The sequence below is a fragment of the Aegilops tauschii genome, chromosome 3, assembly GCF_002575655.3.
Source record: "Aegilops tauschii subsp. strangulata cultivar AL8/78 chromosome 3, Aet v6.0, whole genome shotgun sequence".
Classification (NCBI taxonomy): domain Eukaryota; kingdom Viridiplantae; phylum Streptophyta; class Magnoliopsida; order Poales; family Poaceae; genus Aegilops; species Aegilops tauschii.
Genome location: NC_053037.3, coordinates 319,770,522 through 319,842,610, shown reverse-complemented (window position 1 = coordinate 319,842,610; position 72,089 = coordinate 319,770,522). Strand labels below are relative to the sequence as shown.

Below are 72,089 nucleotides of genomic sequence, written 5' to 3'. Positions count from 1 at the left end.
AAGGTAACCCCAACATCAAAACTACCATCATTGATCATCCTTCTTCGACGGATAGCATTGATGAACATGATGGGACAAATGTGGAGGAGAGTGAGTTTGAGACCTTTATGGGTAAACTCAAGGGTAAATCCAAGAAGCACTTCGTTGCTCTCTTGGAACAACTTGGTGAAGCCAATGACATGATCGAGGCTCACGAAGATACCATCTCTAAGATGGAGGGGCATAGTCGTGACTATGCCGATGAGATTTCGGATCTTTCCAATGCTCTTGACGAAGAGCGTGATCTTCGTTTGGCTCTTGAGGAGTCACACAACGATGATCATGCTAAGTTAAAGAAAGATCTTGATCATGCTCTTGTTGTTTCTCGTGTGCTAAACTCCGAGAAGGCAAAGCTTGGGGTTGATCTTGCTAGACTCAAAGAGGAGTTTGACATTCTCGAAAAGGCTCACAAAGTCTTGAAGGGTGTTCATGCTAGCCTCAAGGAGTCTCATGACCAACTCCAAGTGAAGCTAACTAAGGAGAAAGCCACCTTTCCTCATATGGAGTTAATTGATAATGCAAATGCTACTAACCCTTGTTGTGAGCATGTGCATCTTGTTGAGGAGAATGCTAAGTTGAAGGAGCAACTTGAGAAAGGCCTTGTGTCATGCATACAAGGTGAGAAGAACCTCAACGACCTTTTGAGCAATCAAAAGGAAGTTGTGGCCAAGGAGGGGATTGGGTTCGCACCCAAGCCCAAGAACAAGAAGAAGAATGACAAGACCAAACGACCTCCTCCTCTCAAGCAAACTTTTGTGAAGGAGGGAGAGGGTGCTTCCAAGGAGAAGAAGAACAATGCGAAGGGTGGCGGTGTCAAGAAGGGCAATGCCACCCCTTCCAACAAAGCCGGCGACTTTAATCCTTCTTATGTGCTATGCCGTGCTAGTGATGGGCATGTTTATGCCAAATTTGTTGGTTCTCCTCATGAGTATATTGAATGGTCTATTTGGGTTCCTAAGACCCTTGTTACTAACATCAAAGGACCCATTACAAAATGGGTACCTAAAACCAAGCATTGATCTCTTGTAGGTGTTTTCTTCCGGTGGGGGATCATGGTTGCTCGATAGTGGAGCTACAAATCATATGACCGGAAGTAAGGACTTGGTGATGGACGTGCACAAGATTCCATCTATGCCCACCAATGTCGAGTGGGGTGATGCCTCGTCTTCTAAGGTATTGGGACTCGGCAAAGTTGTCATTTCTCATGATCTCACGATCGAGAAGGTCATGCTTGTTGAGTCGCTTGCATACAATTTACTTTCTGTTCGTCAACTTGCAATCATGGGCTTTGCCAACTTCTTTGATATTGATACCGTGGCCCTCTTGTGGAGCAAGACTCTTAAAGTAGCCTTTGTTGGGCATGTCGAGAACGGTCTCTATGTGATTAACTTTTCGGAGCGACCCACTAAGACCGCGACATGCCTAATGGCTAAAGTTGACGTGGGATGGCTTTGGCATCGCCGTTTAGCCCATGTCAATATGAGATCTTTGCAAAGTCTTCTCAAGGGGGACCATGTCCGTGGACTAACGAACGTTAGTTTTGCTAAAGATCGTGCTTGCAGTGCTTGTATCGAAGGAAAGCTTCATGAGAAGGCTCACCCTCCCACGACTCTCATTTACTCGAAGAGGCCTTTGGAGCTCCTTCATTTGGATCTCTTTGGGCCTCCATCCTTTGATAGTCTTGGGGGTAGGAAGTATTGCTTGGTGATTGTGGATGACTATTCAAGATACACTTGGGTGTATTTCTTCAAGAGGAAGAGTGAGACCCAACAAACCGTCATTGACTTTGCAAATGAAGCCCAACGTCAACACAATTCAAAGATCTTGACAATAAGAAGTGACAACGGCACCGAGTTCAAGAACTACACCTTGGATGAGTTTCTTAGTGATGAGGGGATCAAGCATCAATATTCTGCACCTTACACCCGTCAACAAAACGGTGTTGCGGAGAGGAAGAACCGGACATTGATGGATGCGGCAAGGACCATGATGGCGGAGTTCAAGTCTCCATACAACTTTTGGGCCGAAGCCATCAACACCGCGTGTCATGCATCCAATCGGCTCTACCTCCGCAAGGGCTTGAACAAGACTCCATATGAGATACTCACCGGTAACAAGCCCAACCTCAAGTACTTTCGGTTGTTCAGGTGTAAGTGTTTCATTCTCAAGAAAGGTGTTCGGTTGTCTAAATTTGAGGCTAGAGCTTATGAGGGCATATTTGTTGGTTATGCTACAAACTCTCATGCTTACCATGTCCTCAATAAATCCACGGGACTTATTGAGGAGACGTGTAACATGGAGTTTGATGAGAATAACGGCTCCAAAGTGGAGCAAAGTGGCACTTGTGATGTAGGTGATGAAATTCCTCCTCAAGCCATAAGAAGAATGGGTGTTGGTTTTATCCTACCCATTGAGGAACCCCTTGTGGCCGAAGGAGAAGGACAATGCTCCACTCAAGTGGAGCCATCACCAACCCAAGGCCCACACGCTTCCGAAGAACAAAGTGAAGGCCCTAAACCTCATGAACAAGACCAAGGGCAAGATCATGCTCAAGACGGTGCTGACACACCAAGTGATGCCCAAGGTCAAGTTCTCTCCTCCGAGCAAGTTCAAGATCAAGAACAAGCTCAAGACGACGCTCAAGATGATCAAGTGACCGCTCCTCAACTCACCACCGAGGAGGAATTGGAGCGTCGTGCCGCCAAGATTGCATCCAAGCTCTCCACCAAGGGTCATCTCATGAAGAATGTGCTTGGAAGCATTCAAAAGGGGGTAAGCACTCGTAGACAATTGGCAAACTATTGTGAACATCACGTGTTTGTCTCTTGTGTGGAACCCCAAAAGGTATATGAAGCACTCGAAGATCCGGATTGGCTTAATGCCATGCATGAAGTGTTGGGGAACGTAGTAATTTCAAAAAAATTCCTACGCACACGCAAGATCATGGTGATGCATAGCAACGAGAGGGGAGAGTGTTGTCCACGTACTCTCGTAGACCGACAGCGGAAGCGTTATCACAACGCGGTTGATGTAGTCGTACGTCTTCACGATCCGACCGATCAAGTACCGAACGTACGACACCTCCGAGTTCTACACACGTTCAGCTCGATGACGTCCCTCGAACTCCGATCCAGCCGAGTGTTGAGGGAGAGTTTCGTCAGCACGACGGCGTGGTGACGATGATGATGTTCCACCGACGCAGGGCTTCGCCTAAGCTCCGCAACGGTATTATCGAGGTGTAATATGGTGGAGGGGGGCACCGCACACGGCTAAGAGATCTCAAGGATCAATTGTTGTGTCTATGGGGTGCCCCCTGCCCCCGTATATAAAGGAGCAAGGGGGAGGCGGCCGACCAAGGGGAGAGGCGCGCCAAGGGGGGAGTCCTACTCCCACCGGGAGTAGGACTCCTCCTTTCCTTGTGGGAGTAGGAGAAGGGAAGGGGGAAGGAGAAAGAAGGAAGGGTGCGCCCCCCTTCCCTAGTCCAATTCGGACCAGACCATGGGGAGGGGTGCGGCCACCTTTTGAGGCCTTTCTCTCCTTTCCCGTATGGCCCATTAAGGCCCAATACGAATTCCCGTAACTCTCCGGTACTCCGAAAAATACCCGAATCACTCGGAACCTATCCGAAGTCCGAATATAGTCGTCCAATATATCGATTTTTACGTCTCGACCATTTCGAGACTCCTCGTCATATCCCCGATCTCATCCGGGACTCCGAACTCCTTCGGTACATCAAAACTCAATAAAACTGTCATCGTAACGTTAAGCGTGCGGACCCTACGGGTTCGAGAACTATGTAGACATGGCCGAGACACGTCTCCGGTCAATAACCAATAGCGGGACCTGGATGCCCATATTGGCTCCCACATATTCTACGAAGATCTTTATCGGTCAGACCGCATAACAACATACGTTGTTCCCTTTGTCACCGGTATGTTACTTGCCCGAGATTTGATCGTCGGTATCTCGATACCTAGTTCAATCTCGTTACCGGCAAGTCTCTTTACTCATTCCGTAACACATCATCCCACAACTAACTCATTAGTGACAATGCTTGCAAGGCTTATAGTGATGTGCATTACCGAGTGGGCCCAGAGATACCTCTCCGACAATTGGAGTGACAAATCCTAATCTCGAAATACGCCAACCCAACAAGTACCTTTGGAGACACCTGTAGAGTACCTTTATAATCACCCATTTACGTTGTGACGTTTGGTAGCACACAAAGTGTTCCTCCGGTAAACGGGAGTTGCATAATCTCATAGTCATAGGAACATGTATAAGTCATGAAGAAAGCAATAGCAACATACTAAACGATCGAGTGCTAAGCTAACGGAATGGGTCAAGTCAATCACGTCATTCTCCTAATGAGGTGATCCCGTTAATCAAATGACAACTCATGTCAATGGCTAGGAAACATAACCATCTTTGATTAACGAGCTAGTCAAGTACAGGCATACTAGTGACACTCTTGTTTGTCTATATATTCACACATGTATTATGTTTCCGGTTAATACAATTCTAGAATGAATAATAAACATTTATCATGATATAAGGAAATATATAATACTTTATTATTGCCTCTAGGGCATATTTCCTTCAGTCTCCCACTTGAACTAGAGTCAATAATCTAGTTCACATCGCCATGTGATTTAACACCAATAGTTCACATCACCATGTGATTAACACCCATAGTTCACATCGTCATGTGACCAATACCCAAAGGGTTTTACTAGAGTCAATAATCTAGTTCACATCGCTATGTGATTAACACCCAAAGAGTACTAAGGTGTGATCATGTTTTGCTTGTGAGAGAAGTTTAGTCTATGGGTCTGTCACATTCAGATCCGTATGTATTTTGCAAATTTCTATGTCTACAATGCTCTGCACGGAGCTACTCTTAGCTAATTGCTCCCACTTTCAATATGTATCTAGACCGAGACTTAGAGTCATCTAGATTAGTGTCAAAACTTGCATCGACGTAACCCTTTATGACGAACCTTTTGTCACTTCCATAATCGAGAAACATATCCTTATTCCAGTAAGGATAATTTTGACCGCTGTCCAGTGATCTACTCCTAGATCACTATTGTACTCCCTTGCCAAAATCAGTGTAGGGTATACAATAGATCTGGTACACAGCATGGCATACTTTTTAGAACCTATGGCCAAGGCATAGGGAATGACTTTCATTCTCTTTCTATCTTCTGCCGTGGTCGGGCTTTGAGTGTTACTCAATTTCACACCTTGTAACACAGGCAAGAACTCTTTCTTTGACTGTTCTATTTTGAACTACTTCAAAATCTTATTAAGGTATGTACTCATTGAAAAAACTTATCAAGCGTCTTGATCTATCTCTATAGATCTTGATGCTCAATATGTAAGCAGCTTCACCGAGGTCTATCTTTGAAAAACTCCTTTTAAACACTCCTTTATGCTTTGCAGAATAATTCTACATTATTTCTGATTAACAATATGTCATTCACATATACTTATCAGAAATGCTGTAGTGCTCCCACTCACTTTCTTGTAAATACAGGCTTCACTGCAAGTCTGTATAAAACTATATCCTTTGATCAACTTATCAAAGCGTATATTCCAACTCCGAGATGCTTGCACCAGTCCATAGATGGATCGCTGGAGCTTGCATATTTTGTTAGCACCTTTAGGATCGACAAAACCTTCTGGTTGCATCATATACAACTCTTCTTTAATAAATCCATTAAGGAATGCAGTTTTGTTTATCCATTTGCCATATTTCATAAAATGCGGCAATTGCTAACATGATTCGGACAGACTTAAGCATAGATACGAGTGAGAAACTCTTACCGCAGTCAACACTTTGAACTTGTCGAAAACCTTTTTGCGACAATTCTAGCTTTGTAGATAGTAACACTACTATTAGCGTCTGTCTTCCTCTTGAAGATCCATTTAATCTCAATGGCTCGCCGATCATTGGGCAAGTCAATCAAAGTCCATACTTTGTTCTCATATATGGATCTCATCTCAGATTTCACGGCCTCAAGCCATTTTGCGGAATCTGGGCTCACCATCGCTTCTTCATAGTTCGTAGGTTCGTCATGGTCTAGTAACATAACTTCCAGAACAGGATTACCGTACCACTCTGGTGCGGATCTTACTCTGGTTGATCTACGAGGTTCAGTAATAACTTGATCTGAAGTTTCATGATCATCATCATTAACTTCCTCACTAATTGGTGTAGGTGTCTCAGAAACTGGTTTCTGTGATGAACTACTTTTCAATAAGGGAGCAGGTATAGTTACCTCATCAAGTTCTACTTTCCTCCCACTCACTTCTTTCGAGAGAAACTCCTTCTCTAGAAAGGATCCATACTAAGCAACGAATGTTTTGCCTTCGGATCTGTGATAGAAGGTGTACCCAACTATCTCCTTTGGGTATCCTATGAAGACACATTTCTCCGATTTGGGTTTGAGCTTATCAGGATGAAACTTTTTCACATAAGCATCGCAACCCCAAACTTTAAGAAACGACAACTTTGGTTTCTTGCCAAACCACAGTTCATAAGGCGTCGTCTCAACGGATTTTGATGGTGCCCTATTTAACATGAATGCAGCTGTCTCTAATGCATAACCCCAAAACGATAGTGGTAAATTGGTAAGAGACATCATAGATTGCACTATATCCAATAAAGTACGGTTATGACGTTCGGACACATCATTATGCTGTGGTGTTCCAGGTGGCGTGAGTAGTGAAACTATTTCACATTGTTTTAACTGAAGGCCAAACTCGTAACTTAAATACTCTTCTCCACGATCAGATCGTAGAAACTTTATTTTCTTGTTACGATGATTTTCTGCTTCACTCTGAAATTATATGAATTTTTCAAATGTTTCAGACTTTTGTTTCATTAAGTAGATATACCCATATCTGCTCAAATCATGTGTGAAGGTCAGAAAATAATGATACCTGCTACGAGCCTCAATATTCATCGGACCACATACATCTGTATCTATGATTTCCAACAAATCTGTTGCTCTCTCCATAGTTTCGGAGAACGGCGTTTTAGTCATCTTGCCCATGAGGCACGGTTCGCAAGCATCAAGTGATTCATAATCAAGTGATTCCAAAATCCCATCAGTATGGAGTTTCTTCATGCGCTTTACACCAATATGACCTAAACGGCAGTGCCACAAATAAGTTGCACTATCATTATTAACTTTGCATCTTTTGGCTTCAATATTATGAATATGTGTATCACTACGATCGAGATCCAACAAACCATTTTCGTTGGTGTGTATGACCGTAGAAGGTTTTATTCATGTAAACAGAACAACAATTGTTCTCTAATTAAATGAATAACCGTATTGCAATAAACATGATCAAATCATATTCATGCTCAACGCAAACACCAAATAACACTTATTTAGTTTCAACACTAATCCCGAAAGTACAGGGAGTGTGCGATGATGATCATATCAATCTTGGAACTACTTCCAACACACATCGTCACCTCGCCTTTTACTAGTCTCTGTTTATTCTGCAACTCCCGTTTTCGAGTTACTACTCTTTAGCAACTGAACCAGTATCAATTACCGAGGGGTTGTTATAAACACTAGTAAAGTACACATCAATAATCTGTATATCAAATATACCTTTGTTCACTTTTACTAGTCTCTGTTTATTCTGCAACTCCCGTTTCGAGTTACTACTCTTAGCAACTGAACCAGTATCAATTACCGAGGGGTTGCTATAAACACTAGTAAAGTACACATCAATAATCTGTATATCAAATATACCTTTGTTCACTTTGCTATCCTTCTTATCCACCAAATAGTTGGGGTAGTTCCGCTTCCAGTGACCAGTCCCTTTGCAGTAGAAGCACTTAGTCTCAGGCTTAGGACCAGACTTAGGCTTCTTCACTTGAGCAGCAACTTGCTTGCCATTCTTCTTGAAGTTCCCCTTCTTCCCTTTGCCCTTTTCTTGAAACTAGTGGTCTCGTCAACCATAAACACTTGATGTTTTTCTTGATTTCTACCTTCGTCGATTTCAGCATCACGAAGAGCTCGGGAATTACTTTCGTCATCCCTTGCATACTATAGTTCATCACGAAGTTCTACTAACTTGGTGATGGTGACTAGAGAATTCTGTCAATCACTATTTTATCTGGAAGATTAACTCCCACTTGATTCAAGCGATTGTAGTACCCAGACAATCTGAGCACATGCTCACTAGTTGAGCGATTCTCCTCCATCTTTTAGCTATAGAACTTGTTGGAGACTTCATATCTCTCAACTCGGGTATTTGCTTGAAATATTAACTTCAACTCCTGGAACATCTCATATGGTCCATGACGTTCAAAACGTCTTTGAAGTCCCGATTCTAAGCCGTTAAGCATGGTGCACTAAACTATCAAGTAGTCATCGTATTGAGCTAGCCAAACGTTCATAACGTCTGCATCTGCTCCTGCAATAGGTCTGTCACCTAGCGGTGCATCAAGGACATAATTCTTCTGTGCAGCAATGAGGATAATCCTCAGATCATGGATCCAATCCACATCATTGCTACTAATATCTTTCAACATAATTTTTCTCTAGGAACATATCAAAATAAACATAGGGAAGTAATAACGCGAGCTATTGATCTACAACATAATTTGCAAAATACTATCAAGACTAAGTTCATGATAAATTTAAGTTCAATTCATCAAATTACTTAAGAACTCCCACTTAGATAGACATCCCTCTAATCCTCTAAGTGATCACGTGATCCATATCAACTAAACCATGTCCGATCATCACGTGAGATGGAGTAGTTTCAACGGTGAACATCAATATGTTGATCATATCTACTATATGATTCACGCTCGACCTTTCGGTCTCCGTGTTCCGAGGCCATATCTATTATATGCTAGGCTCGTCAAGTTTAACCTGAGTATTCCGCGTGTGCAACTGTTTTGCACCCGTTGTATTTGAACGTAGAGCCTATCACACCCGATCATCACGTGGTGTCTCAGCACGAAGAACTTTCGCAATGGTGCATACTCAGGGAGAACACTTATACTTTGATAATTTAGTGAAGGATCATCTTATAATGCTACCGTCAAACAAAGCAAGATAAGATGCATAAAGGATTAACATCACATGCAATCAATATAAGTGATATGATATGGCCATCATCATCTTGTGCTTGTGATCTCCATCTCCGAAGCACCGTGCTTGATCACCATCGTCACCGGCTCGACACCTTGATCTCCATCGTAGTATCGTTGTCGTCTCGCCAAATAATTGCTTTTACGACTATCGCTACCGCTTAGTGATAAAGTAAAACTATTACATGATGATTGCATCTCATACAATAAAGCGACAACCATATGGCTCCTGCCAGTTGCCGATAACTCGGTTACAAAACATGATCATCTCATACAACAAAATATATCACATCATGTCTTGACCATATCACATCACAACATGCCCTGCAAAAACAAGTTAGACGTCCTCTACTTTGTTGTTGCAAGTTTTACGTGGCTGCTACGGGCTTAGCAAGAACCGTTCTTACCTACGCATCAAAACCACAACGATAGTTTGTCAAGTTGGTGCTGTTTTAACCTTCGCAAGGACCGGGCGTAGCCACACTCGGTTCAACTAAAGTGAGAGAGACAGACACCCGCCAGTCACCTTTAAGCAACGAGTGCTCGCAACGGTGAAACCAGTCTCGCGTAAGCGTACGCGTAATGTCGGTCCGGGCCGCTTCATCTCACAATACCGCTGAACATGCTGGTAAGCAGTATGACTTATATCGCCCACAACTCACTTGTGTTCTACTCGTGCATAGCATCAACGCATAAAACCTGGCTCGGATGCCACTGTTGGGGAACGTAGTAATTTCAAAAAATTTCCTACGCACACGCAAGATCATGGTGATGCATAGCAACGAGAGGGGAGAGTGTTGTCCACGTACCCTCGTAGACCGACAGCGGAAGCGTTATCACAACGCGGTTGATGTAGTCGTACGTCTTTACGATCCGACCGATCAAGTACCGAACGTACGGCACCTCCGAGTTCTACACACGTTCAGCTCGATGACGTCCCTCGAACTCCGATCCAGCCGAGTGTTGAGGGAGAGTTTTGTCAGCACGACGGCGTGGTGACGATGATGATGTTCCACCGACGCAGGGCTTCGCCTAAGCTCCGCAACGGTATTATCGAGGTGTAATATGGTGGAGGGGGGCACCGCACACGGCTAAGAGATCTCAAGGATCAATTGTTGTGTCTATGGGGTGCCCCCTGCCCCTGTATATAAAGGAGCAAGGGGGAGGCGCGCCAAGGGGGGAGTCCTACTCCCACCAGGAGTAGGACTCCTCCTTTCCTTGTGGGAGTAGGAGAAGGGAAGGGGGAAGGAGAAAGAAGGAAGGGTGCGCCCCCCTTCCCTAGTCCAATTCGGACCAGACCATGGGGAGGGGTGCGGCCACCTTTTGAGGCCTTTCTCTCCTTTCCCGTATGGCCCATTAAGGCCCAATACGAATTCCCGTAACTCTCCGGTACTCCGAAAAATACCCGAATCACTCGGAACCTTTCCGAAGTCCGAATAGAGTCGTCCAATATATCATTTTTACGTCTCGACCATTTCGAGACTCCTCGTCATATCCCCGATCTTATCCGGGACTCCGAACTCCTTCGGTACATCAAAACTCAATAAAACTGTCATCGTAACGTTAAGCGTGCGGACCCTACGGGTTCGAGAACTATGTAGACATGACCGAGACACGTCTCCGGTCAATAACCAATAGCGGGACCTGGATGCCCATATTGGCTCCCACATATTCTACGAAGATCTTTATCGGTCAGACCGCATAACAACATACGTTGTTCCCTTTGTCACCGGTATGTTACTTGCCCGAGATTTGATCGTCGGTATCTCGATACCTAGTTCAATCTCGTTACCGGCAAGTCTCTTTACTCGTTCCATAACACATCATCCCGCAACTAACTCATTAGTGACAATGCTTGCAAGGCTTATAGTGATGTGCATTACCGAGTGGGCCCAGAGATACCTCTCCGACAATTGGAGTGACAAATCCTAATCTCGAAATACGCCAACCCAACAAGTACCTTTGGAGACACCTGTAGAGTACCTTTATAATCACCCATTTACGTTGTGACGTTTGGTAGCACACAAAGTGTTCCTCCGGTAAACGGGAGTTGCATAATCTCATAGTCATAGGAACATGTATAAGTCATGAAGAAAGCAATAGCAACATACTAAACAATCGAGTGCTAAGCTAACGGAATGGGTCAAGTCAATCACGTCATTCTCCTAATGAGGTGATCCCGTTAATCAAATGACAACTCATGTCTATGGCTAGGAAACATAACCATCTTTGATTAACGAGCTAGTCAAGTAGAGGCATACTAGTGACACTCTTGTTTGTCTATGTATTCACACATGTATTATGTTTCCAGTTAATACAATTCTAGCATGAATAATAAACATTTATCATGATATAAGGAAATATATAATACTTTATTATTGCCTCTAGGGCATATTTCCTTCATGAAGAACTCAACAACTTCGAGTACAACAAGGCGTGAAGATTAGTGCCAAGGCCAACGGGGAACCACAATGTCATTGGAACCAAGTGGATGTTCAAGAACAAGCAAGATGCTCATGGGACCATCATCCGCAACAAGGCACGATTGGTGGCACAAGGCTACTCCCAAGTCGTGGGTATCGACTACGGTGAAACCTTTGCTCCCGTTGCTCGCCTTGAATCTATTCGTTTGTTGATTGCTTATGCTTCTCATCACAACTTTAAGTTGCAACAAATGGATGTGAAGAGTGCTTTTCTTAATGGTCCTATTAATGAGTTGGTTTATGTCAAGCAACCCCCCGGGTTCGAGGATCCCTACTTTCCCGATCATGTGTATCAACTCGATAAGGCACTCTATGGCCTTAAACAAGCCCCACGTGCGTGGTATGACCACCTTGCCGAGTTGTTACAAGATCGTGGGTTTGAAGTTGGGCTAATCGACCCCACTCTTTTTTACTAAGAAGGTCAAAGGGGAGTTGTTTGTGTGCCAACTATATGTTGATGACATTATCTTTGGTTCCCCTAACAAAGCTTTCAATGAGTAATTTGCCGCACTCATGACCTCAAAGTTCAAGATGTCTTCCATGGGAGAGTTGAAGTTCTTTCTCGGTTTCGAAGTAAAGCAAAGAAGAGAAGGAACCTTCATCAACCAAGCCAAATACACTCAAGACATGCTCAAGAGATTCAAGCTAAGTGATGTCAAGCCGGCGTCCACTCCAATGCCCACCAAGTGCCAACTTGACATCGATCCCAATGGTAAAGCGGTGGATCAAAAGGTATATCGCTCCATGATTGGTTCCTTGCTTTACCTTTGTGAATCTAGACCGGATATCATGTTGAGTGTGGGAATTTGTGCACGGTTTCAAGCCGCACCTAAGGAAAGCCACTTTGTGGCGGTCAAGTGAATCTTTCGATATTTGGCTCATACCCCAAACTTTGGCTTATGGTACCCAAGAGGAGCAAACTTCAAGCTTGTAGGGTATTCGGACTCCGATTGGGCGGGAGACAAAGTGGATAGGAAGTCCACTTCCGGAGGGTGCCAATTCCTTGGTTGCTCTTTGGTAAGTTGGTCTTCTAAAAAGCAAAGTTGTGTGTCTCTCTCGTCCACCAAAGCGGAGTATGTGGCGGCCGGCAGTTGTTGTGCACAACTCTTATGGATGAGGCAAACTTTAAAGGATTACGATGTCATTTGTGACAAAGTGCCTCTTTGGTGTGATAATGAAAGTGCCATCAAGATTTCTCTCAACCCCGTGCAACACTTCAAGACGAAGCATATTGAGATTCGGTATCACTTCATCCGAGATCACATTAGGCGAGGGGAGATCGAGCTCAACTACGTCAACACCCATGATAACCTTGCAGATATTTTCACGAAGCCTTTGGATGAAGCAAGATTTCGCGAGTTAAGGCATGAGCTAAATATCATTGATTCGAGCAATGTTGCTTGAACCCTTGCTCACTCCACCACACTCAACTTGTTGTCTAATCTAGGTGTAGGCATGGACATAGGGGGAGTGTTGTTCTCTCAATGAACTCTTCCTCCCCCCATTATGCATAAAGTGATCAACTCTTTCACATTAGCCATTTTTTTATGGTACTTGTGCTTCAAAGACGAGTTTTGGTCATGGGCCCAAGGATAATTCTTCGCGGTGCCATACCAATTGACTCAAACATAGGTGGCTCCGGCCACCGCCCTCTCCTTGGAGAGTTTGTGTCTCATTTTTGTCTGTGTTGTCACTTGCCTCTCTTCCTTCGTGCCGAGCTTGTGCTTGTGGTGTCCAGTGTGTTAGCTCTTTGGTGTGGTCTCTCGTTTGAAGGTTCCGTGCTTCGGTGTTCTCTCTTTTGGTTGAAACTGTCTTTTCTTGAGCTCACGGTACTACCGTGGCCTGCCACGGTACTACCGCAAGGGGGGGCGCGGTACTTCCGCACCCAGCGCGGCAGTAACTTTTTACTGCCGCCTGGGGGAGCGGTACTACGGCCTCGGTGCGGTACTTCCGCCCGGGTGGTACTATCGCAATGACGCGCAATACTACCACGTGAGGAGCGCACGGTACTTCCGCACCCAGCGCGGCAGTAATTTTTTACTGCCGCCTGGGGGAGCGGTACTAAAGTCACAGTGCGGTACTTCCGCCCGGGGCGGCAGTACCGCGATGACGTGCGGTACTACCGTGCGGTCAAGGGCGCGTGGGGGTTAAACACGGGCAGGGGGAGTTCTAACTCCCCCATACCCATTCGTCTCTCTCCCCACTTCGTCTCTCTCTCTCGCTCAAGAACGGCGCCGGAGGTCCTCGCCGGATCTCCGTCTCTGGCCGCTCTCCTCGGATTCCGACCGGTGGGATCGTTCCCCACCACTCCCTCTTGCCATGGAACAAGGTATCTCCCCAATCCCTCCCTTTTTCTTGTTTGTCTTGCTGCTTTTAGGTTTTGGGGGAGATGCAAGTTGTTCTTGAGATTTTAGGCCAAATCTATGCAAGAGTAGGATGTAGGAGAGTACTTTTGTGTAGTGCTGGTACTTGCTATAGTTGTCCCGTGATGGATTGGATCGACCGTAGTACCGCGTGTTGACACGGTTGTGCTCAGATCTCCATGGCTGTTTCAGATCTGCAACCGTGCGGTACTACCGCTCTTGAGGTGCGGTACTACCGCACGTCCGGTACTACCACCCTGCTGGTGCGGTACTACCACGTCTACGGTACTACCGCTCCTTGGAGCTGTACTACCGCACGTGGCGCAACACACGATACTACCATTGTCTCAAATCCCTCTTGTGGCACTTCTCACGTGCCATGTCTACTTGTTTCTCCTGCTTTGTTGTGGTCTTTGCATTGATCCTTCTCGCGTTTCGTGCGTGTTTGTTTTGTGGTGTGTGTTTTTAGGTGGTGGCTTAGGTGCTCCGGCTTGCCGCTCCAATCCAAGCCGTGGCACGGGATCCAAGCGTATGCGCAACACAGAGGCAGCAGAGGGCTCCAATGCCCCCCAACGCAGAACCAAGACCACCGCCAACAAAGAGAAGGAACCCACCCAGGGTATGGATGAGATACCGCTTGCTGAGTTCATCGCTCGGAGGAAGATCAATCTGTATGGAAACCCTCGTGCCAACTTTTGAGGGAATGAGCTATTCTGGACCAAGCAGCAGAATCTCATTTATCTGGATGTCATCAAGGCCAAGCAAAATACCTATGTGGAGGTGAAGTGGATCAACATGCATCGCATGCGAAAAGAGGCACACCGGGAATACTTTGGTGAGGCTTTGGACCTAGTGGAGCAATTTGGCATTGAGCATATCATCTCATTCCACAAAGACTATGATCTAAGATCCTTGCTCAGTTCTTTGCCTCAGTGCATTTTCATCCCAATGAGGAAAGGACCATGGCTTGGATGACCAATGATCGGCAGCTGACTGCTACTTGGAAGGAATTCATGACCTTGCTTGGGGTTCCGGATGAGGGGCTCGCCACACCCCAAGGTGTTCGCCCTCATGCCAATCCTGAGTCTGCCAACAAGAACAAGCTTATGCCCTACCATGTGGAGAAGAGGCTCTCCAATGGCAAGTCATCTTGGGTACTCAACTCCTTTCTTGACATCATGCACCGGATCTTCCGCAACACTCTCTTCCCACGCATTGGGGACAAGGACAAGGTGCATGCCTATCTTGTGGATATGATGCTCCTGTGTGAAGATGCTCGCAACTCTCAGACACTACCACTTGATGTCTCACATATCATGTGGCATGAGCTTCGCTTTGCGGTCTACAACCGCAAGGTCCCCATCTATGAACCTTATTTGTTTCAGTTGATCTCGGCTACTTGGGAGTGGGTCTACCCTTAGGATGAGTTTGAGGCCCCTGGTTGGATCCGGCATGAGCCCATCAACCTCCGTATCAAGCCTCAGTGGGCCAACACTACCTCTCGTGCTGATACTGCGGCTGCCATGGACGTGGATGCAGACGAGGATGAGGAGGAGGCAGCAGACGAGGACAGCTCTGAGGGTTACATCCCTCCCACCTCTGAGCCTTCTTGGGCTAAGCGACTGAAGAACAAGATGAAGGATTTGTTCTGTATGCAGGCAAAGGGGTAGTACCAGACTCATGTGGCTTCCAAGGAGACTCGCCGCCGCGACAAGCGGATCTTCAGGACCTTTGGCGAGAACATATCTAGCGGGTCAGAGGTAAACATCACCCCAGAGGCAGAATGGATGCACAAGCAGGGTTATCGGTGGACCGAGTCTGAGGAGGAGTCCGTCCCAGCTGCAGAGTCTGATCGGGAGCGTGCAAGTGACTACTCCGCTTGAGCCACCACTATTGCTGTAGGTGTCCTCTCTGCCTTTTTGGCGTCTCGATGCCAAAGGGGGAGAGAGTGTAGGATTTGCGAGTTGTTCGTGTTTGGGTCAGTTGAACTTCGTTTATTTCGTTTGCTTTGGTTTGCTTTGGTTTGTGCTCGTGAGACCTTCTATCATATGGTGTAAGACATATGCACTCTATCGTACCGTAGTGAGCTTATTCTATCTTGTGCTTATTACATTATGCTCCTGTCTATCTTGCTTAGCTTTAGCCTTATTGCAAGATTTGCCATGTCTATAAAATATAGGGGGAGTGTTGATCCTACTATGTGTGCCATGCAGTCCAAAGCACTCATCGAGATAGCACACATCTAGGGGGAGCCCGTCTATATTTTAGAGACTTGGGGTTTGCCCTTGCTCCTTGCGTTATACCCTCGTGCAAATCACGTGTTGTCATCAATCCACCAAAAAGGGGGAGATTGTAAGGGCATTTTTATCCCTTAGTTGGTTTTGGTGATTGATGACAATGCTTTTGCGGACTAATCATGTGCATCGAATATTTCAGATATATTGACTAAGCACAAGATGATTTGGTTCCCCTCGAAGGCTATGGAAGACGGCGTTTCTCTTCGTTTCTTTTCGGTGGTATTGAGTCGTAGGGGAGCCATACTATTAAGAGGGGGTCCGCGTTGGAAAGGTTGGGTGAATTCATCACGTACACATCTTCCTTTACACCTCCTTTCCTCTAGCCTTTAGAGTATCCTATGTTTTCCATGTCTATGCAAATATTGCTCTTGCTTGCTGAACTAGGGCATCTGGTAGTACTGCTCCTTAAAGCGGTAGTACCACAGGACCTTGCGGTAGTACCGCCCGCTGGTGCGGTAGTACCGCAAGCGCCCACGGTAGTACCGTTTCTAGTAAGCGGTTGTACCGTGGTCCCTGACTTAGTTCCGCAAGTACGCGGCAGTAAGGGGCGGATGTAATTTTTTACATCCGCGCCTCGCGCGGTAGTACCGCTGCTGGCTTACGGTACTACCGCGTCGGGTTTTTGCATCGACTCCAACTCTGCGGAAGTAGCCACGGATGTAATTTTTATATCCGTGCCTTCCCATCTCTGGACAGCCCCTGCCTTGCGGTAGTACCGCAAGGGGGAGCGGTAGTACCGCGCCAGCAGTACTACCGCCCTCTGCTTTAGTGCATTTTAGGCTGTTATGGTCTCTGCTGCTTGGGCGGTAGTACCGCGGGGCCCTGTGGTAGTACCGCGCCTCAGGTGCGGTAGTACCGCGCTGCGCAGGCTGAGTTGGTGGATAACGGTTGGATTTGTTCTTCCACTATATAAGGGGTGTCTTCCTCCTCTAGTTGACCATCTCTTCCACCTCCAAGCTCCATTGTTGCTCCAAGCTCCATTTTCGCCCGATCTCCTTCCCTAGCCAATCAAACTTGTTGATTCTCTAGGGATTGGTTGAGAAGGCCCCGATCTACACTTCCACCAAGAGAAATTTGAATCGCCCCACTAATCCCTTGTGGATCTTGTTACTCTTGGGTGTTTGAGCACCCTAGATGGTTGAGGTCACCGCGGAGCCATAGTCCATTGTGGTGAAGCTTCGTGGTATCGTTGGGAGCCTCCAATTAAGTTGTGGAGATTGCCCCAACCTTGTTTGTAAAGGTTCGGTCGCCGCCTCCAAGGGCACCAATAGTGGAATCACGGCATCTCGCATTGTGTGAGGGCGTGAGGAGAATACGGTGGCCCTAGTGGCTTCTTGGGGAGCATTGTGCCTCCACACCGCTCCAACGGATACATACTTCCTCTCAAAGGGAAGGAACTTCAGTAACACATCCTCGTCTTCACCGGCTCCACTCTTGGTTATCTCGTGCCTTTACTTGTGCAAGCTTATTTGTGCTTTATTTCTTGCTTGCGTGTGTGCTTATTGTTTTTGCATCATATAGGTTGGTCACCTAGTTGCATATCTAGACAACCTACTTTGATGCAAAGTTTAAATTGGTAAAGAAAAGCTAAAAATTGTTAGTTGCCTATTCACCCCCCCTCTAGTCAACTATATCGATCCTTTCACCTATTTAACGTGAATGCAGCCGTCTCTAAAGCATAACCCCAAAATGATAGCGGTAAATCAGTAAGAGACATCATAGATCGCACCATATCTAGTAAAGTACGATTACGACGTTCGGACACACCATTACGTTGTGGTGTTCCGGGTGGCGTGAGTTGCGAAACTATTCCCCATTGTTTCAAATGTAGACCAAACTCGTAACTCAAATATTCTCCTCCACGATCAGATCGTAGAAACTTTATTCTCTTGTTACGATGATTTTCAACTTCACTTTGAAATTCTTTGAACGTTTCAAATGTTTCAGACTTATGTTTCATTAAGTAGATATACCCATATCTGCTTAAATCATCTGTGAAGGTGAGAAAATAACGATATCCGCCGCGAGCCTCAACATTCATTGGGCCACATACATCTGTATGTATGATTTCCAACAAATCTATTGCTCGCTCCATAGTTCCGGAGAACGGCGTTTTAGTCATCTTGCCCATGAGGCATGGTTCGCAAGTACCAAGTGATTCATAATCAAGTGATTCCAAAAGTCCATCAGTATGGAGTTTCTTCATGCGCTTTACACCAATATGACCCAAACGGCAGTGCCACAAATAAGTTGCACTATCATTATCAACTCTGCATCTTTTGGTTTCAACATTATGAATATGTGTATCACTACTATCGAGATTCATAAAAAATAGACCACTCTTCAAGGGTGCATGACCATAAAAGATATTACTCATATAAATAGAACAACCATTATCCTCTGATTTAAATGAATAACCGTCTCGCATCAAACAAGATCCAGATATAATGTTCATGCTCAACGCTGGCACCAAATAACAATTATTTAGGTCTAATACTAATCCCGAAGGTAGACGTAGAGGTAGCGTGCCGACGGCGATCACATTGACTTTGGAACCGTTTCCCACGTGCATTGTCACCTCATCCTTGGCCAGTGTTCGCTTAATCCGTAGTCCCTGTTTTGAGTTGCAAATATTAGCAACAGAACCAGAATCAAATACCCAGGTGCTACTGCGAGCTCTGGTAAGGTACACATCAATAACATGTATATCACATATACCTTTGTTCACCTAGCCATCCTTCTTATCCGCCAAATACTTGGGGCAGTTCCCCTTCCAGTGACCAGTCTGCTTGCAGTAGAAGCACTCAGTCTCAGGCTTAGGTCCAGACTTGGGTTTCTTCTCTTGAGAAGCAACTTGCTTGCTGTTCTTCTTGAGGTTCCCCTTCTTCTTCCCTTTGCCCTTTTTCTTGAAACTGGTGGTCTTATTAACCATCAACACTTGATGCTCCTTCTTGATTTCTACCTCCGCAGCTTTTAGCATTGCGAAGAGCTCGGGAATCGTCTTATCCATCCCTTGCATGTTATAGTTCATCGCGAAGCTCTTGTAGCTTGGTGGCAGTGATTGAATAATTCTGTCAATGACGCTGTCATCCGGAAGATTAACTCCCAGTTGAATCAAGTGGTTATTATACCCAGACATTTTGAGTATATGCTCACTGACAGAACTATTCTCCTCCATCTTACAGCTGTAGAACTTATTGGAGACTTCATATCTCTCAATCCGGACATTTGCTTGAAATATTAACTTCAACTCCTGGAACATCTCATATGCTCCATGACGTTCAAAACATTGTTGAAGTCCCGGTTCTAAGCCGTAAAGCATGGCACACTGAACTATCGAGTAGTCATCAGCTTTGCTCTGCCAGACGTTCATAACATCTGGTGTTGCTCCTCCAGCAGGTTTGGCACCTAGAGGTGCTTCCAGGATGTAATTCTTCTTTGCAGCAATGAGGATAATCCTCAAGTTATGGACCCACTCCGTGTAATTGCTACCATCATCTTTCAACTTTTCTTTCTCAAGGAACGCATTAAAATTCAACGGAACAACAGCACGGGCCATCTATCTACAATCAACATAGACAAGCAAGATACTATCAGGTACTAAGTTCATGATAAATTTAAGTTCAATTAATCATATTACTTAAGAACTCCCACTTAGATAGACATCCCTCTAATCCTCTAAGTGATCACGTGATCCAAATCAACTAAACCATAACCGATCATCACGTGAAATGGAGTAGCTTTCAATGGTGAACATCACTATGTTGATCATATCTACTATATGATTCATGCTCGACCTTTCAGTCTCAGTGTTCCGAGGCCATATCTGCATATGCTAGGCTCGTCAAGTTTAACCTGAGTATTCTGCGTGTGCAAAACTGGCTTGCACCCGTTGTAGATGGACGTCGAGCTTATCACACCCGATCATCACGTGGTGTCTGGGCACGACGAACTTTGGCAACGGTGCATACTCAGGGGGAACACTTTTATCTTGAAATTTAGTGAGAGATCATCTTATAATGCTACCGTCAATCAAATCAAGATAAGATGCATAAAAGACAAACATCAAATGCAATCAATATAAGTGATATGATATGGCCATCATCATCTTGTGCTTGTGATCTCCATCTCCGAAGCACCGTCCTGATCACCATCGTCACCGGCGCGACACCTTGATCTCCATCGTAGCATCATTGTCGTCTCGCCAATCTTATGCTTCTACGACTATCGCTACCGCTTAGTGATAAAGTAAAGCATTACAGGGCGATTGCATTGCATACAATAAAGCGACAACCATATGGCTCCTGCCAGTTGCCGATAACTCGGTTACAAAACATGATCATCTCATACAATAAAATTTAGCATCATGCTTTGACCATATCACATCACAACATGCCCTGCAAAAACAAGTTAGAGGTCCTCTACTTTGTTGTTGCAAGTTTTTACGTGGCTGCTACGGGCTGAGCAAGAACCGTTCTTACCTACGCATCAAAACCACAACGATAGTTCGTCAAGTTGGTGCTGTTTTAACCTTCGCAAGGACCGGGCGTAGCCACACTCGGTTCAACTAAAGTTGGAGAAACTGACACCCGCCAGCCACCTGTGTGCAAAGCACGTCGGTAGAACCAGTCTCGCGTAAGCGTACGCGTAATGTCGGTCCAGGCCGCTTCATCCAACAATACCGCTGAACCAAAGTATGACATGCTGGTAAGCACTATGACTTATATCGCCCACAACTCACTTGTGTTCTACTCGTGCATATGACATCTACGCATAAAACCAGGCTCGGATGCCACTATTGGGGAACGTAGTAATTTCAAAAATTACCTACGCACACGCAAGATCATGGTGATGCATAGCAACGAGACGGGAGAGTGTTGTCTACGTACCCTCGTAGACCGTAAGCGGAAGCGTTATATCAACGCGGTTGATGTAGTCGTACGTCTTCACGATCCGACCGATCCAAGTACCGAAAGCACGTCACCTCCGAGTTCTGCACACATTCGGCTCGGTGACCTCCTCGCCTTCTCGATCCAGCAAGAGGGGCGAAGTAGTAGATGAGTTCCGGCAGCACGACGGCGTGGTGACGGTGTTGGTGAAGAACAATCTTCGCAGGGCTTCGCCTAAGCACTACGAAACTATGACGGAGGATAAACTAGAGGAGATGGGGTTGCCGGCACACGGCTTGGTGTTTCTTGATATGTCTTGGGTGCTAGCCCTACCCCTCTATTTATATGTTGAGCCTTGGGGTCAAAACTTGGAGTAAAAGCCTCCACAAAGTCGGCTTCACCCGAAAGGCAAGAGTCCTTCTCGGACTCCAGGGCCAGACGCCAGGGTTTCCGGCGTCTGGACCCAGACGCCAGGGACCCTGGCGTCTGGTCCCTAGACTCCGCAAAACTTCCTTTTGCGCTTTCCAAAAACCTCGTGGGCTTTCCCCTTTGGCCCAGATAAAGTGTTCTTGTGCCCAAACATTTCGGGAAACATCCGGAACCCCTTCCGATGGATTCCGGAACCTTTTCGGAGATCAAACACTACTATCCACATATCAATCTTTACTTCCGGACTATTTCGGAGTTCCTCGTCATATCCGTGATCTCATCCAAAATTCCGAACAACATTCGGTCACCAACATACATAACTCATAGTACTATATCGTCAACGAAAGTTAAGCGTGCGGACCCTACGGGTTCGAGAACTAAGTAGACATGACCGAGACACCTCTCTTGTCAATAACCAATAGCAGGACCTGGATGCCCATATTGTCTCCTACATATTCTATGAAGATCTTTATCGGTCAGACCGCATAACAACATACGTTGTTCCCTTTGTCATCGGTATATTACTTGCCCGAGATTCGATCATAGGTATCTCAATACCTAGTTCAATCTCTTTACCGGCAAGTCTCTTTACTCGTTCCGTAATACATCATCCCGCAACTAACTCATTAGTTGCAATGCTTGCAAGGCTTATAGTGATGTGCATTACCGAGTGGGCCCAGAGATACCTCTCCGACAATCGGAGTGACAAATCCTAATCTCGAAATACGCTAACCCAACAAGTACCTTTGGAGACACCTGTAGAGCACCTTTATAATCACCCAGTTACGTTGTGACGTTTGGTAGCACACAAAGTGTTCCTCCGGTAAACGGGAGTTGCATAATCTCATAGTCATAGGAACATGTATAAGTCATGAAGAAAGCAATAGCAGAATACTAAACGATCGAGTGCTATGCTAACGGAATGGGTCAAGTCAATCACATCATTCTCCTAATGATGTGATCCCGTTAATCAAATGACAACTCATGTCAATGGCTAGGAAACATAACCATCTTTGATCAATGAGCTAGTCAAGTAGAGGCATGCTAGTGACACTCTGTTTGTCTATGTATTCACACAAGTATTATGTTTCCAGTTAATACAATTCTAGCATGAATAATAAACATTTACCATGATATAAGGAAATAAATAATAACTTTATTATTGCCTCTAGGGCATATTTCCTTCAAGGGCTTCTTCTAGGCAGGGCAGGCCAGCAATAGCTTCACAGTCTAGACACATATGGGGAAAGATGCGCCCTTGATCATAAAGAACACAAGAGTAATAACTGCGTTGCTAATAGCTCCAGAACCGATCAGATGAAATTCTTGGCTTCGAGTATGGGTTCTTGTCGCTGTCAAAGAAGGTGTTGTGTGCAATGAAGCCATGCACATTGAAAGATCCTGGTGAAGTTGCAGTACCTGGAAACCTTGGCAGCCTTGGTTTTGGCTTCTGGACCTGAGTCCTGTGCTCCACATGATAGTCGAACTATGGTCCGGGAGCAGGAGGAGGAACCAGAATGGGCCAACGAACCATGACAGGTTGGCCGCGGTCAAAAGCCAGCCCAATTGTATGAGGCCTTGGAGGCGGTACAGGAGCATCGGCATTGACGTGAGGTGCAAGTGGTATAATGGCTTCAGGTGCAATATTGACTTCAGGTGCATTAGTGTTGGAAATATGCCCTAGAGGCAATAATAAAATGGTTATTATTATATTTCCTTGTTCATGATAATTGTCTATTATTCATGCTATAATTGTATTAACCGGAGACCGTAATACATGTGTGAGTACGTAGACCACAATATGTCCCTAGTAAGCCTCTAGTTGACTAGCTCGTTGATCAATAGATGGTTACGGTTTCCTGACCATGGACATTGGATGTCGTTGATAACGGGATCACATCATTAGGAGAATGATGTGATGGACAAGACCCAATCCTAAGCATAGCACAAGATCGTGTAGTTCGTCTGCTAAAGCTTTTCTAATGTCAAGTATCATTTCCTTAGACCATGAGATTGTGCAACTCCCGGATACCATAGGAATGCTTTGGGTGTGCCAAACGTCACAACGTAACTGGGTGGCTATAAAGGCACACTACGGGTATCACCGGAAGTGTCTGTTGGGTTGGCACGAATCGAGACTGGGATTTGTCACTCCGTGTGACGGAGAGGTATCTCTGGGCCCACTCGGTAGGACATCATCATAATGAGCTCAATGTGACCAAAGAGTTGATCATGGGATGATGTGTTACGGAACGAGTAAAAGTGACTTGCCGGTAACGAGATTGAACGAGGTATTGGGATACCGACGATCGAATCTCGGGCAAGTAACGTACCGATTGACAAAGGGAATTGTATACAGGATTGATTGAATCCCCGACATCGTGGTTCATCCGACGAGATCATCGTGGAACATGTGGGAGCCAACATGGGTATCTAGATCCCGCTGTTGGTTATTGGCCAGAGAGCTGTCTCGGTCATGTCTGCATGATTCCCGAACCCGTAGGGTCTACACACTTAAGGTTCGGTGACGCTAGAGTTGTTATGGGAATTAGTGTGCAGTTACCGAATGTTGTTTGGAGTCTCGTATGAGATCCCGGATGTCACGAGGAGTTCCGGAATGGTCCGGAGGTAAAGATTTATATACGGGAAGTCCTATTTTGGCCACCGGAAAATGTTCGGGATTTTTCGGTATTGTACCGGGAAGGTTCTAGAAGGTTCCGGAGTGGGGCCCACCTGCATGGGGGGACCCACATGAACGTGGGTAGTGGGGCAAGGCCCCACACCCCTGGTCAAGGCGCACCAAGATCCCCCCTTAGAAGGAATAAGATCATATCCCGAAGGGATAAGATCAAGATCCCTAAAAAAGGGGGATAACAATCGGTGGGGAAGGGAAATGATGGGATTTCTTTCTCCCACCTTTGCCAATGCCCCAATGGACTTGGAGGGCAAGAAACCAGCCCCCTCCACCCCTATATATAGTGGGGAGGCGCATGGGAGCCGCACCCCTTCCCCTGGCGCAGCCCTCTCCCTCCCCAACACCTCCTCCTCCCTAGTAGTGCTTGGCGAAGCCCTGCCGGAGAACTGCAAGCTCCACCACCACGCCGTCGTGCTGCCGGAGCTCTCCCTCAACTTCTCCTCTCCCCTTGCTGGATCAAGAAGTAGGAGACGTCCCCGGGCTGTACGTGTGTTGAACGCGGAGGCGGCGTTGTTCGGCTCTTAGATCAGAATCAACCGCGATCTGAATCGCTACGAGTATGACTCCTTCATCCGCGTTCTTGTAATGCTTCCGCATCGCGATCTTCAAGGGTATGAAGATGCACTCCCCTCTCTCTCGTTGCTAGTCTCTCCATAGATTGATCTTGGTGATGCGTAGAATTTTTTTAATTTCTCCAACGATCCCCAACAGTGGCATCATGAGCTAGGTCTATGCGTAGTTTCTATGCACGAGTAGAACACAAGTTGTTGTGGGCGTTGATTTTGTCAATTTACTTGTCGTTACTAGTCTTATCTTGATTCGGTGGCATCGTGGGATGAAGCGGCCCGGACCGACCTTACACGTACGCTTACGTGAGACAGGTTCCACCGACTGGCATGCACTAGTTGCATAAGGTGGCTAGCGGGTGTCTGTCTCTCCCACTTTAGTCAGATCGGATTCGATGAAAAGGGTCCTTATGAAGGGTAAATAGAAATTGGCATATCATGTTGTGGTTTTGGCGTAGGTAAGAAACGTTCTTGCTAGAAACCTATAGCAGCCACGTAAAAACTTGCAACAACAATTAGAGGACGTCTAACTTGTTCTTGCAGCATATGCCGTGTGATGTGATATGGCCAAAAGGATGTGATGAATGATATATGTGATGTATGAGATTGATCATGTTCTTGTAATAGGAATCACGACTTGCATGTCGATGAGTATGACAACCGGCAGGAGCCATAGGAGTTGTCTTAATTTTTTATATGACCAGCGTGAAAACGCCATGTAATTACTTTACTTTATTGCTAACCGTTAGCCATAGTAGTAGAAGTAATAGTTGGCGAGACAACTTCATGAAGACACGATGATGGAGATCATGGTGTCATGCCGGTGACGATGATGATCATGGCGCCCCGAAGATGGAGATCAAAAGGAGCAAAATGATATTGGCCATATCATGTCACTATTTGATTGCATGTGATGTTTATCATGTTTTTACATCTTATTTGCTTAGAACGACGGTAGCATAAATAAGATGATCCCTCATAAAATTTCAAGAAAGTGTCCCCCCTAACTGTGCACCATTGCGAAAGTTCGCTGTTTCGAAGCACCACGTGATGATCGGGTGTGATAGATTCTAGCGTTCGCATACAACGGGTGTAAGCCAGATTTACACATGCAAAACACTTAGGTTGACTTGACGAGCCTAGCATGTATAGACATGGCGTCGGAACACAAGAGACCGAAAGGTCGAACATGAGTCGTATAGTCGATATGATCAACATGAAGATGTTCACCGATGACGACTAGTCCGTCTCACGTGATGATCGGACACGGCCTAGTTGACTCGGATCATGTATCACTTAGATGACTAGAGGGATGTCTATCTGAGTGGGAGTTTATTAAATAATTTGATTAGATGAACTTAATTATCATGAACATAGTCAAAGGTCTTTGCAAATTATGTCGTAGCTCACGCTTTGGTTATACTGTTTTAGATTTGTTCCTAGAGAAATTTAGTTGAGTGTTGACAGTAGCAATTATGCGGACTGGGTCCGTAAACTGAGGATTATCCTCATTTCTGCGCAGAAGGATTATGTCCTTAATGCACCGCTCAGTGTGCTGAACCTCGAGCGTCGGTTGTGGATGTTGCAAACATCTGACATACACGTTTTGATGACTACATGATAGTTCAGTGCATAATGCTAAATGGTTTAGAATTGAGGCACCAAAGACGTTTTTGAAACATCGCAGAACATATGAGATGTTCCAAGGACTGAAATTGGGATTTCAGGCTAGTGCCCACGTCAAGAGGTATGAGACCTCTGACAAGTTTCTTAAGCCTGCAAACTAAGGAGAAAAGCTCAATCGTTGAGCATGTGCTCAGATTGTATGAGTACTACAATCGCTTGAATCGAGTGGGAGTTAATCTTCCAGATGAGATAGTGATGGTTCTCCAAAGTCACTGCCACCAAGCTACTAGAGCTTCGTGATGAACTATAACATATCAGGGATAGATATGATGATCCTTGAGCTATTCGCGACACCGCAAAAGTAGAAACCAAATAGGAGCATCAATTTTTGATGGTTAGTAAAACCACTAGTTTTAAGAAGGGCAAGGGCAAGAAAGGGATACTTCATGAAACAGCAAATTAGTTGCTGCTCTAGTGAAGAAACCCAAGGTTGAACCCAAACCCGAGACTAAGTGCTTCTGAAATGAGGGGAACGGTCACTGAAGCAGAACTACCCTAGATACTTGGTATATGAGAAGGCTGGCAAGGCCGATAGAAGTATATTGGATATACATTATAATGTGTACTTTACTAGTACTCCTAGTAGCACCAGGGTATTAAATACCGGTTCGGTTCCTAAGTGGTAGTAACTCGAAATAAAAAGCTACGGAATGAACGGATACTAGCTGAAGGTGAGATGACGATATGTGTTGGAAGTGTTTCCAAGGTTGATGTGATCAAGCATCGCATGCTCCCTCTACCATCGAGATTGGTGTTAAACCTAAATAATTGTTATTTGGTGTTTGCGTTGAGCATAGACATGATTGGATTATGTTTATCGCAATACAGTTATTCATTTAAGGAGAATAATGGTTACTCTATTTATTTGAATAATACCTTCAATGGTCTTGCACCTAAAATGAATGGTTCATTGAATCTCGATCGTAGTGATACACATGTTCAGGCCAAAAGATATAAGATAGTAATGATAGTACCACATACTTGTGGCACTGCCATTTGAGTCATATTGGTATAAAACGCATGAAGAAGCTCCATGTTGATGGATCTTTGGACTCACTCGTTTTTTGAAAAGTTTGAGACATGCGAACCATGTCTATTGGTTTATACGCATGAAGAAACTCCATGCAGATGGATCGTTTGGACTCACTTGATTTTGAATCACTTGAGACATGCAAATCATACCTCATGGGCAAGATGACTGAAAGGCCTCATTTTCAGTGAGATGAAACAAGAGAGCAACTTGTTGGAAGTAATACATTTGATGTGTGCAATCCAATGAGTGATGAGGCACGCAGTGAATATCGTTATGCTCTTACTTCACAGATGATTTGAGTAGATTCTAAGTATATTTACTTGATGAAACACAAGTCTGAATTATTGAAAGGTTCAAGTAATTTCAGAGTGAAGTTGAAGATCGTCGTGACAAGAGGATAAAATGTCTATGATATGATCATAGAGATGAATATCTGAGTTACGTGTTTGGTACGCAACTAAGACATTGTGGAAATTGTTTCACAACTAATGCCGCCTGGAACACCATAGTGTGATGGTGTGTCCGAACATCATAGCTGCACCCTATTGGATGTGGTGCAAACCATGATGTCTCTTATCGAATTACCACTATCGTTTATGGGTTAGGCATTAGAGACAACCGCATTCACTTTAAATAGGGAACCACGTAATTCCATTGAGATGACACCGTATGAACTATGGTTTAGAGAAACCTAAGCTGTCATCTCTTAAAAGTTTGGGGCTGCAACGCTTATGTGAAAAGGGTTTAGCCTGATAAGCTCGAACCCAAAGCGGATAAATGCATCTTCATAGGACACCCAAAACAGTTGGGTATACCTCCTATTTCGGATCCGGAAGCAAAAGTGATTGTTTCTAGAAACGAGTCCTTTCTCGAGGAAAAGTTTCTCTCAAAAGAATTGGGTGGGCGGATGGTGGAGACTTGATGAGGTTATTGAACCGTCACTTCAACCAGTGTGTAGCAGGGCACAAGAAGTTGTTCCTGTAGCGTCTACACCAATTGAAGTGGAAGCTGATGATAGTGATCATGAAATTTGGATCAAGTCACTACCAAACCTCGTAGGTCGACAAGGATGCGTACTATTTCAGAGTGGTACGTAATCCTGTCTTGGAGGTCATGTTGCTAGACAACAATGAACCTACGAGCTATGGAGAAACGATGGTGGGCCCGGATTCCGACAAATGGCTCGAGGCCATAAAATCCGAGAGGATCCATGTGTGAAAACAAAGTATAGACTTTGGAAGAACTACTTGATGGTCGTAAGGCTATTGGGTACAGATGGATTTTAAAAGGAAGACGGACAATGATGGTAAGTATCACCATTAAGAAAGCTTGACTTGTCGTTAAGATGTTTTCCGACAAGTTCAAGGAGTTGACTGCGGTGAGACTTTCTCACTCGTAGCGATGCTAAGAGTCTGTTGGAATTGTATTAGCAGTTACTGCATTATTTATGAAATCTTGCAGATAGGATGTCAAAACATTGTTTCCTCGACAATTTTCTTGAGGAAAGGTTGTATGTGATACAACCAGAAGGTTTCTGTCAATCCTAAAAGATGCTAACAAGTATGCAAAGCTCCAGGAATCCTTCTAAGGACTGGAGTAAGCATCTTGGAGTTGGAATATACGCTTTGATGAGATGATCAAAGATTTTGGGTTTATACAAAGTTTATGAGAAACTTGTATTTCCAAAGAAGTGAGTGGGAGCACTATAGAATTTCTGATGAGTATATGTTATTGGCATATTGTTGATCAGAAATGATGTAGAATTTCTGGAAAGCATATAGGGTTATTTGAAAAGTGTTTTTCAATGGAAAACTTGGATTAAGCTACATGAACATTGAGCATCGAGATCTATAAGGATAGATCAAAAAACGCTTAATAGTACTTTCAAATGAATACATACCGTGACAAGATTTTGAAGGAGTTCAAATAAGATCAGCAAAGGAGTTCTTGGCTGTGTTATAAGGTGTGAGCATTGAGTGAGACTCAAGATCTGACCACGGCAGAAGAGAGAGAAAGGATGAAGGTCGTCCCCTATGCTTTAGACGTAGGCTCTACAGTATGCTATGTTGTGTACCGCACCTGGAGTGTGCCTTGCCATGAGTCAATCAAGGGGTACAAGAGTGATCTAGGAATGGATCACATGACAGCAGTCAAACTTATCCTTAGTAACTAGTGGACTAATGAATTTTCTCGATTATGGAGGTGGTAAAAGAGTTCGTCGTAAAGGGTTACGTCGATGCAAACTTTGACGCTAATCCGGATGACTCTGAGTAGTAAACCGGATTCGTATAGTAGAGCAGTTATTTGGAATAGCTCCAAGTAGCATGGTAGCTGCATCCACAAGATGACATAGAGATTTGTAAAGCACACACGGATCTGAAAGGTTCAGACCCGTTGACTAATAACCTCTCTCACAAGCGAGATATGATCAAACCCCATGGGTGTTGGATTCATTACAATCACATAGTGATGTGAACTAGATTATTGACTCTAGTGCAAGTGGTAGACTGTTGGAAATATGCCCTAGAGGCAATAATAAAATGGTTATTATTATATTTCCTTGTTCATGATAATTGTCTATTATTCATGCTATAATTGTATTAACCGGAGACCGTAATACATGTGTGACTACGTAGACCACAATATGTCCCTAGTAAGCCTCTAGTTGACTAGCTCGTTGATCAATAGATGGTTACGGTTTCCTGACCATGGACATTGGATGTCGTTGATAACGGGATCACATCATTAGGAGAATGATGTGATGGACAAGACCCAATCCTAAGCATAGCACAAGATCGTGTAGTTCGTCTGCTAAAGCTTTTCTAATGTCAAGTATCATTTCCTTAGACCATGAGATTGTGCAACTCCCGGATACCATAGGAATGCTTTGGGTGTGCCAAACGTCACAACGTAACTGGGTGGCTATAAAGGCACACTACGGGTATCACCGGAAGTGTCTGTTGGGTTGGCACGAATCGAGACTGGGATTTGTCACTCCGTGTGACGGAGAGGTATCTCTGGGCCCACTCGGTAGGACATCATCATAATGAGCTCAATGTGACCAAAGAGTTGATCATGGGATGATGTGTTACGGAACGAGTAAAAGTGACTTGCCGGTAACGAGATTGAACGAGGTATTGGGATACCGACGATCGAATCTCGGGCAAGTAACGTACCGATTGACAAAGGGAATTGTATACAGGATTGATTGAATCCCCGACATCGTGGTTCATCCGACGAGATCATCGTGGAACATGTGGGAGCCAACATGGGTATCCAGATCCCGCTGTTGGTTATTGGCCAGAGAGCTGTCTCGGTCATGTCTGCATGATTCCCGAACCCGTAGGGTCTACACACTTAAGGTTCGGTGACGCTAGAGTTGTTATGGGAATTAGTGTGCAGTTACCGAATGTTGTTTGGAGTCTCGTATGAGATCCCGGATGTCACGAGGAGTTCCGGAATGGTCCGGAGGTAAAGATTTATATATGGGAAGTCCTATTTTGGCCACCGGAAAATGTTCGGGATTTTTCGGTATTGTACCGGGAAGGTTCTAGAAGGTTCTGGAGTGGGGCCCACCTGCATGGGGGGACCCACATGAACGTGGGTAGTGGGGGAAAGGCCCCACACCCCTGGTCAAGGCGCACCAAGATACCCCCTTAGAAGGAATAAGATCATATCCCGAAGGGATAAGATCAAGATCCCTAAAAAGGGGGGATAACAATCGGTGGGGAAGGGAAATGATGGGATTTCTTTCCCCCACCTTTGCCAACGCCCCAATGGACTTGAAGGGCAAGAAACCAGCCCCCTCCACCCCTATATATAGTGGGGAGGCGCATGGGAGCCGCACCCCTTCCCCTGGCGCAGCCCTCTCCCTCCCCAACACCTCCTCCTCCGTAGTGCTTGGCGAAGCCCTGCCGGAGAACTGCAAGCTCCACCACCACGCCGTCCTCCTGCCGGAGCTCTCCCTCAACTTCTCCTCTCCCCTTGCTAGATCAAGAAGGAGGAGACGTCCCCGGGCTGTACGTGTGTTGAACGCGGAGGCGCCGTTGTTCGGCGCTTAGATCGGAATCAACCGCGATCTGAATCGCTACGAGTACGACTCCTTCATCCGCGTTCTTGTAATGCTTCCGCATCGCGATCTTCAAGGGTATGAAGATGCACTCCCCCCTCTCTCGTTGCTAGTCTCTCCATAGATTGATCTTGGTGATGCGTAGAAAAAATTCAATTTCTCCAACGATCCCCAACAATTAGAAGCTTCAGGCTCATTAACTTCAGGCGCCACATTGACTTCAGGCGCCACATTTGCTTCAGTCATGACAACGTCAGTGGCTTCAGTATTGGTGTTGGTGGCCGCCTCAATGTTATCAACCTCCACTTGAGTAGCTGGAGGGTCGGACACGTTCTCCTCGAGAACAACTTCTTGGTTGGACGGGGGTGTAGCAACACGTTCTTCTTCTTGACGGGGTTCTTCTTGTTCATCGGCTGATGCAGCCGGAATGTCTTCAGTAGCGTTGGCTTCAGACTCTGAGATGTTCACAGTTGGAGTGGCTTCAGGAAACACTTGGCATGATACTGAGTGGTGGTGCTCTTCTCCTTCTGGAACACTCGAAAGAGTGACTTGGGGCCTTGGTCCTTTGCGAAGCCTGTGAAATGCGGGCGACGCTTGTGGAGAGGGAGTTGGCTGGGCCTCAAAGTCGTCATCATCAAGTACCGGAGGGTGACTTGAGTTGGGGGAGTACTTGGTGATTCTTATTCACGGGGGGAGTCTTGAGGGTGATCAGCCCATGAATCATCCTGAGCAATTGGCGTCAGAGGACGACCAATGCTGATGAGTTCGTTGTTCGTGAGAATAGGCGATGATACCATTTGGTGCTCGATCTGAGGAAGGACTTCATCGTCATCTACATTGTCTTGGGGACCAATGTCTTCAGCTGCGGTGTGGTCAACAGCTGGATCTTCTTGAGCTTCAGGAGCCTCTGTAGTAGCAGGCTCGTGAACTATCAAACGACGCTCTTGATGTGTGGACGCAGGACGAGCAACAGAGATTGGCTCGACGACAAGGGGCTCTGTGGGAGTAGCCCGATCTTTCTTCTTTGTCTTTATTTTCTTGGTTGGTGGAGCATCGTCAGTGGTGTTCTTGGACTTGCGCTTTCTGGCTTCGGCTTCAGCTGTCCTTGTTTTCTTGAGTTCTGAAGCTACTGTGGGGACCTTTGGCTTCACGCCTGTCATACTGGCGGGGAAGACAATGTGAGGTTCTTCCTGCCTGGATGCTTCAGCTGGGGCCACAACAGGCTTCTTCTTCTTGGCAGCCATCTTGGGGTCGATGCCAGGACGCCCAAGTGCCTTGCGCTTCTCGGCTTCATTGTAAGCTTGAACACATTTGGCAGCGAGGAGTTTCATGCGCTCTCGAGAATCTTTGGCTTCGTCACGTTTCTTGTGAAACGCCTCCTTGAGCTCATGCATCATTTGCTTGACGTCGTGGACATCAGTCACACTGAGCTTGGCCATATGCTTCTTGAACTGGGTTTTTTCATAGTCAATTTTGTTCTTAAGTTCAACAATTCTCTGAGCTAGAGCCAGCTCAGGAGCAATGGCTCCGTGGAAGGAGACGCTGAGGCCAATTGGGAGCTGAAGATCATCAAAACTGAGGTTTGGGCTGTCAAACCACTCATCAATGAACTTGTTCAGGATGTCCACATCGAAAAGGGGAAGATCGTTGAAGATTTCCGCCTCTTGCTTGCTCTTTATCAGCAGCTCGAGAGCATCATCGCCAAGGTCGTCATCACTTGACAGATCAATGGCTTCGTTCTCATTCCTCAGAACGGCACCTGGGGTCAGTGCTTGACCAGTAATCTAAATGGGCTTCTTCTTCTTCTCAGTCTTGGAGATGCGAGAAAGATCTTCAGAATGCACACTTGGTGCAGGAGGAGCAGTGGCCAGAGGCTTCGCACGCTGATACGTCTCCAACGTATCTATAATTTATGAAGTATTCATGCTATTTTATTATCTGTTTTGGATGTTTATGGGCTTTACTAAACACTTCTATATTATTTCTGGGACTAACCTATTAACCGGAGGCCCAACCCAAATTGTTGTTTTCTTGCCTATTTCAGTGTTTCGCAGAAAAGGAATATCTAACGGAGTCCAAATGGAATGAAACCTTCGAGAGCGTGATTTTTGGAACGAACATGATCCAGGAGACTTGAAGTTGAAGTTAGGAAAGCTTCGAGGTGGCCACGAGGCAGAGAGGCGCGCCTGCCCCCCCCCCCCGGGCGCACCCCCCACCCTTGTGGGCCCCTCGTGGCTCCCCTGACCGACTTCTTTCGCCTATATATATCCATATACCCTAAAAACATCGGGGAGCAGAATAGATCTGGAGTTCCGCCGCCACAAGCCTCTGTAGCCACCAAAAACCAATTGGGACCCTGTTCCGGCACCCTGCCGGAGGGGGGATCCCTCACCGGTGGCCATCTTCATCATCCCGGTGCTCTCCATGACGAGGAGGGAGTAGTTCACCCTCGGGGCTGAGGGTATGTACCAGTAGCTATGTGTTTGATCTCTCTCTCTTTCGTGTTTTTGAGGTGGTATGATCTTGATGTATCGCGAGCTTTGCTATTATAGTTGGATCTTATGATGTTTCTCCCCCTCTACTCTCTTGTAATGGATTGAGTTTTCCCTTTGAAGTGATCTTATCGGATTGTGTCTTTAAGGATTTGAGAACACTTGATGTATGTCTTGCACGTGCTTATCTGTGGTGACAATGGGATATCACGTGATCCACTTGATGTATGTTTTGGTGATCAACTTGCGAGTTCCGTGAACTTATTCATAGGGGTTGGCACACGTTTTCGTCTTGACTCTCCGGTAGAAACTTTGGGGCACTCTTTGAAGTTCTTTGTGTTGGTTGAATAGATGAATGTGAGATTGTGTGATGCATATCGTATAATCATACCCACGGATACTTGAGGTGACATTGGAGTATCTAGGTGACATTAGGGTTTTGGTTGATTTGTGTCTTAAGGTGTTATTCTAGTACGAACTCTATGATAGATCGAACGGAAAGAATAGCTTCGTGTTATTTTACTACGGACTCTTGAATAGATTGATCAGAAAGAATAACTTTGAGGTGGTTTCGTACCCTACCATAATCTCTTCGTTTGTTCTCCGCTATTAGTGACTTTGGAGTGACTCTTTGTTGCATGTTGAGGGATAGTTATGTGATCCAATTATGTTATTATTGTTGAGAGAACTTGCACTAGTGAAAGTATGAACCCTAGGCCTTGTTTCCTAGCATTGCAATACCGTTTGTGCTCACTTTTATCATTAGTTACCTTGCTGTTTTTATATTTTCAGATTACAAATACCCATATCTACCATCCATATTGCACTTGTATCACCATCTCTTCGCCAAACTAGTGCACCTATACAATTTACCATTGTATTGGGTGTGTTGGGGACACAAGAGACTCTTTGTTATTTGGTTGCAGGGTTGCTTGAGAGAGACCATCTTCATCCTACGCCTCCCACGGATTGATAAACCTTAGGTCATCCACTTGAGGGAAATTTGCTACTGTCCTACAAACCTCTGCACTTGGAGGCCCAACAACGTCTACAAGAAGGTTGCGTAGTAGACATCAAGCTCTTTTCTGGCGCCGTTGCCGGGGAGGTGAGTGCTTGAAGGTATATCTTTAGATCTTGCAATCGAATCTTTTAGTATCTTGTTTTATCACTAGTTTAGTCTATAAAAGAAAACAAAAAAATGGAATTAAGGGTGCCTCATATGCTTCATCTTTTTAATATCTTTCGTGAAAATGATGGAAAGGAAAATTGTGCTCAAGTGTTAGAAGAAGAACTACATAGAATGCTTGGCATAAAATATGTGAATGATGAGCATGATTGCAATGTTGTTAGTATGAATTCTTTGAATACCCATGATGCTAATGATATGCAAAGCCACAAGCTTGGGGATGCTATGTTTGATGAAGATGGTATGTTTAGTCCCCCAAGTTTTGATGAGCAAATTTATTATGATGAAAGCATGCCTCCTATTTATGATGATTATTGTGATGACACGTATGCTATAAAGAATAAAGATAACCATGAAACTTGTCATCATGATTTTAATTTTCAATTGGATTATGCTTCACATGATAGTTATTTTGTTGAGTTTGCTCCCACTACTATTCATGAGAAGAAATTTGCTTATGTGGAGAGTAGTAAAATTTCTATGCAAGTAGATCATGAAAAGAATGCTTTATGTGCTGGTTATATGGTTGAATTCATTCATGATGCTACTGAAAATTATTATGAGAGAGGATCATATGCTTCTACATATTGCAATAATATCATGTTTCCTCTCTATGTGTTGAAAATCTTGAAGCTATGCTTGTTTTTTCTTCCTATGCTAGATGATTCTTGCTCCAATAAGTTGTTTGTTTACAAAATACCTATGCATAGGAAGTGGGTTAGACTTAAATGTGCTAGTCATATTCTTCATGATGCTCTCTTTATGTTTCGATTCTTATCTTTTATGTGAGCATCATTGAAATCATCATGCCTAGCTAGGGGCGTTAAACGTAAGCGCTTGTTGGGAGGCAACCCAATTTTATTTTTGTTCCTTGCTTTTTTGGTTCTGTTTAGTAATAAATAAATCATCTAGCCTCTGGTTAGATGTGATTTTATGTTTTAATTAGTGTTTGTGCCAAGTAAGACCTATAGGATCTTCTTGGATGATAGTTATTTGATCTTGCTGAAAATTCCAGAAACTTTCTGTTCACAAAAACAATTGTTTAAAATCACCAGAACGTGATAAAATACTGATTCCAATTGCAGTAGATCAATAATAAAATTATCTAGGTCTTCCTATTTTGGTAGAATTTTTTGAGTTCCAGAAGTTTGCGTTAGTACAGATTACAACAGACTGTTCTGTTTTTGACAGATTCTGTTTTTCGTGTGTTGTTTGCTTATTTTGATGAATCTATGGCTAGTAAAATAGTTTTTAAACCATAGAGAAGTTGGAATACAGTAGCTTTAACACCAATACAAATAAAGAATGAGTCCATTACAGTACCTTGAAGTGGTGTTTTCTTTTCTTTCGCTAACGGAGCTCACGAGATTTTCTGTTAAGTTTTGTGTTGTGAAGTTTTCAAGTTTTGGGTAAAAAATCGATGGACTATGGAATAAGGAGTGGAAAGAGCCTAAGATTGGCGATGACCAAGGCACCCCAAGGTAATATTAAAGGACAACCAAGAGCCTAAGCTTGGGGATGCCCCGGATGGCATCCCCTCTTTCGTCTTCGTTCATCGGTAACTTTACTTGGAGCTATATTTTTATTCACCACATGATATGTGTTTTGCTTGGAGCATCATTTTATTTTGTTAGTATTTGCTTTCTGTTATTTAGAATAATGTTTTGCATCTCTATTTTCAATAAAAATTTCAAGGATAGCCTTTACCATGCTTATTTTGCAAGTATACATGTTGCTGTTTCAAAACAGAAAGTTTACCGCTGTTGCAAAAATTCCCTAGAAAAGTCAGAATATGATAAAATGTTGAAACTTTTTGCATATTGAGATCTGGTAAATTTTCTACAGTGTGGTAGAATTTCATAATGTTTGGCGTTAGGGAAGTATGATGAATCTTGCATTCTTTACAGACTGTACTGTTTTGGCAGATTGCTGTTATGTTTGCATTGTTTGCATATGTTTGCTTGTTTAATGATTCTATTTGAGGATAGGACTATTAAATATGCAGAGGCATTTAGTATGCAATGTTGAATAATAATTTTAGTGATTTGCTACAGTATAGTATGATAAGGTTTTTGCATTGGTTTATACTAACTTATCTCACGAGTCCTTGTTGAGTTTTGTGTGGTTGAAGCTTTTGAGATTTAGGGAGACCGTGATATGAGAGGAATTAAGGAGACACAAAAGCTCAAGCTTGGGGATGCCCAAGGCACCCCAAGATAATATTTCAAGAAATCTCAAGCATCTAAGCTTGGGGATGCCCCGGTAGGCATCCCACCTTTCTTCTTCAACAATTATCGGTTAGTATCGGTTGAGCCTAAGTTTTTGCTTCTTCACATGATGAGTGCTATCCTTGAAATGTCGTTTTATTTTGTTTTACTTGCTGTTTGAATAATATCCCAAGATCTGAAATTCTTAAATGAGAGAGAGTCTTCACATAGTTGCATAATTATTTAACTACTCATTAATCTTCACTTATATCTTTTTGGAGTAGTTTGTCATTTACTCGTGTGCTTCACTTATATCCTATGAGTAAATGGTTGAATGATTTGAATGTCATAAATCTGAAATTATATATGTTTCATATGCCTTTCCCATGGGGAGTAATGACTTCACATATAAGAAGTAGAGGTGGTAAATTTATTGAAGGTTGGCAAACATTGTATTGGTCACTTGAACAATTCATGAAAGAATATTGAAGGAAGAGAGACTTCACATATAAATATACTATCTTGGACATCTTCTATGATTGTGAGCCCCATTAATTATTTTCAAACCTGAGCAAATTAGTTGAAGTTGGACAAGGAAGACAACATAATGCGTTATGCTTGGGTATATTTGTATAGAAGTTATATTGTTATGGATCCTCTAACATGTGGTGCTTGCTATTTAGAATCCTTTGCTAGCCAAAATATCTGTACTAAGCGGGAATACTGCTTGTGCATCCAATTCCTTGAACCAAGTTTCTTCCATGAGTGTCCACCATATCTACCTATATGCGGTATTTACCTGCCGTTCCAAGTAAATTTGCATGTGCCAAACTCTAAACCTTCAAATAATAATATGTTTTGTATGCCCGAATCGCTCATGTAGCGACTAGGGGATGTCAGTATCTTCCATGCTAGGTGGGTTATTCTCACGATGAGTGGACTCCGCTCATCATTCACGAGAAAATGGCTGGTAACTGGGATGCCCAGTCCTATGATCAAAAGATCAAAAACAAATTCGCAAATAATTTAAACAAAACTCCCCCAGGAATGTTGATAGTTGGACGGCACCCGTTGTTTCGAACAAGCCGTGGAGTGTGAATGTTGGTGGAGGGGGAGTAAAAACTTTACCTTTCTGCGTGGGAACCGCCTATAATGTATCTAGTATGGAAGATATTGGGAACTCTTGGTCGTTATGTTGACAATGAAAGCATACCTCTCAAAATTATTTTCATCTCTGTTTTTGCTTCGAGCTCTGGCACCTCTGCAAATCCCTGCTTCCCTCTGCGAAGGGCCTATCTTTTACTTTTATGCAAGAGTCAGTAGTATTCCTTCTCGTTCCAACCTACTCTTTAGTTGGCAAGCATCATGTGATGGAAAGATCTAAGCATATATGGCCATTCAAATATATTTGATCATGAATTATTATTGTTGACAATTATCTATATGATAAATAAGTTGGGAGGCGAAACATTAAGCCCCTATCTTTCTCTGTGTTCGATGGATGCTATTTGTTCTAAAAATATGCTTTGAGTGGTAGCAATCATGGAAGACTATATGATAGTTGAGTATGTGGGATTTGCTGAATCAAAGCTCTGACATAGAATCTTCCTGAAAATAAGATGAATTGTAATTGTTTGATGACTAATAACACGGTTTGTTAGTTTTCAAAAAAGTTTATGATCTATACTTTAACATGTGAATAGTTTGTTACTTGATCATAAAAAGTTTTATGAGATGAGCTGCTGTTATGATATATGATGATGCTAGAAAAGGTGATTGAAATTACCATTGATCAAACTTGTGCACCTGCTAGCATAAACACTTCATAAATTCTTTCTTTTATCATTTACCTACTCGAGGACGAGCAGGAATTAAGCTTGGGGATGCTGATACGTCTCCAACGTATCTATAATTTATGAAGTATTCATGCTATTTTATTATCTGTTTTGGATGTTTATGGGCTTTACTAAACACTTTTATATTATTTTTGGGTCTAACCTATTAACCGGAGGCCCAGCCCAAAATGTTGTTTTCTTGCCTATTTCAGTGTTTCGCAGAAAAGGAATATCTAACGGAGTCCAAACGGAATGAAACCTTCGGGAGCGTGATTTTTGGAACGAACATGATCCAGGAGACTTGAAGTTGAAGTTAGGAAAGCTTCGAGGTGGCCACGAGGCAGAGAGGCGCGCCTGCCCCCCTGGGCGCACCCCCACCCTTGTGGGCCCCTCGTGGCTCCCCTGACCGACTTCTTTCGCCTATATATATCCATATACCCTAAAAACATCGGGGAGCAGAATAGATCGGGAGTTCCGCCGCCACAAGCCTCTGTAGCCACCAAAAACCAATTGGGACCCTATTCCGGCACCCTGCCGGAGGGGGGATCCCTCACCGGTGGCCATCTTCATCATCCCGGTGCTCTCCATGACGAGGAGGGAGTAGTTCACCCTCGGGGCTGAGGGTATGTACCAGTAGCTATGTGTTTGATCTCTCTCTCTCTCTCGTGTTCTTGAGGTGGTACGATCTTGATGTATCGCGAGCTTTGCTATTATAGTTGGATCTTATGATGTTTCTCCCCCTCTACTCTCTTGTAATGGATTGAGTTTTCCCTTTGAAGTGATCTTATCGGATTGAGTCTTTAAGGATTTGAGAACACTTGATGTATGTCTTGCACGTGCTTATCTGTGGTGACAATGGGATATCACGTGATCCACTTGATGTATGTTTTGGTGATCAACTTGCGAGTTCCGTGAACTTATTCATAGGGGTTGGCACACGTTTTCGTCTTGACTCTTCGGTAGAAACTTTGGGGCACTCTTTGAAGTTCTTTGTGTTGGTTGAATAGATGAATGTGAGATTGTGTGATGCATATCGTATAATCATACCCACGGATACTTGAGGTGACATTGGAGTATCTAGGTGACATTAGGGTTTTGGTTGATTTGTGTCTTAAGGTGTTATTCTAGTACGAACTCTATGATAGATCGAACGGAAAGAATAGCTTCGTGTTATTTTACTACGGACTCTTGAATAGATTGATCAGAAAGAATAACTTTGAGGTGGTTTCGTACCCTACCATAATCTCTTCGTTTGTTCTCCGCTACTAGTGACTTTGGAGTGACTCTTTGTTGCATGTTGAGGGATAGTTATGTGATCCAATTATGTTATTATTGTTGAGAGAACTTGCACTAGTGAAAGTATGAACCCTAGGCCTTGTTTCCTAGCATTGCAATACTGTTTGTGCTCACTTTTATCATTAGTTACCTTGCTGTTTTTATATTTTCAGATTACAAATACCCATATCTACCATCCATATTGCACTTGTATCACCATCTCTTCGCCGAACTAGTGCACCTATACAATTTACCATTGTATTGGGTGTGTTGGGGACACAAGAGACTCTTTGTTATTTGGTTGCAGGGTTGCTTGAGAGAGACCATCTTCATCCTACGCCTCCCATGGATTGATAAACCTTAGGTCATCCACTTGAGGGAAATTTGCTACTGTCCTACAAACCTCTGCACCTGGAGGCCCAACAACGTCTACAAGAAGAAGGTTGCGTAGTAGACATCACACATGAAGCTCTTGGTGCAGTGGAGGGCTTTGAAGCCTTGGGTTTCTTCTGCTTCTGTGGTTTTGGCGGTGCAGGCGCTTCATCAGAATCAGCGTCATCTGCAGAGTGATCCACGGCTGCCCCCTGAACGGCAATATGCGTGATGAGACCTTCAAGGTTGTAGAAGGGCCTGATGATATTGTCAGCATCGCGTGTGCCATCAGCCCGAGGAGCAGAAGGACCGGGGTTGAAGTCTAATCCCAGCGATTTCTTGTTCTCTTTGGCCGATGCCTTTGCAGTCTGAAAGTTGCGCTTGAAAAGATTATCGTCACGACACCATAGCAATGATGATGGGTCGGCATTGGCAGGCTGTGGTCCACGGACCATACAGGGGTAGAAACCCTGAGCAATGGCTTCAACTTTGTTCTTGGGTTGAAGATTTCGAAAGAGAATATCACCCCAAGGACACTTGATGGCATTCTTCTCAGCATACTCCTGGGTCACGAACCTGTATTTGAACCATTGCTCGGCCCAATATCTTCGAATCCACTGGATTCGAGTTTTGCGCTGATTGTAATCCTCTTCTGTATCAGTCTTGTACAACTCATAGAGATCTGGTGGCAAATCCCTTGATGTGCCCCCACGGCGCTGCCTGCCGCCCTTCTTTGCAGACTTTTCTGTGGCCATGAAGTTCAGACTGAATGGCTTCAAAGCTGTCAAAGGCTTCCGTCTGCTGGTCAGACAAGAACTAGCTTCAGGAGAGTTAAAGTGATGCTGTAAGAATTTTGCAAATGGATGCAGACTATGAGAACCAAGGGATTCTCCCACGGACATGTACATGTGACAACATTAGAGATGCGAGGGAAGGGGAAGAGGTCATATGCATTCTCAAAAGATTTTGAAGAGAAATCAGTTTGAAGACATTGACCTCATAGCGCGAAGACATTCACTTATATGTTGAGAGTTGGTTCCAGATTTGTACGAATCCAAGAATAGGTACAAGTGAGTAATCTAACTATGTGTGAAGCATAAGTGAATATTCTAGGCATGTTATGAGATGCAGAACAGGATAGATCCAAATTTGTGGGGATAGAAACCACTTTTGGTGAAGAAAGATGAATCTATCGGATCAAAAAGGCAGTAGAAGTGAGTTTTAATTACCACACGAAGAACTGCTAGACGGAGTAGAGAGGAGGCCGAGCAGTTCGATCTTCCGTGCCCTAATTAACTTGGCGACAGAGGACACCTACGGCGGCGGCGGAGAAGACGAGGTCCGCGGCCGTCGTGAGGACGTTGTCGGTGAGGTCGCGGCAGCTAAGCTCTTCGTCGCCGGTGTCGTCTAGAGCTAACGGTGGCGCTAGGGTTTGTCGAGGTGGAGAGGTGGAAGAAAGATTTTGACCGCGATGTGATGTGTATTTATAAGGAGAGGGACAACACAACGCAATTACGCAGGTGCCCCTGGCGGTTCACATCTGAGGGACATGTGGCGAACATGCAACACCTTGGAAGTTGTTCCATGTTCCCACGCACGCCTGGACTGTCGGGTGGTCGTTCCGGCTTCTCCGGGTTTCAGGCAATAAGGATTGAGCATTTAAAATAGATTCAATGTTTGTCTCTGTATCTTCTGCTGACAAGGATGCAGAGAAGACATTCGGCGGTTTCAATAGAATGCATATGATTTGGATAGATAGAATTTGAGGTAGAAGCATAGACGAGGTTAGAGTCCGATCACATTCACTTAGTCCAAAAGATTCAAACGAGAAGACATAGCTATAAGTGAATGTTGTAGAGGACAGAACACAAGTATATGTATATATCTGAGTAAGACTAAATCAACAGAGTGAAGATCAACATGAAGACAAATCAAATGTGAGGACTTAGCAAATGTAACGCCAAATGAAACACTTCAAACAAAAGTTTGGTGGTGGCGTTACCCACCATTAGGGCTGGACCAAAAGCTCGTAACTCGTGAGCTTAATGAGCGCTCGATAGTTCGGCTCGTTAAACTCGTAGCTCGCTTCTTAATGAACAGAGCCAACCATTGATTTCAGCTCGTTAAGCTTAACAAGCTTAACGAGCGAGCTAATGAGTTTCACGAGTAGCTCGTTAAGCTCGTTAGTAACAACACAACACATATTCTTATCTTACGTGACAAACTTTTGTAGAACCTTAGCCATCTATTCAATCTAATCGACATATGAGGCAACAAACTACTGCATTTCTGTTTGTAGTCACCATATTTCATCTTGAAAGCCACACCTACACATTCATACTGTATATCGTAACACATTATAATCTGTTAACGACCGCTCACGAGCTTCAAACGAGCCGAGCCGAGCAGGGGTTTCTGCTCGTTAATATTAACGAGCTTAACGAACCGAACCTTAACGAGCACGAGTTTAACGAGCACGAGCTTAACGAGTCGAGCTGCTCGTTAGTCCATTCCTAGTTGCAAGTCTGGCTCTAGCTATAGCCTACGTTGCCAAGTCCATCTTCAACACTGAAGACAATGGCTCCATCACCAACGCTGATGCTAATGACAAGGACAACTCCGCTCCCACCTACTGCTTCATGGCACGTGGTGCCAAGGTAAACTCACGCGATGCTTACTTTCAAACATCAAGTGAAGATGACTCTGATTGTGAATCCAAACCCAGCTACAAAATAATTACTAAAATTGCAACTGAACAACAGCAAGCTATGGAACATATTCAAAAACTGTTAGACAAAAGCGATGACCTGTTGGACGCGGAAATGACCCTATCTCAGTCCTTAATTGAAGACATAAAAAATCTTCATGTTAAGTATGATGAACTTGAAAGTCGTCATGAAACGCTCTCAACAACTCATGAAAAGCTTTCCTACGATTATCTTCAAAGGAAGCAAGAACTTGAGAAATTGAGAGCGGCTCATGAAGATCTTCAAAAAGAGAATGAGTCACTTCGCACTCAACAGATCAGTCCCGCTCAGGAAGGATTTGAACCACCATGTCTAAAATGCCTTGAGCGTGATAACGCTACTTCTGTTGCTAAATGTTCTACTGATGCTACTAGTGCAATATCTTCAACTGTTGATGTGGTAACTAACCCCTCTGCTGAGGATGCCACTACTATTGCTGATGAAAATGCTAGGTTGAAGACATTGCTTGAGACAGGGATGTACAAAAGTCTCAAAGGGCATCAGACACTGTGCAATGTCCTCAAAAAGCAGATTCTGAACCGAAACCCTAGAAAAGAGGGTGTTGGGTTCGAGAGGAAAATGAATGTTGATGGTTCTTACTGAAAGCCTGAGCAGTACCCCAAAACCACATGGGTTGCTGCAAAGGGACCTTCAGTGGATCCATCCACCTTATCTGGTTTCACTTGTGCTAACCCAATTATCATTGATGAATCCGTTGATGCAAACTATAAACTGTTTAAGAATCAGAATGGTGAAGTGTTTGCTAGGTATATTGGTACTAATTGCAGGAATGGACCACCTATGAAGAAGATCTGGTTGCCCAAAAAGTGTCTTGAGAATCTTCCTGTGAATGTCATCATGACACCACAAGGGAAGAAGACAAACCCCAGACCAAAGGCTTCATATGGCCCAAAGGCTTCATACAGACACATGACTCACCTGAGTCACCCTAACGCCAATGTTTTGCAAGGAAATCATACTCAAACTTATGAATATGAGCGCGTGTCATCAAACCGCTATGTTCATAAGACTAAGAACTATTCTTCTTATTCATATGAGTACTATTCACCTCCTGCAAGGCTATTTGCTAGGGCTTCAAAGCCGAAGTTCTCAGATGCTGCACTTAGACTTATTGCTTCTAAGCCACCCCTGAAAATGTGGGTGGTTAAGAAAAATTAACCTTCTTTTGTAGGGAAATGTCTCCAGCCGGAAATCAAAGGCGTCTGATGCTTTTGCTGGGGACCTAAAACATCTTGTAGGGCGCAAGATAAAATGCCCAAATGGTCTTACTATGTATTTTGTTCCTGAATCGCTTGCCAATCATCCTATCTATCCTAACCTTGATCTGAGCTTTGATAATCCTCTTGTGCGTCAAATGTTTATGCTTCACAATACTCTTGGTGAAGCCTATCCCCCTAACTGTACTATAGGGTATGACACCTCATGCTTCAGAATGGATAATGGACAGCGGATGCACTAATCATATGACTGGTGATCGAAGTCTTCTCATGGACTCAACCTTACGTCCATCTGACAAGAGTCACATCACATTTGCTGACATTGGTAAAAGCAAGGTATTGGGTCTAGGTAGAGTTGCAATCTCAAAGGATCAGCACATGGATAAAGTGATGCTTGTTGAATCCCTTGGTTTCAACTTAATGTTTGTCTCAATGCTTTGTGACTTGAACATGATTGTGATATTTGGAAAATATCCTTGCCTTGTACTAATGGAATCTGACAAGTCTCTAGTCTTTGAAGGGTATCGAAAAGATGATTTGTACATGGTAGATTTCTCAGCAGGACCACAGCTGGTCGTATGTCTTCTAGCAAAGGCTTCGGAGTGCTGGCTCTGGCATCGGAGGCTAGGACATGCGGGCATGAGGAATCTGTACACTCTCGCGAAGAAGAAACATGTTGTAGGCATCGAGGGTGTCAAGTTCAAGAAAGATCATCTATGCGGTGCCTGCGAAGCTGGAAAGATGACTAGGGCCAAGCACCCCTCGAAGACAATCATGACGACATCTCAACCCTTTGAGCTGCTACACATGGACTTATTTGGACCTACTCACTACTCTACTCTCACTACTACTGCTTGTCTCTATGGCTTCGTCATTGTTGATGATTATTCAAGATATACATGGGTGCATATAATCCTCTACAAGACTGAAGTGCAGGATGTCTTCAGACACTTCGCCAACCATGCCATGAATAACTATGGCGTCAAGATCAAGCATATCAGAAGTGACAACGGCACAGAGTTCAAGAACACTGGCCTCGACCTTTACCTGGATACATTGGGCATCACTCATGAGTTCTCCGCTCCATACACTCCTCAGCAGAATGGCATCGTGGAGCGCAAGAACCGAACACCCATTGAGATGGCTCGGACGATGCTTGATGAATACAAGACTCCAAGAAAGTTCCAGCCCGAAGCCATTGATACTGCATGCCATGTCATCAAACGTGTTTATCTTCACAAGCTTCTGAAGAAGACATCCTATGAACTCCTGACTGGTAAGAAGCCAAATGTCAGTTACTTCAGAGTATTTGGTGCTAGGTGCTGGATCAAGGATCCACATCACACTTCAAAATTTGCACCGAAAGCACATGAAGGTTTTATGCTTGGTTACAGAAAGGATTCGCACTCCTACAGAGTCTTCAACCTCTTTCACTATAAAGTGGTTGAAACTGTAGATGTGCAGTTCGATGAGACTAACGGCTCACAAAGAGAGCACCTGCCAAATGTGCTAGATGAAGATCCACCTAGTGAATCCATCAAGCTCATGGGAACTGGAGAGATCATACCTTCTGAGGCACAAGCTAAAGAGGAACTCATCATTTCTGCACCTAATCAACCTGAAGCCAATGCTCAGCCTGAAGACAATCCTCCAAATGATGACAACGATCAGCAAGAGCAAAATCTTCGTCCAGTTCATCCTCGTGTTGCAAATGAAGTACAGATTGAGAAGATAATTGATAGCATCAATGCACCAGGTCCGCTCACTCGTTCAAGAGCAACACAGCTAGCAAATTTCTGTGGGCACTTTGCATTTGTCTTAATATCAGAACCCAAGAAAGTTGCTGAAGCCTTCATGGAACCTGAATGGATTCAAGCTATGCAAGAAGAGCTTCAACAGTTCAAGCTGAACAATGTGTGGGAACTTGTCAAGCGTCCTGACCCTCGCAAGCACAACATAATAGGCACCAAATGGATATATCGCAACAAGCAAGATGAGCATGGTCAAGTTGTCAGAAACAAGGCTCGTCTAGTTGCTCAAGGATACACTCAAGTTGAAGGGGTTGACTTCGATGAAACATTTGCTCCCGTGGCTAGGCTTGAAGCCATTCGCATACTGCTAGCCTACGCAAATCATCACAACATTCTTCTGTATCAAATGGATGTGAAGAGTGTTTTTCTCAATGGCAAGATTGAAGAAGAAGTGTATGTTGCGCAACCACCTGGCTTTGAAGATCCAAAACATCCCGATATGGTATACAAGCTTAACAAGGCACTGTATGGCCTCAAACAAGCCCCTCGCGCTTGGTATGACACACTCAAAGACTTCCTGAAGAGCAAAGGCTTCAAACCTGGTTCCCTGGATCCCACACTCTTCACGAAGACATATGATGGTGAATTGTTTGTGTGCCAAATATATGTGGATGACATTATCTTCGGCTGCACTAACCAGAAATACAGTGATGAGTTTGGACACATGATGCAAGAGCAATATCAGATGTCCATGATGGGTGAGCTGAAGTTCTTCCTTGGTCTTCAAATTCGTCAGCAGAGCAACGACATCTTCATATCTCAAGAGAAATACCTCAAAGACTGCCTGAAGAAGTTTGGAATGCAAGACTGCAAAGGTTACACTACGCCAATGCCAACCAAAAGTCATCTGGGTCCTGACGCCAATGGTAAAGAGTTCGATCAAAAGGTATACCGCTCCATGATTGGTTCTTTACTTTATTTATATGCATCTAGGCCAGATACAATGCTTAGTGTTTGCATGTGTGCCCGATTCCAAGCGGCACCAAAGGAATCGCATCACTTAGCTGTGAAGTGAATTCTCGATATTTGGCTTACACCCCAACACTAGGATTATGGTATCCAAAGGGCTCAGAGTTTGATCTAGTCAGATTCTCGGATGCTGATTATGCTGGTGACAAGGTAGATCGCAAGTCTACATCAGGCACATGTCACTTTCTGGGACGATCACTTGTCTGTTGGTCTTCAAAGAAGCAGAATTGTGTGTCGCTCTCCACTGCTGAATCTGAATACATTGCTGCTGGATCTTGCTGCGCTCAGCTTCTATGGATGAAGCAAACACTCAAGGACTATGGCATCCATCTGAAACAAGTACCACTCTACTGTGACAATGAAAGCGCCATCAAGATTGCCGACAACCCAGTTCAGCACTCGAAGACAAAGCACATTGAGATTCGTCATCACTTTCTCAGAGATCATGTCATGAAGGAAGATATTGATATCATTCACGTCTACACTGAAGAGCAATTGGCAGATATCTTCACAAAGCCCTTGGATGAGAAAAGGTTTTGCAAGTTGCGGTGTGAGCTAAATATCTTGAATCCTCGAATGTCCTGTAATTAGGCACACATCCTAACACTTATGCATGTTGATGGCTTAGATGTGCAACACACGCAGTAATGTATATCTTCAATCAATGAAGACTTACACACTGAGTGTGAATACATTAATGCGGAATTTGACTTCAGAGCGCCACGATAATTGTGCGCCGTGTCTGGGTCTAATACTTCCTATACGGTGGTTGCAACGCCAGAGTCGGACTCCTCCTCAGACTCCACCTCCGCCTCCTCAGAAGCAGACTCCTCCTCTGAATCCATCTCCTTGCCAACAAAAGCACGAGCCTTGCCAGATGAGCTCTTCTCGTGTGATGAAGACTTCGATGAAGATTTGGAAGAAGACTTTGAGGATTTCTTCTTCTTTTGTCATCAGAATCATATTCCTTGCTCTTTTTCTTCTTGTTGTTTTCATTGTCCCACTGCGGACACTCAGAGATGTAGTGACCAGGTTTCTTTCACTTGTGGCATGTTCTCTTCTTGTGGTCATGAGTAGAAGCTTCATCATTTCTTTAGCTGGATTGTGAAGACTTTTTGAAGCCTTTCTTCTTGGTGAACTTCTGGAACTTCTTCACAAGCATAGCAAGCTCCTTTCCAATGTCTTCAGGATCACCAGAACTGCAGTCAGATTCTTCTTCAGATGAGGAAACAGCCTTTGCCTTCAAAGCGCGCGTTCGGCCATAGTTGGGACCATACATGTCTCTTTTCTCAGATAGCTGAAACTCATGTGTGTTGAGCCTCTCAAGTATGTCAGACGGAGCGAGTTTCTTGAAGTCAGGGCGTTCTTGAATCATCAGGGCTAGGGTGTCAAACGAGCTGTCAAGTGATCTTAGGAGTGTCTTGATGATTTCATACTTGGTGATCTCAGTGGCGCCGAGAGCATGAAGCTCATTTGTGATGTCAGTGAGGCGATCAAACGTGAGCTGGACATTCTCATTGTCGTTTCTCTTGAAGCGGTTGAAGAGGTTGCGAAGGACACTGATCCTTTGATCTCTCTGGGTTGAGACGCCTTCATTGACCTTGGAGAGCCAGTCTCAGACTAGCTTTGACGTTTCCAGAGCACTCACACGGCCATACTGTCCTTTGGTCAGATGACCACAGATGATGTTCTTGGCAGTAGAATCCAGTTGAACGAACTTCTTGACATCAGCAGGGGTGACACCTTCACCAGTCTTGGGAACGCCGTTCTTGATGACATACCATAGATCGACATCAATGGCTTCAAGATGCATGCGCATCTTATTCTTCCAGTAGGGTTAATCAGTGGCATCGAAGACAGGGCACGTAGCGGAGACTTTGATTATCCCTGCAGTCGACATAGCTAAAACTCCAGGTGGTTAAACCGAATCACACAGAACAAGGGAGTACCTTGCTCTGATACCAATTGAAAGTGTTAGTTATCGACTAGAGGGGGGTGAATAGGCGATTTTTATGGAAGTCTTCAAAACATGAAAATTTCGAAGACAAACAATAGAAATGATCCTATTAACACGCAGCGGAAGGTAGACTACACTAGGCAGGCCATAGTCAAGTATTCAATGAAGTGAAAGCACGAAGACTAATAGCAGCTAGGTAGTAATGATCAGGATGGAAGATAGTATGAAGCCAAACAACAATAGTAGTCACACAGTGAAGTCAAACAGGTAACACAAGCAGGCAATGACTTCACGAAGACAAACTGTAAGTAAAGAGAGGGAGAAGATAGAACCAGTCGCTTGGTGAGGACAAGGATTTGTTGGACCAGTTCCAGTTGCTGTGACAACTGTACGTCTGGTTAGGGAGGCTGAGATTCAACTCAGAAGACCGCGTCTTCACCTTATTCCCCTTGAGCTAAGGACACCCAGTCCTCGCCCAATCACTCTGGTAAGTCTTCAAGGTAGACTTTCAAACCTTCACAGACTTCGTTCACCGGCAATCCACAATGACTCTTGGATGCTTAGAACGCGACGCCTAACCGGCCGGAGGATTCACAGTCCTCAAGTGTAACAAGTCTTCAGGTCACGCGGACAGGAAGACTTCAGTGATGCCTGACACTCTTTGGCTCTGGGTGTTTTGGGCTTTGTCCTCGCAAGGATTTCTCTCTCTCTCAAAAGCTTCGGAGGTGGGTTGCTCTCAAACGACAAAAGCCGTACACTCACTCTGAGCAGCCATCAATTTATGGTGTAGGGGTGGGCTATTTATAGCCACTAGGCAACCCGACCTGATTTGTTCGAAATGACCCTGGGTCACTAAGGAACTGACACGTGTTTCAACGGTCAGATTTCAAAAACACGCGGCAGCTTGACTTGGGCTACAAGTAAAGCTGACTCATCTGCCTCTGGATAAGATTTGCTCTCATTGTCTTCGCTCGAAGACATAGGATTTGGTTGAGCATCACTTCAGTCATTCTGACTTTGTTCACTTGGACCCCACTTAACAGTACGGTGGTTCCTATGACTCAACAAAGAAGAAAAGGAAATACGAAACAACTATGTCTTCGCACTCCATAGTCTTCACGTGAATGTCTTCTCGAGTCATAAGCTTCGATGTGATTGTTTTCACATACCACCATTGTCATCAATGTCTTCATACATTTTTAGGGGTCATCTCCGGTAGGTAAACCGAATTAATGAGGGATTACTACCTGTGTTATTCTGCAATTCTCAGAAACACATTGATCCCTCAACCAGGTTTGTCGTCAATACTCCAAAATCAACTAGCGGTGACACTAGATGCATTTACAGCCTCAGATTTTTCTAAGCGGAGTAAAGCACCGTAGAAAACTTGTTTAAAAAGAAAAGCACAGTAGAAAACTGATGTCATGTTCAAGACACTTGGCGTGAGTTTGCATGTGGACGAGAAAGAAAGAAAAATGGCAGTATTTTATTCGTAGGATGGACTTGGCATCCGAGCAAGAAGAGGGCGTTTCATTTCTATCTCTTTCACCAATTTTTTTTAGAGATATCTTTCACCAATTTGGCAGCTCATGCCACAGTAGTTCTGCATTTGTCACTAGCATTTGGCAACACGTTTATGGATGACTTGAGAATCTTGTTGTTATGTGCTAAAACGAGTCACCGCTGTGCCCTTGCACGTCATTCTAATCGTCTCATCTATCACATGCCAAGCGTCGTATTAGGCGCTAGTATAGTGTTGAAAAATATCTCACAGGTGAGGATGCGCCGCGCCGGTCGCAACAGCAGTACGTACTTACTTACCGTGCATCACCCACAAAAAGATGATTATGATAATATCATTACCTGTTGAGTGTTGTCATTCGAGCTCGGAGCTCGGACAGCCGCTCGTTCCGATTACATATAGCGGGTCACTGATCTCACTGGACGGTTCGCTACTGACTGCCTACTGGCAACATTCACGCCTGCGCTGCGCTTCCGTCCCGTGACTTGCCTGCCTTCCCCTGCCGCCGCGGCTGCGAGCTTCAGGGCGCCATGGCGCAAACCCCACCGATTCCCCGCGTCAGCCTCGGCACCCAAGGACTGGAGGTGATCTTCTTCCCCTTGCCCTCTCGCCACCCTCGATTTATTTATGTAACTATCTTCTGCCCGGCCGGTCTCGCACTGAATCGAATCGAATCGAATGATCCAACAACCAAGGTGTCCAAGCTGGGGTTCGGGTGCATGGGCCTCACAGGCTCCTACAACTCCCCGGTCGAGGACGACGCCGGCGTCGCCGTCATCACGCACGCCTTCCGCCGCGGCGTCACCTTCTTCGACACCTCCGACGTCTACGGGCCCCACGCCAACGAGATCCTCCTCGGCAAGGTTGTTTCTCTTCCGTATCCCACCTTTGCCAAAGAGGGAGACTGAGTGTGGAAAGATTGGTTGTCCCAGGCGCTGAAGCAGCTGCCGCGGGAGCAGGTTCAGGTGGCCACCAAGTTTGGGATTCAGCGGGATGCCCAGGGCAAGAGCACCATCTGCGGCCGCCCGGAGTACGTGCGCGCCTGCTGCGAGGCCAGCCTGCACCGCCTCGGCGTCGACCACATCGACCTCTACTACCAGCACCGCATCGACACCACCATCCCCATCGAGGACACGGTCGGTCTCTTCTCGTTGCCACCCACCCCTTTCTTCCTGTACATGAGAATCCCTGTGTTTGTATTTGATTGGTGTGGTGTGATTCCTTGCTCTGATTACTGGGCTGAATTTATTTGCAGATTGGTGAGCTCAAGAAGCTTGTGGAGGAGGGGAAGGTCAAGTACATTGGGTTATCGGAGGCGAGCCCGGACACCATCCGGCGTGCTCACGCTGTGCACCCCATCTCTGCCGTGCAGATGGAGTGGTCTCTGTGGGCTCGCGACATCGAGCCCGAGATCGTGCCTCTCTGCAGGTGAATTTCGGCATTACAAACTCTAACTCGTGTGCTTCCATGATCGATAGTCCTGATTGATTGATCATGCGTTGTATGGACCTCAGGGAGCTAGGGATTGGAATTGTTCCCTACAGCCCGATTGCCCGTGGGTTTTTCGGTGGAAGGGGAGTGACACAACAAGTGTCTGCTGAATCTAGTCTGGTATCGATACAATCAACCCAATTGGTTTCTGCACTAGTCATTTCTTTTTAGTTAATATACTTAGGCCTGAACCCCTCTCTCTGTATAATTTGTGTTTTTAGAAAGGCCATCCACGTTTTTCGGCTGAAAACCTGGAGAAGAACAAGCAACTCTATCTGAAAATGGAAGAACTGGCCAAGAAGCACCAGTGCAGCCCTGCTCAGCTAGCTTTATCCTGGGTTCTGCATCAAGGGGATGATGTGGTTCCGATACCAGGTTTAATGCCGTGTCCTTCTCATTTCATTGATGTCACATAGTGTTAAACATGTGCAATGATTTCTTGGAGTTATAAATTCACATAATAGGCGAAAAAACTGAAGATCGTCTTGCTTGCATGTGCTTTCTGATAGAAGTGAAATGCGTGTTTAAGAAATCTTAGTGAAGTATACGAGATACAAAGAAAGATATTTCAACTGTAATCTAGCTGTCTTTGGCAGCCAAACATAACATACCGTGGTAATATGAAGACACTCTTTGAGATCTGATCTTTTGCTCTACAGTTTGTGCCATGGTGTTAATTTTGAACTGGCTTTAAGCTGAACTGTGAAACGTTTTGATGCCTCGGAACAATGGCCTAATTTATCCACAAAAAGACCTCTTTCGCTGCTTCCAGGTTGCAAACAAGTAGTACATCAATAGTGAAGATCATTTTTCCAGTAGACTAGCATTGTATCACTGACAAATATGCTGTACAATTTCTCAGGGACTACTAAGATCAAGAATCTAGACTCCAACATTGACTCCTTGAAGGTGAGGCTCACGGAAGATGACCTCAAAGAGATTAGCAACGAGATACGCGAAGAAGATGTTGCCGGTGGGAGGCAGTATACTTCGTTTGCGAAATTCACCTGGAATTATGCGGATACGCCAAAGAAGTGAAACTACAAAAGATTGTGGAGACGGTGAAACAAGCATGCCATGCTATGTGCTCGTGTGATGAATGGTGCCCCCTGTATCTTCATCTTGTGAATTGTCCCGTGAATAAGAACATGTGCACTGTCTCCACCTGCCGTGTAAATTTATGTGTGCCTGTATAACAGAAGACTGAGACTGTGCTAGCTATGTTTGTGGCTCTCTAGTCTTACCGGCTTTCCGTGACAGCAATTACACTGTTGGAAAATGTATCTGCTCAAAGAGATATTCAGAAGCATATCAAGACGTTTGAAAAAAAAAGCATGTCAAGAAAAACTGTTATGGCCGGTTTAGCTAGGCCCACAGGGCAGTAGTTAGGGGTTTGGCCCACAAGTTATCTTAAGTTAATTCTTATGCAAGTTATCTTAGGTTAATTCTTATGCAAGTTATCTAGGTTATAAATATAGGTTGTAAGACTCTTTTTGAAATCAAGCAATAAGAAGAATAAGAAGAATATTATCTCTATTGCCCGGCTCCCAGAGGAGCTGGAACCCTAGCCGCCTCTAACCCTAGCCGCCGCCATCATCCTCCTCCTACGCGACGGCGCCCAGCCGCCGGCGCGCCCGCTCATCGCCTCGCCCTACTCCATCCTTCCCCTACAACCTACGGAGCAGGTCCGGTAGGATCCCTGGTTCTACCAATTTGGTATCAGCTACCTGGGTTTCGACCATGTCATCATCACCACCAGTACCGCCGCCGCCACCGCCGCCGCTGCCCCTTACCACCACCACCGCCGCCGTGTCATCTCCGATCGCTACGGGGCAGCTGGCCCTTCCGTCGGCGCCGCTGGATCTCATCTCCGGCGCGCCCACCGGCCTGCTGCCGCCCCCCGTCACCACTACGCTGCCAGCTCCATCGACTCGACCGGCCCAATACTCCCCGGAGGCCATGGCCAGTGTCCTCAACGACCTGGTCGTCGCGGTCCAGGGCATCCGGCTTTACCTGGCCAGCCCGTACGGGCCGTCACCGCCGCTCCCGCCGCCCGTGCCCTCCGGACCGCCGGCTCTTCCGTGGTACTCAGTGCCCGCGGCCCTCGCCGGAGGCTACCCGGCGCTACCGCCGCCATCCGCTCCAGCGCCGGCCTGGCCGCAGTGGCCCGCGCCAGCCCGCGGCTACCGCGCCCGCCCCAGCCCCGTGGCCGGTCTGGCCCGCGCAAGTTCCGTCCGCGCCGGCGCGGGCCACTGCCGGCCGCGGCGCCCCTCTGGCACTTGGCGCCGGCGCCCTCAGCGGCTCCGTGGCCGCTACAGCAGACGCCACAGGCGGGGGCCACCAGCCCTCTGCAGCCGCCGTTCTCCGCACCGGCCTGCACCGGGCTGCCGCTGCTGCCGTTCCCGGCGGGACACCCCGGCGGGTCCACTCCGGCCGCGGGCCCTCTGTGGTATTTACAGCCGCCGTCCCTCGCGACCACCGACGCTACAACCACCGGCGCCGCCCCTGCCCAGCTCGAGGGCACCCTCGCCGACCGGCCTCCCGATCCATCAGGTCCGGTTCCCGCCCTCCCCGTCGCCACTTCCAGCGTGGGCGTCTGCGTCTTCGCCTTCGCCGGTCTACACCACGGCTCCGGAGCAGCCGACCCCGTTTCCGCAGTTCAGCGGGCCATCTGGCTCCGCGGGTCCCTATCCGGAGTACTTCGACCAGGCACCACCCGCCTCGCTGCTCCGCACCTCCGAGCCAGCTCGACACAGTGCTCCGACCCAGACACCGCCGCGGTTCGCCAAGATCGACTTCGCCACTTATGACGGCACGGAGGATCCCCTCAACTGGCTCAACCAGTGCGACCAGTTCTTCGGCGGGCAGCGCACACTCGCTTCGGACCGGACCTGGCTTGCCTCTTATCACCTCCGCGACGCAGCCCAGACCTGGTACTACGCTCTCGAGCAGGACGAGGGCAGCATGCCCCCTTGGGAGCGCTTCCGCGAGCTCTGCCTCCTTCGCTTTGGGCCTCCGGTTCGCGGGAGCCGCTTGGCGGAGCTCGGTCGCCTTCCCTTCACCTCCACGGTGCAGGACTACGCCGACCGTTTTCAGGCCCTGGCATGCCATGCGTCGGGTGTGACGGCGCAGCAGCGGGCCGACCTCTTTGTCGGTGGACTTCCGGATCACATCTGCATGGACGTGGAGCTTCGGGGACCCCAGGATCTCCAGTCGGCCATGTACTACGCCCGCGCGTTCGAGCGTCGCGCGGTGGCCATCCAGCAGGAATCACCGTCCCGGACCGCTGGGTCGCTACCCGGGTCGGATTCCGCGCCGGGTCGGCCTGCGCAGGCTTCTGCGGCACCCCTCACCGCGACCGTGGCGCGCCCGTTCCGCCGGCTCACCTCAGCCGAGATACTCGAGCGTCGCCGCCAAGGGTTGTGCTTCAACTGCGACGAGCCCTACACGCCCGGCCACGCCTGCCCGCGACTCTTCTACCTGGAGGTTGCAGACTACATTCCGGAGGACGCTGTCGCCGCCGACCTGGCTGCCCCAGCTGTCGAGAAGGTGTTTGACGCTGGTTGATCGCCTCGAGGAGTTCCGCAAGCGCTTCCCCACCTTACAGCTCGAGGACGAGCTGTTTGTGCAGGCGGGGAGAAGTGTTATGGCCGGTTTAGCTAGGCCCACAGGGCAGTAGTTAGGGGCTTGGCTCACAAGTTATCTTAGGTTAATTCTTATGCAAGTTATCTTAGGTTAATTCTTATGCAAGTTATCTAGGTTATAAATATAGGTTGTAAGACTCTTTTTGGAATCAAGCAATAAGAAGAATATTATCTCTATTGCCCAGCTCCCAGAGGAGCCGGAACCCTAGCCGCCTCTAACCCTAGCCGCCGCCGTCATCCTCCTCCTACGCGACGGCGCCCAGCCGCCGGCGCGCCCGCTCATCGCCTCGCCCTACTCCATCCTTCCCCTACAACCTACGGAGCAGGTCCGGTAGGATCCCTGGTTCTACCAAAAACACTCCTATCTAAGCTGGGAGCAGATGAACCACGTGTTCTGGCAAGTCACGAATGCAACACGCTCCATAGATCCGCTGCACCGCTTGCTGCACGCTGGAGCTGAACATGAGATGATACAGCCGCTGCCAGGAAGGAACATTAAGGCCGATGCAATCATCTTCGCAAATCTAGTTCAGCAAGAGATCGAGGCCTTGATGGAAATTATCCACAATTTTGGTGAGGCGGCGGGACATAGAAATAATATGTAGAAATCGATGGCCACACCTATCCACTTGTTGATGCTCAAAAATGGCATGATCGCAAAGAGTGACTTGAGGCTGTAGCAAGATGAGGTCAAATTTATGATTTCATGTCACCATTGGATGGCTCTCTTCAAACCGATCGAAATAGATATAGAGATGGTCCAAAACGCAGCTCGGATGCAAAAGTTATGACAATCTTAGATATGCTAGTATTGACATCAGATTAAATAATGGCATGAAACCTAATTAAGACGGTCTCGGATGGAAAAAATTACAACTGCAAAGTTCTTCATCTCGTCGAAACGGACGATTTTGATATAAAACTCATTCCCATCCAAGGTTGTATGCAAGTTCTACAGCCAAATCGTATGCTAGAGCAATGTTTGGCCTGATCATCCGGGCCGGGGTCCAGATCATCCGGCCGGAGGCCGCACGAATGACCCAGGCAACAGAAGGTTTACGACGAAGCCGGATGATCTGGGTCAAGTCCCGGATGATCCGGGTAAAGGCCGGACAATCCGGGCAATCGTCCGGACGTCCGGATAGTTTTTTCTGCTCCAGACTTTAGAAAACGGCCCGAAACACGCTCAAGATGGCCTCAGATCGAAAAGTGTTCAACATGAAAATTCTGCGTCTCCTCGAAACGGTTGATTTTGGCAGAAAATTGTCCAAATCCGATGTCGTATGCAAAAGTTACAACCCGATCAATGTACTGCTGTCAGAAATCAATGGTTGGCCGGATCATCCGGGCCGGAGGTCATGAGAAGTTCGAATTTGGTTATATTTTGATGATTTAGACGGCAAGGCAAGTCCTTTTCTTGTACCGGAAGTCCATCCGCATCTTATATAGACATGAGGTGATGGCCGATGGAACAACAACACACAATCGAACAATCATCTACCACTTTTACTTTTACTTTTATCTCTCTCCATTGTTCTTCTTCTTCTTCTTCTTCCGCGTTCTTTATTCGTTCTTCTTCATTGCAGGGCGGCGAACCTCGAGGCCCTAGGTGCGATCAGGTCGACCTAGGGCAGCCCATAGTCGCCACCCGCCCTGACGGGTCCCTCCCGGGCGTGTAGGGTTTCAGGTCTACAAAAGCACCTACCAGATTGCTTGTGTACCGCGCTTATGGAGGGGTCTCCTTCGACGTGAGATGCATCACCCTCGGCGTTGGAGGTACACGGTGACATGTTCGTGTGCGAACACACTTTTTGGCGACGCCGCTGGGGACGAAGCTTTGAACAGTCTCCGGCCCGTTCTTGCTACGAAGAGATCGTAATCTAGGATTTGCAATCTACAAAGGTAATATGAATACCCAATTCACATATGTAGATGCAAATAATGCATATGTTGTGGCTAGATCATCTAATGAGCATAATGTATCGGCTAGCCCTAACTTTATCGATCATGCATCTAATTATGTGCAAGAGCCGATGCAACAAAATCTTCATGCTTCTACCTCATATAATTTTAGCAACATACAACATATGTACTTCAACTCTCATGCATCGGCAACCCCAGAAATCGTTATGCCCATGAAGAACATGATGAGTTTGGTCAAGCAAGTTGAAACACCTCTTGTAGGAACTTCCAATAGCATGCGACAAAGTGTTTCACCTTTTTATTCATCGACAACTAATTTGCAATATACTAGTTTAGCCATGCTGATGGATGGGAGAATTGGCCATGATACTACTAGCTATTCGGCCAGTTACTTTCAACCATCATATGCTACACCTCACGTTATTAATTATTCGTCACCGTATACAACTGTAGATGCTCGCAATTCGGCTCCGCACCTTCACGGTCATAGCCGAATAAGTGAAAATTTTGCGGGAGTGCACATGCCATCATCTAATATTGTAGCATATAATGCATCCTCTATGCAATTGCATAATTTCGGCAACACCTTAATGCCAAAAGAATCTAAAAGTATTGTGGAGCAATCCCTTACAGAATGGGAAGTGACTAAATTAAAAAGGGATATAGCCCAAAATAATAATATTAGTGCTCTTTGCCTTGAAGAACATGATAAGGGGCTAGTTCCTGATTATGATGCAATAAAAGCTAGAGTTTTGCAAGAAGATGAATCTTTACCAATTGGTAAAATTGGCGAGCAAAAATATGGTTTTACAACAATGCATATGCCTTCACCTAATACTACATCATATTATACACCCCCTGCATAATTGCAAAGTTTCGGCAACACCCATGTGTCATTGCCGAAATAATCTAAAAGCATTGGGGGGCAATCATATCCGGAGTGGTCTGAAATTGAGAAAAAACTTAAAGCCATTTTTTGCCGCTCGCCGCCAGAAACAAATAGAAAAAAATTTGGCTTAGATAAAAGAAGCATTGCAATTGGTAGTATCAATGATTCGGAACATGTAAGTGCTTCGGTTGAAAAAGCCGAATCAAGTAGTATATATTCCGAATCCATCAGATCCAAAGAGGCAAGTAGTATTGAGAAAGGGCATGGAAAGCATGGCAAAACGACCATGCTTGATTTTTCTAAAGTTAACGGAACCTACTTCCTACCCTATGAGTTTCGTGCCATAGAAATTAATGAACTTCAAGGACAAGAACAAGTAGCCGAACAAAGTTCGGCTGACAAAAACCTTCAATGTAATGATACACGGAATCAAGAGAAAGATGATGAAAAGGCGTTGGGGAGCCATCCAAAGGCGGAGCAAGATATTGTTCAAGTCACACCACCATCATGCTCTCCCAACATATTTGAAGAGGTATGTCTAACAAGTAATTTACCTATTTTCATATTTAGTCACAACTTTATTGTTGATGCATCTATTAGAAAAATCCTCATATGTAATTTTGAAAGACCAATGAAGAAGGGTAATTTACTTGTTAGCAATAAAATTGTTATAGAACATATCGGTCAACCCATTGCGCCATTTATAAAGACCGATAATGACTTATTGTTGCAGCCAAAGCTTTCCCCGTTGCTTTATCTAAAGTTCATATCTGATTGGGTAGCTTTGCTTATTTCGTACTTGGCTTGCACTTGTCTCAATTGAGACATGTATATTCTAACAATGTTCGTTTTAGAAATTTAAAGCCAAAGTTAAAATCTTTTGAGAAAACCGATGCTAGTATATAGTTTCTTATTTAAGTACATCGGAAAAAGAATGCGAAAGAGGATTCATAGCCGAATGGGAAGATGCCAAATCTGAACCATTCAGGTGCTTAATTCCGAAGCCGTTCTCACACAAGATCGGCTAGAAAATAAAAATTATACCTTCAATTCAAACATGTGTGATCAAATCTTTGATTTGTTGTTGACAAATAATTATATTAGAATTTGTGAGTCATCTATCCATGGACGAATGTATTGTAAGTTGCATGATTCGTTCAAGCATAATTTTGAGGATTGCAACATGTTTCGTCAAATAGTTAAATTGGACACTGAAAAAGGACAATTGAAATTTGTTGAAACACCAAGAGATGACCAGTCTATTCCAATTGGTCCTGATGGCAAAAAGTTTATGCATTGGCTGCTTCAAGCCGATCCATTTAAAGAGAAGGTAAAAGCTGCATGTGACGGGATCAAGCTTTCAAGTAAAGAAGTTATTGAAGAGCATAATGAACATAATCTTGAGGATGAGAATTCCATCGAGGCTACAATGAAGACACCAAGGACTGTGGGGAACAAGTAAATCCAATGATCGATGAAAGCAAACTAAAAGAAAACAAAGGCCGAAATAAGCGCAAGTGTAAGAGATCAAAATCACCTTCGCTGAACTATTGGATAAATATCAAAAGAAAAGTGAAGAGAAGAATGCTTATCGGCCAAATCATGCAAAGAAACCAAGATCATCGCCAAGGCGCAAATATGAGGATCGGTATTGGCAAAGTGAGAATTTTAAGGCAACATATCCATATTCTTATTTTGGGCTGCCAATGCCAATGCCGTGGATGCCTCCCTATGCTCATGTAGATCTATATCCATCATGGGACAGGTATGATACAAGGGCACATTCTCCATCTTATTCTAGACCATCTCACCAATATTATGCAGCTCCGACAAGATCAACATTTGAACAATCACATGTTAAAGACCGTTTCAATCATAAGGAATCGATCCGGAACTCAAGGAAGAAGAAAGAGGTGGTCAAGCAAGTTTACCGCGTTAAAAGAGATGGTCGTAAGAGTGCTACTTCAAATTTGATTTCAAATAAAAAAAGCTAATTAAAGTGTTGACATTGGCTACTAAAGGCAATGAGATGAAGCAGCCAATTATTGAGAGTCAAAGTGCCAAATGTGAAGAAAAGAAGCTAAGAGTGCATAAGGCCAAAAAAGAATTGTCATTGGTCAAAATAGAATCATAGCCGAGATGCCGACTCAGCTTATCGTATTGGCAAAAGAAGGAATTACAAAATCTAAGTGCACAAGAGCTGAGAAAGAAGAACATGGCATGGGTTCCCAAGAGGATCAATCAAAACAAAAATGATGTGCATGCTTCTATTGCAACAAGTACAATAAAAGTGAAGAAAGAGAAGGATGGAAGCAACAAACAATTAAGCCGAAGGTGTGCATCACAACATCAAAATCTTCGGTTAGCACATTATCCATTTTCTTCAACCATGCCATTGAGGCCTTTGCCATGGAATTCATCCCTAGGTATGATCAATTACCCTCCATGGATTTATTTTGATCCATGGGTGCAACATAATTTTTTATATCATGAGAGGGTATTACCAAATCACTATACATTTGGGTAGTTACATTTTTGTTGCTAATACAAAGGGACCAAAATATTTTATTGCTATTTCATTTGTTTATTTTGGCTATACATACTTTGGTGGGTGAATTCTACATGGACCTCATGGTAATGACCGATATTTATCTATGGCCCTAAGAATATGTCAAAGCATGGCCGGTGTAGTATCCTAACATCCTCCTTAGTTCAATTGGAGACCGAAACAAGGTGCTATATATATTGAGGCTTTCGGTGATTCATTATGAGTAGTGCAACAAATATCCAAGGGTCATCAATGTTTTGACGAATCACTTATAGTTTTATCTTGAGGTATGTCTAGATGCAAAATTTACCTTGGGTTCCTTTAAAATTGTTCATATTTCTAGACATGATAATTCAAGAGAGTTGGCACAGCAAGCATCCGGCTACTATGTTAATCATGGTGTATTGCATTTCTATCAATAGCCGATGCTTAGTATCGTCAACAGAGGTAAGGCCGAACCAAAGTCCGCCGCTTCGGCCAATAATGAATTTTGTATGCAAGCGAAAGTAAGGATTGGAAAAAGTTTATTGTTGATTATATGCAAAATCCTAGCAAAAGGGTGAACAATATGGTTCGGAGGATGACCTTGAGATGCATATTTATGGAACTTTATCATCGGGTTGTTGATGAAGTTGAGAAGGTTTCACCCAAGTTTGCATCAAGGATTCAAACAAATAATGGCCAATATATATTTATCGCCCTAAGCACATGCAAAGTTGTCGATGGAGTGTTGACATCGTCCTTAGAAACCAACACGGTACAAGTTATTTTTCGGCACGCTGGCTTTCCCGAAAAACAGGGGGGCATGTGTTGACGCTAAAAAATGACATGATCGCAAAGGGTGACTTGAGGCTGTAGCAAGATGAGGTCAAATTTATAATTTCATGTCACCATTGTATGGCTCTCTTCAAGCCGATCGAAATAGATATAGAGATGATCCAAAACGAAGCTCGGATGCAAAAGTTATGACAATCTTAGATATGCTCGTATTGACATCAGATTAAAAAATAGCATGAAACCTAATTATGACAGCTTTGGATGGAAAAAGGTACAACTGCAAATTTTTCGTCACATCGAAACGGACGATTTTAATATAAAAATCGTTCCCATCTGAGGTCGTATGCGAGTTCCACAGCGAAAAACGTGTGCTGGAGCAATGTTTGGCCGAATCATCCGGGCCGGGGTCCAGATCATCCGGCCAGAGGCCGCATGAATGACCCAGGCAATAGAAGGTTTACGACGAAGCCGGATGATCCGAGTAAAGGCCGGACAATCCGGGCAATCGTCCGGACACACGGACAGTTTTTTCTGCTGCAGACTTTAAAAAAGGCCCGAAACATGCTCAATATGGCCTCAGATTGAAAAGTGTTAAACATTAAATTTGTGCGTCTCGTCGAAACGGTCGATTTTGATATAAAAATCGTCCAAATCTGATGTCGTATGCAAAAGTTACAGTCCGATCAATGTATTGTTGTCAGAAATCAGTGGTTGACCAGATCATCTGGGCCTACGGCCAGACATCCGGGTCGGAGGTCGTGAGAAGTCCGAATTTGGTTATATTTTGATGATTTGCACGGCAAGGAAAGTCCTTTTCTTGTACGGGAAGTCCATCCACCTCTTATATAGACACGAGGTGGCGGCTGATTGAACAACAACACACAATCGAACAATCATCTACCACTTTTACCTTTACTTTTATCTCTATTCCTTGTTCTTCTTCCTCGTTCTTCGTTCATTCTTCTTCATTGCAGGATGGCGAACCTCGAGGCCCTAGGGGCGATTAGGTCGACCTAGGGTAGCTCATAGCCGCCATGCGCCCTGAGGGGTCCCTCCCGGGCTTGTGGGGTTTCGGGTCTACAAAAGCGCCCGTCGGATTGCTTGCGTATCGCGCTTCCGGACGGGTCTCCTTGACGTAAGATGCGGTGCATCACCCTCGGCGTTGGAGGTACACGGTGACGTGTTTGTGTGCGAACACCGCTGTCCAGACATAAATTTAGAGGAGGTTTTGCAGAGCTTTGGAGAACAGATGACAACTTGCCCTATAACATACTCCGTAAAAAAATATAAGAGCGTTTAGATCATTAAAGTACAAAGAAAATAACATGGTTTACCGATCACTCTGACAAGGCTAAGAATGGTCCATCTACATTGCAGGGTACCATAAAAGACCTCATAGTTTATACTTGATTGCATCCCAGCTCGACTAGCTGGATGGACAGGTACACTTATGTCAATTGCCGCCCGTAGAGTGCTTCTCCGCTCCGTGCTCAGCTTGCTACCAACCTTCACGATCATGGACCAACGGGTACCAAAGAAATTCTTCAAGGAAGTAGATAAGTCACGTTGATGTTTCCTATGGGCGCACGACGACGAACTCACATGAGGTAAATGCAAGGTAGGCTGGTTGAAAGTATGTACCCTAGTTGAGAATGGTGGTTTGAGCATCCTTGGTCTGGAATGATTCAGCCGATCATTACGGCTCCGATGGCTGTGGCATGCTTGGAAAAATCCAGAGCGACCTTGGGTTGGGATGGAGGTGCCATGTGATGACAAGGACAAGACCATGTTCAGTGCCACTATAACGGTAGTGGTACGCAATGGAGAAACGGCAAAATTGTGGAGTTGTTCCTGGACCGATGGTGCAACCCCTGAAGCTCTCCTTCCCGCGTTTATTTAAACAGTCGAGATGGAAAAATAGGACTGTTAGGGCTGCTCTTGCTGAAAATACCTGGATTAAAGACCTGGCGCACGACAATACAAATCCCCTGCTGCAGGAGTTTCTGGCCATGGCTAGGGTGATGAGAGTAGCCAGCGGCAACATTAGACATGGGATTCAGGACGGAACTTAACTACAAGTGGTAGTACACTGCGGGCTCTGCATACTGGGCTCAATTCCAAGGCACCTGCAAGATGATCTTTTATTTGAGACAAGACAGATCATCACCTAAAGGAGACCCATCTCGCAACAGATGGGCCAACAGGTTTGTTATACTCCCAAGCAAAAGGTGGCCAAATTGGGTGGTCCTGGCGTGCTGGCCCAATGGCCTGCGTGCCCAGTCCGTGATGGCCCTGGCACGACGACACGTTTATAATAGGGCCCTGACGACATATGGCTTGCACAACACGGATGCCCGCACAACATGACCCGCTTACTATTTCTATATTTTTATTTAAGAATTTTATTATATATTAGCCACCCAAAACAGTCCAAAAAGGCCCAAAATAGCCTCAAATCAGGCGAGCCGGTGGGCTAAACGGGCTGTGCCGTGCCTGGGCCAGGGGGCAAATCCTATTTGGCGCTTATGCGCCGGTTCGCCGATGGTGCAACCCCTGAAGCTCTCCTTCCCGCGTTTATTTAAACAGTCGAGATGGAAAAATAGGACTGTTAGGGCTGCTCTTGCTGAAAATACCTGGATTAAAGACCTGGCGCACGACAATACAAATCCCTTGCTGCAGGAGTTTCTGGCCATGGCTAGGGTGATGAGAGTAGCCAGCGGCAACATTAGACATGGGATTCAGGACGGAACTTAACTACAAGTGGTAGTACACTGCGGGCTCTGCATACTGGGCTCAATTCCAAGGCACCTGCAAGATGATCTTTTATTTGAGACAAGACAGATCATCACCTAAAGGAGACCCATCTCGCAACAGATGGGCCAACAGGTTTGTTATACTCCCAAGCAAAAGGTGGCCAAATTGGATGGTCCTGGCGTGCTGGCCCAATGGCCTGCGTGCCCAGTCCGTGATGGCCCTGGCACGACGACACGTTTATAATAGGGCCCTGACGACATATGGCTTGCACAACACGGATGCCCGCACAACATGACCCGCTTACTATTTCTATATTTTTATTTAAGAATTTTATTATATATTAGCCACCCAAAACAGTCCAAATAGGCCCAAAAATAGCCTCAAATCAGGCGAGCCGGTGGGCTAAACGGGCTGTGCCGTGCCTGGGCCGGGGGCAAATCCTATTTGGCGCTTATGCGCCGGTTCGCCAACTGGCGCCTGCAGAGGCTTCTAATTGGGCCGGCCCGTTTCGTTCTTTTTTCTGGTTTTCCAAACGCAAAAAGTGTGAGGAGATGTGGATTCGAACCCGCAACCTCTTCGTCGCAAGTGCACGTCCGTAGCCACCAGGGCACCCTCCCAGAATGTACTACTTAGTTCTTTCTTTTATTCTCGTTCTTCAGTTCGGTTTCATTTTTTATTCTTTTTTCCTTTTTTCTCATCTTTCTTTGTTTTATTCAGTGCGCTTTTTTTAATTCGTGAACCTATTTTTCAAATTCGATGATTTTTTTAAAAAAATTGATGAACTTTTTCCAAATCCGATGAACTTTTTTTCAAATTTGTGAACATTTTTTCAAGTTTGTGAACCTTTTTTCAAATGCGATGAACTTTTTTCAAATAGGATGAACTCTTTTCAAAATCGATGAACTTTTTCCAAATTTCATGAACTTTTCTCAAATCCGATGAACCTTTTTTCAAATTTGTGAACCTTTTTTCAAGTTTGTGAACAAATGCGATGAACTTTTTTTCAAAAACGGGATGAACTCTTTTCAAAATCGATGAACTTTTTCCAAATTCGATGATTTTTTTTTAAATCTATGAACTTTTTTCAAATTTGATTATCTTATTTTCAAATTTAATGAACTTTTCAAAATCTATGAACTTTTTTCAAAAACCAGGGAGCGCGGCACGAGTGCCGGCCCGGCACGGCCTGTGTATTAGACGTGCCTGGGTGGGCCGTGCCGTGCTTGGCCCGTTTAGGCCAGGCCGTGCCGGGTTCTGCTCCTAAGCCCTAGCGTCCAAGCCCTCAAAAAAAAAAGCCCTAGCGTCCGATCCATCCAGCCTCCCCGCCGCCGCTCACGCACGCGCCTACAATCTTTCTCGTTTCCTCTTCTCTCTCTGCTTCGCCTCGCCTGTCCTCCTCCTGGACGTCCCGTCCCCATCGGCTGGCACGCTCGCTCCGCCCACGTTTCTCGACGCCGTTCGGCCGCAGCTCTCCAGCCCTCTTCCTCGACCGTCCCCAACTCCCCGTCGGACGCGCTCGCCATCCGCGCGTGCTCGGGTAGACGTGCCTCCGTCCTGCGCCGCCGCCGTCGAACGTGCCGTGGCCGGCTGTCCGCACGCGCAGTGTCGCCTCTGTCTCGATCTCCACGCCGGCGTCGCACTCGCTGCCCACACTGCGCGGAGTCGTGGTGACCTTCTCTTTCGTTCGTCAGAAGCCATGGGGGAGCCTAGCAAAGAGCTCCTGGACCTCCCCTCAGGGCCCAATCCACCCTCCTTCATCGGTGCGGCTACCGTCCCCGTCCCCGCCTCCCCCAAATTCCTCTCTGGTTGGTGTTTGCCTTCCTCCTTTGCAATGTTTAGGGGTTTTGTGTGATTTGCAGAATCGCTGTTCGCGGACAGGGAGCAGCACAAGGGCAAGCGCAAGGCGGGGCCTCCCACCGATCCACTCCCAAAGAGCCAAGGTATCTCTTCTTGTTGCTACTCTGTGCAGCTCCGAAAATAGATGAACCGTTGCGCGAGATTGATTATATGTTTGTTTAGTCCAAGCTCATCAGAGAATCATATGAACATGTATGTGTTCACCCTAGTTCTTCCGAGTCATTAATCAGTGGCACTGTTTGGTTGTTGCTAAGAACGAGCTTGAACCATACGGCTATTTAGGTTCTCTTGACTGGAAAACTGCCTGTTGGGGCTGTTAACATAGTACGTCATTGTGTGAAATAATTTCTTTGAGTCGGCTTATTATGTACAATTTTTTGACTGAAATATCATAGGGAAAGCCTCTACATTGTACTCCCTCCGTTTCTAAATATAAGTCTTTTCAGGGATTTCAACACAAACTACATACGGATGTATACAGACATATTTTAGAGTGTAAATTCACTCATTTTGCTCCGTATGTAGTCCCTTATTGAAATATCTAAAAAGACTTATATTTAGGAATGGAGGGAGTAATTTTCTAAATGAAAAGGTTTGACAAATATTTACATGTCCAAGTGGACAGGTACAAAAGGAATTTGTTTGTTGGCTTATGTACTTCTCCCCTGAATTTTCTGTTTAACTTGGGTGTTGCAATGCTGCATAGTTCTTGGAAAAGTGAAGGATTTCTTGGGAGAGATGGCAAAGGCCAATGAGAAATTGCAGCTTGATGCGCAGGTAGGCTTCTAATTGATTTTGCGTTAGATCAGTTTCCCTACTGTTACTTAGCTCCATTTTATCTTTGTGCAGAACAAGCCTCCTGAGGAGTATGACATTGAAGCACTCACTGGAAATGAAAAGGAATATATTGAGATGGTAAAGCTAATCTATCCTCAGGGACATGGTGGAGAAAACAGTGTTACTGAGCTAACTGATGAGCATGGTTCTGTTTGCAGGATTTGATTCTCGGTGTAGCTGATCTTCATTCAGAGCAGGCTGTGGATGCAGCTGAGGCGACAATGAGCAGCTTCCCACCCTCGGGAGGTTCATTTGCTAGTAGCTCATCTGACTCAGAAGATGATAGCGATGAAGATGGTGACGATGAGCCTGAAATGCCTAGCAAAGAAAAATGTGCCAATCCAGGTAAACCGGAGTCTAATCCAGCCAAAGGGAAGAAGCCCAATAAAAGACAGAAGATTGTTGTTCTCAACTAGGATCCTTGTCATCCTTGACAAACCAGGGCAGGGAGCTTTGCTGCTTCTCAGGAACACCTAAGTTTTGTGCTGTGTGATGCTCAGGTTAACTGGGGGCTGTATCCTTATGGGCTAAGTGATGTCGTGCTCCACTCCAGCAATACAATGTGTGACAATATCGTCTGTTCTGAAACAGCGTTCCATGTACTATCCTGTTTCCTTCACGAATTGTTCAGGTGCTTAATGCCCTTGAAGAGAACACAGAATGGGGTTTTAGTGCCTCCTTTTTTTTAGAAAAGACACCGAAAGGGGTCTTATGTATAATATTTTGCAAAGAAAACAGTATGAAACGACAACTCTACACAAAACGACCATAAAGATAAATATACATTGAAAACCTTCATGGCCGTCTTCCTTCGATTGTTTGCCGCTCGTCGGAGGTTACGAAGACCCTTGCCGCGGGCAATGAGATCTACTAACCGAAGCGGGTTGGAGAAACTGGACCTTACCAAGATCTGAAGAGAGGGCCGGATCAGCCGAGAGGCCGGAAAGACCTTGTTCCAACACGGCAAGTCGCCACATCGATATTGCCAAGGAGTAAAACAAGGACATACTAGAACTAAGAAAACAGAAGGGTGGGTTCCCCACTCCTCTGGCCACCGACAAAGCCACGGGGCAGTAAGTTGCAGGGGATCGAGGCGGCGGTGTGGACGGGACCTTGTGTGGAGGTTTGGAGGGCAAATTTGACAAATTTGATCTATGGACGAAATCAAATCACAAAATGAACTGTCCGTGAAACTATTTCACGCGGCTGACCTTTTTGTGTGACGCCCGACATGAAGGCGCCACACTACACTGTGCAACGCCTCACAGATAGGCGCTACACGGCCAGCGTCGCACCCGTGTGATCCAAAAATTACTAAGTCAGTGTGCAGCGCCTGAGAGCTAGGCGCCACACTATACAGTGTAGCGCCTAGCTCCTAGGCGTTGCACTAGTGCAGCGCCTGAGAGCTAGGCGCCACGGGTCAGCCGCGTGAAATAGTTTCCCGGACAGTTCATTCTGTGATTTGATTTCGTCTATAGGTCAAATTTGTCAAATTTGCCGGTTTGGAGTGGGCCTAAGTTGCTAAAACTAATATTGGTACTAGTTTTAGCCCTTAATTCTGAGACATATTTTCCATGTTTCATCTTCCAGAACATATTAGCTTAAATAATCTGCCATAAACCCTTTGAAGCAAGGAGACGCTATCAGCGCATTTCTTAGCCCCCCTCCCCCCGGCATTTCACTTAGATCTTAAAAATATGACTTTTTTTTCCCAATTACGTCGATAAAAAAATGGGGAAGGGGTTTGTTTTGTAAAACAACGGGTATCTGGGATGGCAGGGCGATAGAAGGAACGTGGTGTCACCGTCATCGGCCGTCACCTCGATAAGAGAGGTGGTTGTGCCACCACGACCTCTTCTCTCGCTTACCCACCACACGCTAATTTCTCATCTAGTATCTTTGATGTCCTGTTAGTGCGCAAAGTTTATTGAAGTAAAATTTTCAGGAAGTATTGTCTCTAGTTTAAATATCTTCCCGCAAAGAATCTACGCAAGTGTTGTTTATTGGGCCTCGTTCGGTGTGAAGGTTTCTCATAGGAAAAACATAGGAATGAGGATTCTAGAGGAAAACTTTTTATAGATGCATTCGATTTGTAGGAAACGAGTACAGGAATTCCTTAGGAATACTATTTATTTCTGTATTTTTCGAGGAAATTACAGATCCACTCAAAGCTCATTTCTTGTGCAGGAACAAGGCAATGCAATTCCTTAGTATGGCAAGTATTCATGTACTTCTTGTAATCGTTAGGTTTTGGTTTCCTCCAAAACGAATGAGCCAAGGTGTGTGTCGCACCTGAGGTGTCATTAGGCTCTAGTGAATTGACTATTGGAGTACCTGGAAGACTTACGAAGTAGTTAAAGTTGTGAAACAAAGAATTACGGTGAAAATACTTAAATTGCAAGAGAAGTAAAAAACCTAAAATAACGGTGTTTCCTGTAGTGGAATGGTTAGGCGCAGGAGAGTTCGATTCATGGTGATGAGTGGACAGGCCTTTGTCTGGTAGTATTGTGATATTACCCTTTGTTTGTGATGCGCGGTAGGTGAATCGCTGATGAATAGCCAAACCCTCCCTACAAGGCTAGTGTGACACTATTGCCCCACCTCCCATTTACCATTGCCATGCTTGGCTTGGCAATTAAGATCGGACCAATGTTTTAAGTGGCGTAGTTTCTCGTGCTCTTCATGTCGTCTTCGTTACTCGTTTATACCAACACTTGTTACATAAAAGTCATGGATGCGTTAGATGATACATGCTTACTCAAATCTCCATTTTATAGTGTTTTCCAGGAGATTTCTTATTGATTGCTTCGGATTTTTATCTGCTTTTGCTCTTGATTCATTACTTATTTGTCAAAATCGAAGAAACCTTTATGACATAATATCACGTGTAGGGAAGGATTTGGAGCCATAATTGAGTAGACTGAGGAGTAGCGGCCAACTTTTGTTTTGGAAGCATCATCATTCAAGCTAGTACATCTGAGTGCGTTAAGTTCAAATTCAAAGTCTCATTCGGATTCTGTGAGTGATGCCCGTCTGGACATTTCAAGATCATCCAATAGAAAAATCCTAGGATCCAACATAGTTCAAACCCTCTGAATGGTGATTACTAGGAGCCTCCAAGCTAGGATTAGTGAATTGTCAAGACCATAAGTGTGACGCCCGGATAATTAAACTACAGTAATTCCCTGCTATTGATGTCACGTCACCTCTGACACTGTAGTTAATCCCTTTCGTTAGTTCAAAAACCAATTCAAATTCAAAATTGAATAAAAGGCAAACAATAAAAGTTTTCAAACTTTAAAACTAAAATGTTCGGGTTGTGCCAAATAATGCGTAGATAATTATGGTGGAGAACCACACTTTTATAAGATGTTCAAATATTCAAATGGTAATAAAACAGTGGCAAAACTATTATTTAAATACTTTAAATACTCAACAATTACAAAATATTTTATTTTAGGTGCCAAGTTAATTGTGGCAGTGGACTAATTAGTAATACTAATTTAGGTGCTCATTTGGCATTTTACAAAACTAAAATAAAATGTAACTAAAATAAAACAGAAAAGAAACACCAAAGAAAAAATGAAAAGAAACCCCCCCGGCCAATTGGGCTTTGGCCCACCAGGCCGCAACCCACCGGGCCGCCAGGCCGGCCCACCCTGCCGCGCACCTCCCCCACTCCCCCTTATCCACTCCCTCCCCAAACCCTAACCCCACAAACCCACTCCCTACTCTCCCTTCCCCCGATCCCCTCCTGGATCGTGGATCGGGATCGGACCCCGACGCCCTCCGCCTCGCTCCCTCGTCTCTCTCCCTGCCCGATCTGGATCGGGGCAGCCCCCTCGATCCCATCTCCCCGCCGGACGCCGTCGTCGCGCTCCCCCAGACGTCGTCGTCACCACCACCATGTCGCCGCCCCGCCCCGCCTCTCCATCGCCGGACCGCCCCATTCCCCGCCTCTGCTTCACCCAGCGCCGCCGGACGTCCACTTCGACCTCATCCCCGACCGGCCTCCTCGAGCCACGCCGCCCCCGCTTCCCTCCATCGCTGGTGAGGCCCACGGCCTCCCCTTTCCCTCT

General features: G+C 45.3%; 2 protein-coding genes across 3 annotated transcripts; both read left to right on the top strand.

Annotated features, from left to right (window-relative positions):
• The first annotated feature begins 51,503 nt into the window (after nucleotides 1-51,503).
• On the top strand, nucleotides 51,504-54,317 carry LOC109761577 (probable aldo-keto reductase 1). 2 transcript variants are annotated; one of them, XM_020320391.4, is made up of 7 exons: nucleotides 51,504-51,874; nucleotides 51,986-52,153; nucleotides 52,223-52,426; nucleotides 52,546-52,718; nucleotides 52,805-52,901; nucleotides 53,003-53,156; nucleotides 53,644-54,317. In XM_020320391.4, the coding sequence occupies exons 1-7, from the start codon at nucleotides 51,821-51,823 to the stop codon at nucleotides 53,817-53,819; spliced, it is 1,026 nt and encodes a 341-aa protein (XP_020175980.1). In that variant the 5' UTR covers nucleotides 51,504-51,820; the 3' UTR covers nucleotides 53,820-54,317. The 2 variants fall into 2 exon arrangements, with proteins under 2 accessions (XP_020175980.1, XP_073366559.1); XM_073510458.1 differs by having other exon boundaries at nucleotides 51,713-52,153; nucleotides 53,644-54,215.
• Nucleotides 54,318-66,636: 12,319 nt separating this feature from the next.
• LOC109761580 (uncharacterized) lies at nucleotides 66,637-68,703 on the top strand. Its single transcript, XM_020320395.4, has 5 exons — nucleotides 66,637-67,076; nucleotides 67,176-67,256; nucleotides 67,880-67,950; nucleotides 68,023-68,088; nucleotides 68,169-68,703. Exons 1-5 carry the CDS (start codon nucleotides 67,013-67,015, stop codon nucleotides 68,424-68,426), a joined length of 540 nt encoding a protein of 179 aa, XP_020175984.1. The 5' UTR covers nucleotides 66,637-67,012; the 3' UTR covers nucleotides 68,427-68,703.
• The last annotated feature ends 3,386 nt before the right edge of the window (nucleotides 68,704-72,089 follow it).

Coding starts and splice junctions, on each gene's coding strand:
- LOC109761577 (XM_073510458.1), top strand. CDS start 51,821: ATGGCGCAAACCCCACCGATTCCCCGCGTCAGCCTCGGCACCCAAGGA. Junction 52,154..52,222: donor ACGAGATCCTCCTCGGCAAG/GTTGTTTCTCTT, acceptor TGGTTGTCCCAG/GCGCTGAAGCAGCTGCCGCG. Junction 52,719..52,804: donor GAGATCGTGCCTCTCTGCAG/GTGAATTTCGGC, acceptor TATGGACCTCAG/GGAGCTAGGGATTGGAATTG.
- LOC109761580 (XM_020320395.4), top strand. CDS start 67,013: ATGGGGGAGCCTAGCAAAGAGCTCCTGGACCTCCCCTCAGGGCCCAAT. Junction 67,951..68,022: donor AATTGCAGCTTGATGCGCAG/GTAGGCTTCTAA, acceptor ATCTTTGTGCAG/AACAAGCCTCCTGAGGAGTA. Junction 68,089..68,168: donor AAAAGGAATATATTGAGATG/GTAAAGCTAATC, acceptor TTCTGTTTGCAG/GATTTGATTCTCGGTGTAGC.